General features: G+C 48.5%; 3 protein-coding genes and 2 pseudogenes across 3 annotated transcripts; 3 read left to right on the plus strand and 2 right to left on the minus strand.

Moving 5' to 3' along the window:
* Window positions 1-12,211: 12,211 nt before the first annotated feature.
* On the minus strand, window positions 12,212-18,880 carry RNF187 (ring finger protein 187). Its single transcript, XM_088798882.1, has 6 exons — window positions 18,773-18,880; window positions 15,564-15,765; window positions 14,822-15,468; window positions 13,592-13,684; window positions 13,185-13,406; window positions 12,212-12,520 (listed from the first exon to the last, which is right to left on the minus strand). Exons 1-6 carry the CDS (start codon window positions 18,878-18,880, stop codon window positions 12,518-12,520), a joined length of 1,275 nt encoding a protein of 424 aa, XP_088655008.1. The 3' UTR covers window positions 12,212-12,517.
* A 15,411-nt stretch (window positions 18,881-34,291) lies between these two features.
* Window positions 34,292-35,989, plus strand: LOC109446447 (histone H2B type 1-L-like; annotated as a pseudogene).
* A 66-nt stretch (window positions 35,990-36,055) lies between these two features.
* On the minus strand, window positions 36,056-37,898 carry LOC109446446 (histone H2B type 1-L-like; annotated as a pseudogene).
* On the plus strand, window positions 37,898-38,716 carry H2AC25 (H2A clustered histone 25). Its single transcript, XM_019729841.3, is given in 2 exon segments — window positions 37,898-38,300; window positions 38,303-38,716. Coding segments are annotated over 2 exon segments (549 nt in total). The 5' UTR covers window positions 37,898-38,035; the 3' UTR covers window positions 38,587-38,716.
* A 20,372-nt stretch (window positions 38,717-59,088) lies between these two features.
* Window positions 59,089-60,435, plus strand: LOC109446450 (histone H3.1). Its single transcript, XM_074312177.2, has one exon. The coding sequence runs from the start codon at window positions 59,293-59,295 to the stop codon at window positions 59,701-59,703; it is 411 nt and encodes a 136-aa protein (XP_074168278.1). The 5' UTR covers window positions 59,089-59,292; the 3' UTR covers window positions 59,704-60,435.
* The last annotated feature ends 4,486 nt before the right edge of the window (window positions 60,436-64,921 follow it).

Raw genomic sequence — 64,921 nt, forward strand, 5'->3', positions numbered from 1 at the left:
GACCTTAGCCAGCGCGGTGTTTCTGCCCCAGGTCAGGAGGCACCACCACGATCCAGGGATCCAGGGCGGGCAAAGCCCATGAAAAGCAAAACTGGAGTCCCAGAACAAAAGTTCTTCACATTTAAAGTTAGGAATCTTGTATTTAAAATGTCACTTAGAATGCATGCCTTAGATATGAGAGGCGAATTTGGGTGTTTTTTGTTTGTTTGTTTGTTTGTTTGTTTTTAAGGTAATGTTGAACTCCAGCCACCTGAAAGGCGCTAGTGAGGAATTTGTCACAATGTAAATGAATCCAATCCAGCATATACATAAGAGTGCAAGACTCCAGTATAGTCTGCATATAGTTTGACAAACTCACAGCAACTATTTTCTGTGAGAGAAACAAAAGCCAATTCATCAGCTCTCCAGGATGGACGTCATGCATGTTTTAAATTTCAATAACTTGGTGTCTTGGTTCGAATGGGAAATCAAGTCATTCGGACTGGAGAATCAGTGAAGAAAAGTCACAGCTACTCAGATCTACCTGCAGATCTTGACACCATTGTCCCCAATGAGACAACTGTCCTCCAGATCTGGACCTGAAAGAATTACAGACATGTTATGAAAAAGAGACAGAGCAGCCTGGGCTCTCCTTGACTCCACTCAGAACCATCATCTTTGTCTAGGTCAGATATGTTGGTTCTGCAGACCAGAATAGGTGAGACCCAGCAGCTCAGGCATGAGATTTGTTGGCCCATCAAAGCACATGGTGATTTCTCCTCCAGCTGCCAGCAAATATCCAAACTTCACCAGGCCTGAGAGAGACAAGGAAGTTCCGGTGACTTACCTCTGCTGAGACAACTGTGCCATCATCTCTCTGGCCTGAGAACCTGGCCGTTTTCTTGGTTGCAAAGCACCCATCCTAGAAAGGCTGGAGAGCAGCCAGCCCAGGTCAAGAGGTGGTGGAAGGGGATGGATGTGTGTGTTAAGCATTCCAAATATGCTTGAGGACACCATCATGATGAGAAACCAGGAAGCAATAGGAGCAGAGGGAAAACAACACTGAGGCACAGTCTCTGCACACAGCAAGTGAGTTGTGCAGACATTTCTTGGCCACCAGGAATGAGGATGATCGGAAGGTATGTGCCACCAGGGAGAAATTCACAGCTGAAGTAGGGCTTTCCTGGTGGCTGGAGGGTGGGGTTTGAGTGGGTTAATATTATGCATGAAGCAAACACTGAGAAATGTGTCTTGTGCTGTTCTTTATTCCTGGAACATGCTTCCCTTTATCAACCCACAGTTCTTTTTATTCTGAACTGAAAGCTTTCCTGGTATTTCTAGATATGAGCCAGCTGCTCTTTTCTGACACTGAAAATTTCACGCTCCTTTGGGGACCACACAGTGGAGGATTCATTGGTTTTAAACTACTACTGCTGAGTGACTATTCACCCACGCTCCCATTGCAGATTGAGTGACACTTCTGTGTTTCTGACCGAAGTGTTGAGTACCCTGCTGGGCATAAAGCACAACACTTTCCCCCCACCCTCCCACCCCCGCAGGCACCCACAGGATGGGCAGGGATGGCCAGCCCGAGAGCACTTGGACCTTTCCTGGGCCCATGTCATTTTGGGCCCTGTGTAGGAATCCAACAGCCAAGGGTCATTTCAGCAGTTATCTGCTTTTAAAGACTGAAAAGTCAATTTCCTGAGAAATGCAGGTTTTGCTCAGCCGTTTAGTTAGTGGTAGTCCTGATTCCTGTGATTATTCCATCCTCTAGGTAAAAAATCAAAACCTGCTTTCTCTTCTCCAGCTATTTAGAGCAAAACCCTGCAACAAATATCTTAATTGATAATATTTTATTGCTTCAAGCTTTCTACCATTTCTCGCTCTTAAACACATAGTAAAATATACCCCATTTTTTCTGCTTTACATGATTATCAGCAGAATCACAGTGCAAACTGTACACACATGGGACAAGAGTTGTAATGTTCAATAACTCCGTATTTCCTGTGAATGTGTGGGTACTGCTAATTTGCTAATGTTAAAAACAAAGTTTCTTAGACAAATCAACTTTTAGTCCATGTAAAAGTGCTAGCGAGGCAACCAGAAAGGTTACCATAGGTGTGCCAGTGCAGAGGGGATGAAATGGACAGGCGATACAGTTGAGAAACAGAATGCTTACAAAAGCAGCCAACTGACAAAAGAAAGGAGAAGCAGCAAATCAGATCAGGATGGCAGTTTTGTTGTCAAGACAATAAAACAGCTTGTTCTAATCAGTTATCAGGAGGAAGCCTTGGAGCAAGGTGTTCTGAGAAGCCAGAAATGTTGGCTCTTCCCCAGGAAAATAACTACATATATAAATATAAATGTGTGTGTGTGTGTGTGTGTGTGTGTGTGTGTGTGTGTGTTGCCTCTGAGACTCTCAACTGGTCCTCAGCTGTTTTTCAGCCCAGTGAGCCTGGAAGAATGCCACTGTCCTGAGGCAGGACGCTGAGCGGGCAGGAGCAAGTTTGGGTTCCAACCGAGCTGCTGACACTGAGTCTTCTCAATCTTCAAACCAAGTTATGAAAGGCAGTTTGCCCATTTCATAGTTTCGGAACAATTTTGTTTTCCTTGGCACTAAGTATTATCCATGAAACTTGTTGATAATGCACCAGAAAGTTAGCTCATCTATTCGAGTATGAATCCAGTATATTCGGGTAGCCTGTCCTTTGGTCATTAGCCAGGAGCAAACAAATTTCATGGTTTTCTCTTGTAGTACTTAAGCCTGTGGCTTCATGTCCAGTCCCTCCCATAAATGTAAGATGCGGGATTTCCAACCTCTAGTGTTCCAGCCCTTGGGTGTTAAATTCCCCGTGGAGCCTGGTCTAAAGCCACATCCTGCAAAGTCGTACTTTAGTCATTCCAAAGCAGCTTCACATACAACAACCCAGTAAAGTTGGTAACATTTATCCCCACTTTTACCAAGACCTAGATGTTTGGTGGAGAGGGGGTATAGGGGTCAGCCGTAGGCAGAGAGAACCCAGCCTCCAAGGCCTGTTTCCCAGGCCCTGTGCGTAGCAAAGGGATGAAGGTGGTCTTCCCAGGATGCTGGCTCTCCAGCTCATACACAGCAGTGCCTAGCTCATCGAGGCCACTAAGCATTGTTAATAACACAAGTCTGGAACTGACTTTGAATTTGTGACTTCAAGAAGGTCCCTCCATCTTTCTGGACCTTCACTTCCTCATCTATAAACTAAGTGGGTTTTGCCAATATCACTGTAAGGCTCTACGTTTCATTTTTTTCATGCATTAAGCATCTTTGATGTGGCAGATAGCAGCAAACAAAACATGCCAAAAGTTATTTTGTTTTGTTTTAATTTTTAAAGCCCTGCCCTTATTCTACAGGTGGGAATTTCAGTAACTGAATTAAATTTGTTCATAAATAAAGCAGTAGGTGGTGATAAGTGCTGTAAAAATGTACAGAGTCTAAGGGGGAGGAGAACAAGGAAGGTAGGACTTTCAGTGGAGAGGTCATGGAAGGCCTTGCTGATGGCACCTGGTCACACACCTTGGGGAGTTGACCCCAAAGTCAGCCAGAAGGGGTAGAGCAGAAGGGAAGTAACTCAGGAGGGCTTGGGCTTCCAAACGATCTGAGCTGGGCCAACAGAAGCTGCCCCAGGTGCCCGAGCCTATGACAAAGTTTACTTGTCCCCACTTGCAGCCTCACCTGACTTTATTCCCTCCTGGCAAATTGGGCAGGCTTTGAGGATAAAGGAACCAAATATCCCACTGTAAACCTAATCCTGGGACCAAAGGTCCCCTCGGCAGGGCTGTCCCCTCTGCGCCGGGAAGGGTCGGAGGAGGCTGCGCACCTGCCTCCTGCCACATCTTATGCTTTTATGTAGGTGCTCAGCACCCACGGCCCCCCTCCCAGACATCTGACTCCCCAGCTGGAGGGGTGCGAGGTCTGAGAGCAGAGAGGGCGACCATGCCAGGACGGGGCAAGCCGCACGCAGTCTCTTCTCAGAAGCCTGGCACCTGCAACAATGGTGAGGTGCATGCTGCAGTTGGTGCGAGCTGGGACTACACAAGGAGAGATAATGGGGTGGCCAAGGCTGGTGTCAGGGCACCGGCCACTCCTCGGGGGTCAAGTCCACAGTGACCGTGTACATAGGGGCCAGGATGCAGTGTCCTGGCCGGCAGGAAGCTGGGCTCAGATGGGTCTCCATGGAAACCACCCAGGGTCACCCAGAGGGAGGCTAAGTACGAAAAGATGGGGGCCAGGGGCCCAGATGAAAACTTAAGTGATATATATATATATATATATATATATATATATATATCAAATATCTTGATTTATGTATAGTATTTTTATATATGCTATATGTTTTACATATAAATTCTCTCAGTATATATATACGCGTATAAGCAAGAGTGTTCTGGAAGAAGAGACCTACAGGTCACGTGGAAGGCAGTGCCATTATACTAGGATGCGGGACAAATGCAGAATGCAAAACCAGGACCAGTGGCAGCTGGGTGAAAAAGCCATGCAGAAAAAAATTAAGCAACTGTTAAAAGGAAAGGGAAAAACAGATTAGCGCTACCCTACCTACATAAGGCCGTCTGGCTGCCTGTAGTTGAGACACACACAGGTTAGCACAAACCTTTCAGAAAGTTTCAGGTTCAGATATGACCTGTAGAATGCAGAAGGGGCATCTAGCCGGAGAGCAAGAGCAGCTGAAGCACTAGGGGCCCAGGAAACCAATAGGAGGCAGAGGAGCGAGGCCCTGGAACTACTCGTTTTAGTAAAAGCCTGTTTTTTCACAGACTGGCGAGCTGCCCTGTGTTCCTAGGTTTCTTAACTAACTCCCAGCATTGGATGACGGGCGCCTACAGATTCTCAGCCTCTGTCCAAGTTCAGGACCTCCCAACATGAGTCACAAGGGAGAGGAAGATTCTGGAAGAGCTCAGACCTTGAGTGATGGGGACACTGGAGGTCAGCAGTACAGAGTAAGGTCGTCTGGACAGCAGTTTCTGTGTCCTGCTAAAAACAGTTTTATCCCTTATGCATGAGACACCATCCTGGAAGCTCAGTTTCCGGCCTAAACTTTCTTTGCCCTCGCTTTGCCTCCCTCTACCCAGTGGGGCCTACTGACTCCAGGAAGGGGGTTACACCTCTGGGGTGACTGGTAGCAGACTTCCTTCAGGCCATGGTCAGGTCTACATCGTAGGGCTCTCAGCTTCGTGGTTCACAACACAGTGTGGGAAAAGAAGGTGCTTGAGTGTAGGTGAAGAAAAGGTTTTCCTTGACTCTCCTACTGTCCCTGTTTGGGTCTGAAAATTAAACTGACAGATTAACAGGACAAAGGCCTACTAAGTTATTTAAGTTTTATGGGACGTGGGGACCTTTGTAAGGAGATACAGACCCAAAGAAACAGGCCTGTGAGTTCAGAGAGTGGGCAGTGGTGGAGGGCTGTAACAGGTCAAGGAGTGTGAGGTAAGATAGTGAACAGGGAACTTAGAGAGGCCTGTTAGGACTCTTCTTGGTGTCCCTTTTGTGTTCACTTGAGGGTTCAGGGCCTGTTTCAGGGGAGAAGGGCCAGGTGGAGGGAGGTCAGTGACCTTCCTGCTTCTGGCATTTCCTCAAACTCCTTCAGCTTAAGATATTCAATATGCAGAAGTGCTGTGTTTGGAAGTGCCGTGTCCTAAAACCCTCCAGGAGCTAACAGAGAGCTTTATATTATAGATGTGGGCATTAAAAAGAAGCATTAATGAGAAAAGTGTACGTGAACCAGTAGGAGAGTGGAGCCCAGCGCAGAATCTGGCACTGAGCCAAACTTTCTCAGGAACGACTTCTGCCCTAAGTTCGTTTGTAGACAGACCCAGGCCATGGAGGGCACCCCTTGGGTGGAAAGTAAAGCACCCCGGGGAAGCCCATTCCATACCTCTGCTGTCTCATGCCCATCCATGTCCCCGACTCCACACAGCATTATTCACGGTGTCTGAGGCGCACAACTCGCCTCCCTAGTCCCGGCCCAGAGCACCTGCTGTGCGTCAAAGGTGATGCGTATACCAGTCCTACCTAAGGGCTAGGGCCATTGCCAGCTCGTGTGCCAGAAGCAAGGTAGGACGGGCGAGAAAAGACTGGACGAGACGCAGAAGCAGCTCTTCTCCTGCCCGTGTGGGTGGCTCTGAAAAGAGCCTTTGGTGTTGTCGCGGCACTATGGCCTGGATGTTGGGCAGGACGCCTCCTTGCGCGATGGTCACGCAGCCCAGAGCTTGAGTTCCTCCTCCTTGCAGACGGCCAGCTGCAGGTGGCGCAAGATGATGCGCGTCTTGTTGGCACGCGCCCCGCGGGTCTACTTTCGGAGGCCCGATTCAGAGGCCGGACCGAGGGGAGACGAGAGGGGCGTTTACATTTCGGGAGCGCGCCTCTGTCCTGAGCCTGCCAATGGGATGAAGGCGCCCTGCAGCCCGGGAGCCCCATTGGTTGCTCTGCGGCTCGAGGAGCCCTGCAACTTTTCCAATCAGGTAAGCCTTGGAAAGTCACCTCATTTGCGTAGGGCCCCAGAGCACCGCGCTCTCGGCGTGTGCAGGAACAGGTCCTGAGATGACCGAGGCCCGAGAGCCACATGAGGCCCTCTGCTGACTGGAAGGCCGAAGACTAGGCCCTTCTATTCACCCACACTACTCAGACCCCTCACGCTCTGGTTTTCTCCGGCGCCGATGGACGGCTGTGGGCAGGTGACGCGCACGGAGTCCCCCTGGGCTGCGGCCGGGAAGGGCTTTCAAGCAACACCGTGGAACCCCAGCCGGGCTGGCCTCGCCCATGAATGTCATCTTACTATTGGGCACCGGATCCCTGCTGGTGCTGCCTCAAGCTCTCGGCAGAGGCGCTGTCAGCCCTGCGCTCCGCGGGGCAGGGGAATTCCCCGTAGCCCGCCGGGTTTGGGGAGGAGAAGGTAGTGGTGTTCCGGAGCTCAGCCGTGAGACTCAAGTAAGGGAGTCTCTGGGCAAAGGCAACCAAGAGAGATGACCTGTGTAGAGGGACAGACACCATTTTTGGGTCACAACGAATTTGGTGGCTGATTCAAGGTGCGGGCCTGAACTTTTACAAGAGGACAGCCTTGTTCTGACAAACACGAAACGCAAGGAGTCGTTGTTATGTCTATGACCAACGTGTTCCTTTTTCTGTTAATTTTTATTTAAATCTGCTCACTCTAATTTGTGCAAAACTATCTTGTAAAAAACAAAAGTAGAGGGTGGCCAGATGGCTCAGTTGGTTAGAGCGCAAGCTCTCAACAAGGTTGACAGTTGGATTCCCACATGGACCAGTGAGAAACAATGGCTTGAACTTTGAAGCTGAGCTGCTAGTGCAACCGGTTGGCTCAGTGGTTGGAGAGCGATGTCCCTAACACCAAGATCGCAGGTTCGAGTCCCACATGGGCCAGTGAGCTGTGCCCTCCACAACTAGATTGAAAACAAGGACTTGACTTGGAGCTGAGCTGCACACCCCAACCCCCACAACTACCCTGTTTTCCCGAAAAATAAGACCTAGCCAGACAATCAGCTCCCATGTGTCTTTTAAAGCAAAAATTAATATAAGACCAGGTCTTATTATATTATAGTAAAATAAGACCCGGTATTATTTTATTATATTATTATGTTATACCCAGTTTTATATTATAGTAAAATAAGATTGGGTCTTATATTAATTTTTGCTCCAAAAGACACGTGAGAGCTGTTTGTCCAGTTAGGTCTTATTTTCAGGGAAACTGGGTAGATTGAAAAACAACTTGACATGGAGTTGATGGGTCCTGGAAAAAAACACTGTTCCCCAAATATAAAGTAGAGGTTAATACTGTGTCCTGTTAAAGTTTAGTTCTGATCGATTGAGTTAATCCTGTGGTGTTGATGACAATGTTTTAACTGACACGTCTTCACTGCCAAGTGGTTTCAAAAATACCTGCAAATCACTATCACATCCTTCTTCAAAAACGGAAGTTTAATAAAACCTAACAAGCCCAAAAGATTATCTTAAAAAGAAAAAGGAACCTCGGGGTTTTTGCCTCATTTAAATTACCTGTCTAAATTGAGTAGGATTCCTGCTAGGAAATGAGGCACCCCAGCTCTGAGCCACCTGACTTGAAGGTGAGGCGGGTGGGGCTCCAGTTCCGCGGATCCACTTTACCGCTCCTCTCCTCTCGCCGCGTGAACCTGCGGAAGCTCCCTGCCCAGTCACGTTCTGTTACCTCTTCAGTCTCAGCCCCTCCCCCTCCCAGGCCCAGTCCTCCCCTGAGAAACGCCGGTGGCGTCGGGCGGGTCTTCTGACCACCGGCGGGAACAGCGGCTTCAGCCCCTCGCACAGCTGAGCAGAAGCGGGGGACTCCCGAGGCGGATGGCCTCCAGATCGCTGTCGCTGGGGCTGCCACAGGGTCGGAGAAGTTCAAGTTAAGGTGGGGGTGGGGGTCTCAAAGTGGGGACCCAGAGAAAGTGCCCCTGCAATCACCCGCAATCCGAGTGACGTCGCGAGGACAGGGAGACCCGCCAAAACCCAACCAGTGTGCTTGCAAATTAGATTAAGGAAAGCCTTTGCTGATGGCAGGGACCCAACCGTTTCCAGGACGCACACCGCTTTAACGTTCCAGACCTTCTAAGGCCTTACTCACACTGGCGCGCATGTATTTGATAGGGAGATAGTTACGGGACTAGTTAGCCATTTTTACATAAAACCCTAAGGGACTTAAGTACCATGCAGCCCGGTTTTCTTCCCTGAGTCCTGAGGGAGGGCAGCCCCAGGACGACCCAGAGAGTCATCTCCAGGCCCCTTTCCCACTCGCGGTCCTTCCTGTATCCCCTCGGTTCTTTCCTATTTTGTTATCCCGTTCACCACCCTGCCCACCCCACTGACAATTACCGCCAACAGGCCCCGTTTGTCAGCTTTTTAGAGTGTTTTTACAACCATGAACTGTTCCGTGTGATTGCATTTCAAATTTAGGTTAGTGAGGTGTTTTATGCTTTACTTTCTCAGCACGGTGCCCTCAGTCCCACTGTGTTGCCATGTCGAGCTCCTGTGTCCCAGGAGTTGGGCATTCTCCATGGCCGGCATCCCCTATTTGATTTCCCACTTCCCCCAATGGGGGAACCCACACCCCTCTGCCATCTTCCACCACAATGCATATACTCGCATATGCAGGGGGCCAGGAGAGGAGTATGATGGGAATGCCTAGGAGTGGGGTCGCTGGGTCTGGGGGTCATTAAGCCCTAAATAGGATGACATCTGGCAGCCGGTGCTGCAAAACCCAGCAGCAGTGCAGGACCTGGCCAGGGACGGACAACTCTCCCATCTCCTGGGGTCCAGCAGTGAGTCATTACTTGTGGGCTTGTGATTTTCCACAAAAACCTAATGCTTTTGACCCTCCCCCTGGGCTTCTGGCTCCTCCTCTCACTGGTCTGTCCACACCCTGGACTGTGCTCCCTCACTCCTGCTGCTTTAGGCTGATTTGTAGTACTTCCTTCCCTTGTCTCAGTATGAACCACTACAAATAATTTCTACTATTCTGTCTTTACTCTTGCCCTGGTACGCTTGGTTGAGCAGAAGAGGCATTTTTTATAAGCCTAACCACCTTAACTGTGTAAACCATTCCAAGCACCAGGTGGCCCCAGGTGGGTCACTGGTGGCAATAAAGCAATAACAGCATTCTCATCAAACCACTGTGGGCAGTTCAAATGTTCCGTGATCCCACTCCCGAGGGCAGGGCAGAGCTAGGGGTACACCCTACCACCAACAGCCAGAAGTGGGCACCAGTTGACAGGTCTGCAGGGTGGCCTGCTTCACCTCCCCTGCAGGTCCTACTCCTGCCTGAAAGACAGGACTGCAGCTTAGCCTCTCCCAGGTGTTCTCTGATCCACTGGGGCATGCATGTCTGGTCCGGGCAGTCGGTGCACCCATCTTTCAGCAGAACCAGTTCCACTGCACAGCTTCCGGTACTGGCAGCCCTGAGTCTGCCTTTCCACTCCCTCAGTACTGGGGACCGGTTCACCTCCAACATCTTGACATCACAAACTATTCAGTAATCGTCCTGTGCTTGCTACCCAGTGCTGGGATTGTCACACTGCAGGTAACAGGGCACACTGTGTAATCAAGTGCCCTGCCTGGTAGAAGTATGCCTGGGGCATAGGCCAGACTATGCAACTGGGATGGGCGCTTTGAGTTCTGCACCTGAGAGGCCACCGGCTGACTCCACATGGGGAGTCAGCGTGCGGCTGCAATGACCCAGTGAGAGCTCTGGACACCAAGGCTTGGGGAGCTCCCCCTCAGGCAGGCCGTGCTCCATACAGGTGGTCACTTGCTGACACTGGCAAAGCACACTGTCTTGACGCCAGAGAGGACAGTGGAAGCTCCTGGTTTCCCACATTTCCTGCTCGGCACGCCTCTCCCTTTGGCCCATGTTAACTTGTCCCTCTCCCTGTGATAAACGTCACCATGAGCAAAAGGCCTTCAGTGAGCTCTGGGAGCATTTGTAGTGCATTATTGAGCTCCAGGGTGCTCGGGGAAACCCTGGAACTTGCACATGGTGTCAAGAGCAAGGCCAGCCTTGGGGACTGGTCCCAAGCTCCTGCTGGCCTCTCAGTTTGACTCTCCTGAAGGGCAGCACCAGCCCACGCCACTCAAGGTGTCCTCACTTGTATCATGTATCAAGGGTGTGAGCATCCCCTCAGAACCTGGTGAAATAACACCCCCACCAGGAGTATGGATTTGTCTCTGCTCCCCTTGGACTAAGGATATGAAATTGAAAATGGGCTGCAGGTCCCACTTACCCGCGACTTTCCCACTGAGCTCTGATAACAAGGAACTGCACCTCGGCACTGAATACGTGAACCAGTAAATAAAAAGGCCATCAGAAAGAACTCTCACCGCCAACATTCATTCAGAGGAGCTGTGACCTCTCTGGAGCCCAACGCCATTCATGCTGGAGGCGTCCCAACCTACTGGACACAAGGCAGGCGGCTCCATCCTGGGTCTCACGTCAGGTGACAGGGACAGGGCCAGAGGTGCCAGTACTGCTGACCCCTGATCTGAGGGGTCAGGATTACTTATTAGGGTTATTTGGCCAAGGGGATGACTCTCTCTTTTGATATACAACCAGGCCGCTTTCGCTCTCTGCCCGTCATCCTTACACAGACAGCATGTGAGAGTGGAAAGACACCCGACACACCGTCAAAAAGCAAGCAAGTCCATGACAGCATCAGGACCTCCCATCTCTTCCCAGTACCTAGTACCACTGGACACTTTCTGGGCTGCCCCTGGTCTCCAACTGAGAGTGGAAGAATGGACAGGCCTCCCGGCAGGTGTCTATACACAAAAAGCAGGAGGCAGACAGCTGAGGCTCAGGCCCAGGGGGCCTGGGGAAGCTCTCTGAAGTCACATGGTGGAAGTGGGAGGTGGGGTCCCATTAGAGAGAAATCTCACCTGCAAAAGCCCCATTGGAGATGGAGGGATGTGAATAAACCCTCAGTCCTGGGCTCAAGCACCAGCCCTCAACTCACAGCAATGCGAGGTCAGCACCACCCAAGTCTGAGAGGCTCTGTCCAGAAATGGCCTGCTGACCACAAAGCCATCGTTTAGGGTGAACACAGCCCCAGCCATCCTAAACAACCATGTGTGCCAATGTGCTGGGACCCTCATCCTGTCACTGTGCAATGCTCTGCCACTTGGACTCATCTACACATTGACACTGCCACTAAATCACAGGGCTTGCTAAATTCACCTATCGGAGGAATTACAAAGGAAGGGGAGCTAGGGGCATGGAGAGACTGACAGTGCAGAGAAATGCTCAGGTCAGCAAGAGACGACAGACAATTGAGAAGTGAGCATGGCAGGCGGACACACTGAGAGGCGCAGGGGAACAGAGCCTCGAAGTGAGGTGCCGGAGGCTGACCACCCAGACCTACAAGGTCCCAGGAGCTGTTCCTGCACACAGACCGCGAGTTGTGGGTGGTCTGTGGGGGACACACGCTGTCAGCGCCTCGAGCAAGAGTGACAAGTTGACCTGTCCCCCCACCTGCCCTACCTGAGAGTCCTGGGCCTCTTTCCCTTGAGGTTCACCCCAAATTTAACATTAACTCGTGTGCCCAATGTTCAGGAGGGGGTCTGTGGGCCTGGATCGGACAGGCCGAAACGGAGCATGTGCTAGGTCTGAACAACCTGGCTGTCCCGGGGCAGAGACGACAAGACTCCAGGCAGATCTGACGAGACTCTGGTAACGACAACAGCTTTATGAAGAGATGGAACAGGGGACACACTTGAGTTACCAACCCACCCCACTCCCCCCCTTTCAGAACTCCAGAGAGGCATTTACAGCCTGGAAACAGGAATACCCAAGGAAAGAGAACACAGACACTGCTGAGGGTACAACCCAAAGTGGCACCTACGGTAAGCAACCCATCCACACCTAGATGTAGGCCCTCCAGGGTCCTGAAGGAGGTGGTCCTGAAGGAAGGAGCTGCTGGGGGGGTGCTGGGCCAGGGTGGGGCCAGCTTCCTCTGCCTGGCATCACTGCAGGGAGACAGAGAGGGAGAGAAGGAAGAGAAGGGATGGAGAGGAGGGAAGGAAAGGAGGGGAGGGAGGAGGAGAAGGAGGGGAGGAGAGGGAAAAAAGGGAGAGAAGGGGGAGTGAGGGAGACGGGAGCTGCTGTCCTCAAACCAAGGCAACAACACCCCACTTCCACCAGCCACAGATGTCTCCGAAGGCTGAAGCCTCACTCCCCACAATCATCATCCCAAACCCCCACCCACCAGGAGCTGATTACCCAGCATTCCTGGAGCAAAATGACACCTCTCCACCCAGAGGGAAGGCTGGGGGCTGCTGGCTAAGGATCAGAGAGGGCGCAAAGAAACCAGAGCCTTGAGGTTTAGGCAAGGCCTCAGACAGAGGCTGTGAGGACATGAGGGCCAGATGGCCGCCGCCCTCCTGGGGATCCCTATGCTCCTGGACTCCACAGCCAGCTACTGCCTGCAGTGCCAAGGCAGGACAGGGGCCCGGTCCTTCAAGATTGGGGTGCCACCCCCCTCATGAAACGTCCCCTCCGACATGGAGGCCGGGAATCTCCTGGATCCCTTATTCCTGAATTTTAGCCCCAAAAGGAGGCTGGGCCTAGCCTTAAGCCCTGTCTTGCTAGCTGCCCCCTGCATCTGGCCCGCGGAAGGGGGTGGGGGCTCACCTGGAGCAGCATGCTGAGGCCCAGGTTGCGGTGCCTGCACTCCAGGTCTGACAAGGCCTGCAGCAGGGACCTGAACCTCTCGGCAGGGTCCACATCCTCATCCTCGGGTGACCCCTCCTCTTTCTCTGCCTCATGCAGGAAGCGCTCCTCCTCCTCCACAAAGAAGGTCCGCAGCTTCTTGTAGTCGGTCAGGGCCTTCTTCCTACGGTCCATCACATGTCCCTGCAGGACACGCAGCAGGGAAGGACACCTGTGTCCTTGGACCACACCCAGGACCCCAGCCCCATGTGACCACCTTGAGGTGTGCTGCAGAAGGCTCAGCTGTGTCCCAAGACCATGCCAGATAGAGGCAGGGTGCACACCTCTGTCCCCTCATTCACGCAGACCCCAGGCCCACCTCCACTTGCCTTCCAGACAGCAGCAGCGGACTCGGCCTGGCCATGCAGGTCCCGAGCATCATTCAGATCTTTCCTCATTATCTCCACGGACCCCTTGTTCTCCTGGTGAGAGATGCTGGTTACCAGGTGGGTGGCCACACCTGAAGGTCTGGGACATCTTCCCCGTTAGCCCAGTCTGGGGGACACTGCACCCCCGAGTCCACTAACAGTCTGACCAGAAGGCCCCACCAAGTGGTCCTGGCCTACCAGACTCATGAAAACAGGCTGCAGATACCAGAGGGGTCCTAGCAACTTCACTAAACTTGCTCCAGGAGGAAGGCTCATAGAAAAAAACCCCATTAAGAATCTAACCAGATAATGACATGAGATTCCCCTGGGGTCCCCAGTGTTACTGTCACCAGCACAAGGATGGAGAGTGGTATCTGCCAAAAGCACAGCCACCTCATCTTTTCAGGAGGAACGGCACTGGCAGTCACTCTGGAAATCCCACATGAACCAGCACGAGGCCTCTATGGGATGGGCACTGCCATGCCCAGGGCCTGCCCAGCACTGGCTGTGCACTGGTCCCACCAAGCAGGAAGAGCCACCAACAGGAGGAGCGCCCAGCTCCAGTGGGCTGGGTATTCTCTCATTAATAATGCTGAGCCCCCTCAATCCACAAGGGCAGGTCCCTGAATCCCGGGTTGGTGAGTTTCCACCCAGGGTCAGGTGCCACATGCAATGCAGTTCAAGTACCAGTATAGAGTAGGTGGAAGGACCCTAGGAGGGCTGAGAAAGCGTGAGAAGGTAGACGGGGTGGGGGTCACACCTGACTACAAGCCTCTCTGTTAACACATTTTGTCGGGATGGAGGGATTTACCCACGGGGTGGGGTAAGGGTGCCTCAGGGTGACATCACGCCCATAGGCGGGGCAGTGAGGCGCAGGGGAGCGAAACCGGCTGCAGGATGCCTTCTGCGGATGGGGGGAGGGTAAGGACAGTCCTGAGAATGGGCGTGAGGAGTGGGAGGGACCACAGACACCTTTGGGGAAACAGGGCACTTGTCCGAGGGTGGGGGTTGTGGGGACCAGGATGTCTTCCGGAGAATGGGGAAGGGGTTACACTGCGCCGTCCGGAGAAGGATGGGGGGAAGACAAGACGCCGTCCGCAGGGGGATAGGGAGGCTCAGGGCACCGCCCGGGGGGGCGGGGACTCAGGTCGGGAAGGGGATGGCAACGCACAGGGCGCTGCCCGCGCGCACCTTGCCGCGCAGCGCCTTCCTCCAGCGGGGCTCCCACTCCGGCGGCTCCGGCCCTGCGGCCATGCGGCAGGCGGCGCACAGCGGGCCCGCGTCGGCGCGGCACAGTAGCTGCAGCGCCGCCTCCGAGGCCGGGCCGTCGCGCGCGGGCGCCGCGGCCGCCTCCTCGAGCGCCAGCAGGCGGCGGCTGAGCGGCGGGCGGCCAGGCTCCACGGCGCGTTGCCAGCAGTCGTCGGCACACTCCGGGCACGGGAAGGGCCCGTCCTCCTCCGCCCAGAAGCGCACCACGCACGCCCGGCAAAAGCGGTGGCCGCAATCGGCAAGCACCGGCTCGCGGGGCGCGCGCTGGCACAGGGCGCAGGCGGCCTCGGCGGGGGCCGCGGGGAGCGCCAGGGCGGCGACCGGGGCCCTCGGGAAGGGCGAGGGCGGCGGGCGGAGAGGCCGGAAGACACGAGCCGGGATGGAGACTGGGAAGGAGAGCGCCGAAGCAGCGCAGGACGGGGACAAGGATGGCGACGGGGATGCGCGGGGCGAGGACGGCGGGGCGCTGCACGCACGGTCCTGGCAGCGGTGTACGCTACCCGCGGGTCCTGGCAACTGCGCTTCACTCTCTGTACCCGTGGGCCTCCCACCCAGTCGCACTCCGATCTCTTGCAGAGATTCTCACCCCATAAGTGACTCGTGGGCGAGAAGGGGAACAAGTATTATTTGGAGTTCAGTTTAAGTCTCTTTAAGCTGCTAGGACCTGAGCTGCAAGCACGGCCTCGCCACCGCCCCGGCGCAATGCCCACGGGGGTGGGGGCAGGGCTCAAAAACGCGTGCGTGCCCCTTCGTCGAGCGATGCTTTGCACGCTCCTCCCGGATGCGGGAGGGAAGGCCTGTACCCGCTGTTTGCGGAGCGGAGGAATCCATTGATACAGAGTGAAGGTGTCCCGGGACACCCAGAGCTACAGGCCCAAGGGCACTTGTTAGCATTTCTTCAGTAAAAAAAAGGTTTTCAGGAGCAATTTTTTTATTTTGAGCACAACCAAACATGCAGGTTTTTGTTTTTTTAAGTCACTATTTAACACTACGTAATTTAAAAAATTTTTAAAAACGAATTCGCTATTCCATTCAAGTGCAAAATCTTTCAAGATACTGCTTTTCGATTTTGCGGGTTTTTAAAAATCTGGTATAGACTTGAAAATGCAGGAAGCCGGAGTCTGAAGTGCTACTGGTAAACCCAGGTTAGTTCTCTGGAATAATGGTCAGAAGGAGGAAAGCGCTTTAAGCCCAATTAGCCGATTTGTTGTGTAAACTAGAAAGTAGTAGAGAAAATAATAAAAGAAAAAAATCAATTGAGGAAAGTCCGTGATAATCCTGTGAGTAGGAAATAAGCAAAATAATTATAGACAAATAGCCAAACTACGAAATTCCAGCCACAAATACAGAAGAGTTCATTAATTTGGTACAGAAAAGTACAAAGCAAAGATCATCCCCGTGAGATTTCTTAATTCACCAAGAAAACATAAATGCTGAATAGACACACAAAAAACCAAACACATACTTTGACCAGTTACTAAGAAATAGGAACATATAATGAAACTCCTTTTTTTCACTATTGTTAGCAGACACGCCCGCCCCTTCCCCCCCCCCCGTAAAAAAAAACCAATTTTGCAGATGCTGCTTCTATATTAAAGACCTTCAGATTTTCATTATCTTTGGCATTCCTTTTCTCAAGATACACTATAAATATAACCTAACATGGAAATAAAGCCTTTTGTGGTTTGGTTTGGAGAAATGTTTGTGATATCACTACATGGAAGTGTCGTGCAGGGCGACCTGCGGGGCCTCTGGTCCCGCTCCCCACATAAGAACGCAGGATATGGCTAGGCTTAAAAGGAACACCCACGGAGACATAGGTAGGGGAGTCATACCACTATAGTCTCACTAGAGGCTGGATTCACACAGTGTGCGACCTGCTGTCTGCTTCTCTGCCTGCCAACCAACCGGCTCGACTCACCAACCAGCGCAGCCACGTCAGTTATATCAGTGGCCAATTGGCTAACCGGCCACAGCTGACGGCCAACTAGCCACAGCCCACGGCCATCTACTAACCGAGCCAGCACCTTTCCACGTGTGATCGAGAGCCTGGAAACTGCTCTCTGGGGCTCTGTCCCCACACTCCACCCCTCCAGGGGCTCGCCTTACAATCTATGCAACAAGCATAGAAAAAAGCATTGGCCAAGTCCACTACATAGTGATATGTTCCCAGGCAGACAGACGATCCATCAAATCATGTATTGAAGGTACTACCACATGCAAAAGTGGCGTCACCTTATTTAACTCCCTATAGTCCACAGTCATTTGCCAGGTTCCATCTGGCTTCTTGACAGGCCATACTGAGGAGTTAAAGGGACTGTGGGTTGGCCTCACAATATGTGCCTTCTCCAATTCCAATATTGTACGACCAATCTCCTCCTGCCCTCCTGGCAGGCGGTACTGTCGCACTGTAACCACTCACCAGGGCTGTGGCAACACTTGAGGAGGGTGGTGAGCATGCCCGCGTGTCACTGCTTTCACCACCCAGATCCGGAGACGGAACTCTCCGACCGACGTCTGCAAGCTGAGGCCATGTAGCACGTCCACCCATAGAATATACTCCGGAACGGGGGAGACATAAACCTTGTAGGTACGAGGAGGGAGCCTTCCTATACCCAGTGGTAAGGAAACGGCTTTCACAGTCACAGTTTTTCCCCCGTAGCCATCAATGCAGATTGCTGGTCTGGGGAACAGGTCTGGGCTCCCATAAACGAGACTGCAGTCTGCGCCAGTATCAACTAGGGCCAAAACCCTCTGCATATTAGAAGGGAACCAATGTATGGACACTTCCACGTAGGACCTCCAGTCCCTGCTGTCCCCTCTGACTGGGTACCTTGGCCCCACCCCTAATCAAGCTGAAAGGAGTCTGCCTCAAGCGGGCCGCATGAAGTCCTGAAGGGACACGGGTCGCGCTTTCCTAGACTTCTTCTTTAGGCTTCTCCGGAATTGCTGTTTGGGATGCAACTGTTTCCAAAGTTCCAACAAGAGTGCATTGGTTTGTCGGTCTATTTTCTCCCGATGGACCCCTGCTGCCACGAGATCACACCACATCTGTGCACGTGTTACTCTCTGAGGCCCGAGACCTCGCCCCTTTAATTTTGATTTGGGCTTCCAGGTCTCAACTGTGCGGACCTCCTGTCTTAACTTCCTTCGCCTCCAGATTTCAACATCCCCTAGGGTGGCCATGGCAATTGTAACTTCATGGATCCGCCACCCCACATAGGGCGTAAGAATGGCAACCAAGCATCCAAAAGCACTCCAGGTGCTGTATCGAAAATCAGATCTCTCATGCTGGCTGTAAAGAGCTCGTCATCCGGCCCCTGCATATTAGAGTTGAAAATATCACGTCTCATACCCATTTCACGGATGATTTGAGTAAGTTCCGTATATGACTGCCATTGACTCACAGTGTCTGGCAGCTCGCAAGCCTGTTCCCAATCTGTGCGTACCACAGCAGTGAGCCATTCCATTAGAGAGTGTTGCCCTGGTCTTGGGCCAACCTATGGCAGTTCTGTAACCTTTGTCCCAGGGACAGATGCACTGTCATGAAGGCTAGCTTTTCCATCTCGCCTGGGGAGCAGAGAATGTTGTCTGCTCCCTCCTCCCATAAACATAGTAGCCAAGCTGAGACTGGCTCTCCAGGGCACTGTCCGTACCACCGCCCCAGCTCCTGCAACTCAGTGGGAGTGTAAGGGGTGTAGGTTGTGAACTTAGTCACAGCTGGGTTGCCCCAGGGCCCAAAGGTTGCTCGTGCTTTAACTTTTGTTTCAAGACTGGCCCAGCTTGGGGGTTAGGAGCTACATTGTCTCCACTCACTTCCTCTGCCTCTCCCTCAGAGTCTCCACCATGGAGCCCCTCTTCTAACAGGCGGACCTGAGCTTCCAGCACCTCCAAGTGGGACACCAGGTCCGGCACCCGGGCTATTTCATTAGGCGCGTTTTCCGTGTTGAGACTCAAGGCCATGAGGAACATCCAGCCCATGCGGGCAGCTGTAGCTTTCTCCTCCTCCAGCAACTGCTCAGCCAGAGCCTGCAGGGCCCTCTCCACCCTGGCTGGAGAGCCATCCATGTCCTCCCATCCCTCCTTGGGGGTCCAGCTCCTGAGAACAGTGGCCATCGGGCACCACACACTGTGTGGGGGTCACACATCCTTCTGCCCAGAGTCAGATTCCATTCCTACCTGGCCAGAATTTTGCTCGCCATGCCAGGCATCTGATTGGGTGGAGGCCTCAGTGCAAGATGTCCGCAACCCTTGGTGCCTACAGCAGCAGCACGTTACTAAAAGGAAGGTGACGTCTTCTATGGCCAGGAGGGGAGGTGTACCATCTGGAGGCTCGAGTCTCCCAGGCAGACCGCGCCTCCCATTCCTGGTGCAACTCCTCTTGGGCCTTCTGAAACTGCACTTTTACACACACAAACTGCTCCACCATGCTTTGGTAGGTGTTGGCTGGCACCATACCCTGCTCGCTGCGCCATTTGTTGTGCGAGGTGGCCTGCGGTGTCTATGGTCCCGCTCCCCACATAAGAACGCAGGATATGTGTGGGGACAGAGCCCCAGAAAGTAGTTTACAGGCTCTCGGACTCACATGGAAGGGTGCTGGCTCGGGTGGTGGATGGCCGTCGGCTGTGGCTGATTGGCCGTCAGCTGTGGCCGGTTAGCCGCTAGTATAACTGCTGCGGCTACGGAGGAGAGCCGAGGACTGCCGAGGATTGCCGAGGAGCCGAGCAGAGGCGAGGAGAGCGGAAGAGGAGAGCCGAGGAGAGCAGAAGAGAGGAGAGGAACAGAGTCGAGAGAGTGGAGGAGAGTCGTCGGTCGGTTGGTTGGCGGAAAGGCGGATGGCAGGTCGCACGTCCAGTGGGCCCAGCCTCCAGTGAGACCATAGTGGTATGACTCCCCTACCTATGGCTCCGTGGGTGTTCCTTTTTGACCTCACCATATCCTGCGTTCTTGTGTGGGGAGTGGGAGCACAGGCCACACCGCCTGAAAAATGGCGCAGCGAGCAGGCCTCCGCGCACGACAAATGGCACAGCGAGCAGGGTCTCCCGCACGACAAATGGCGCAGCGAGCAGGGTACGGTGCCGGCCAAAACCTACCGAAGCATGGTGGAGCGGTTTGTGCGTGTGAGAGCTCAGCTTCGGGAGGCCCATGAGGAGTGACACCGGGAACGGGAGGCGCGGTCTGCCTGGGAGACTAAAGCCTCCAGCTGGCACACCACCTTCTAGGCCATGGACGGCGTTGTCCTCCTTTTGTTGATCTGCTGCGGCCTTAAGCTCCGAGGGTGGTGGACATCTTACAAGGAGGCCTCCATCCACTCAGACACCTGGCACAGTGAGCAAGATTCCGACCAGGTAGCAATGGCGTCTGACTCTGGGCAGGAGGACGTGTGGCCCCCACACAGTGTATGGTGTCCAGTGGCCACTGTTCCCAGGAGTTGGACCCCCAAGGAGAGGTGGGAGGATATGGACGGCTCTCCGGCCAGTGTGGAGAGGGCCCTGCAGGCTCTGGCTGAGCGGTTGCCGGAGGAAGAGAAGGCTACAGCCGGCCGCGTGGGCTGGATGTTCCTCATGGCCTTGAGTCTCAACACGGAAAATGGGCTGAATGAAATGGCCCAGGTGCCGAACCAGGTGTCTCGGTTGGAAGCGCTGGAAGCCCGGGTCCGCCTGTTAGAACAGGGGCCCCAAGGTGGAGACTCTGAGGCAGAGGCGGAGGAAGCAAGTGGAGACAATGTAGTTCCCAACCCCCAAGCCCTGCCAATCTTGAAGCAAAGGGTAAAACGTGAGCAACCTTTGGGCCCTGGGGGCGTTGCTGCTGGCAACCCAGCTGTGACTGAGTTCACGACCTATACCCCATACACTCCCACTGAGTTGCAGGAGCTGGGGAGGCAGTACAGACAGCGCCCTGGAGAGCCAGTCTCGGCTTGGCTATTACGTTTATGGGATGAGGGAGCAGACAGCATTCTCTGCTCCCCAGGCGAGATGGAAAAGCTAGCCTTCGTGACAGTGCATCCGTCCCTGCAACAAAGGTTACAAAACTGCCATAGGTTGGCCAACAACTAGGGCAACCATTCTCTAATGGCGTGGCTCACTGCTGCGGTACGCACCGTATGGGGACAGGCTGGTGAGCTGCCAGACACTGTGAGTCAATGGCAGTCATATACAGAACTTATGCAAATAATCCGTGAAATGGGTATGAGACATGCTATTTTTAACCTCAACATGCAGGGCCCAGATGACGAGCTTTTTACTGCCAGCATGAGAGATCTGGTTTTGGATACTGCACCTGCGAGTGCTTTTGGATGCTTGGTTGCTATTCTTACATAGTATGTAGGGCGACGGATCCATGAAGTTACAACTGCCATGGCCACTCTAGGGGATGTTGAAAGCCGGAGGCGAAGGAAATTAAGACAGGAGGTCCGCACAGTTGAGACCTGGAAGCCCAAACCAAAGGTAAAGGGGTAAGGTCGCAGGCCTCAGAGAGTAACACGTGCACAGATGTGGCGTGATCTCGTGGCAGCAGGGGTCGATAGGAAGAAAATAGACCAGCAACCCAATGCACTCCTGCTGGAACTTTGGAAACAGTTGTGTCCGGAACAACAATTCCCGAGAAGTCTGGGAAAGCGCGACCTGTGTCCCTCCAGGACTTCATGCAGCCACTTGAGGCCGACCCCTCGTAGCTTGATTACGGGTGGGGCCAAGGAACCCGGTCAGAGGGGAGGAGCAGGGACCTGAGGCCCCACATGGAACTGTCCATACATTGGTCCCCTTCGAATGTACAGAGGGTTTTGGCTCTAGTTGACACTGGCGCCGACTGCAGTCTCGTTTATGGGAATCCAGAACTGTTCCCTGGACCAGCAGTCTGCATTGATGGCTACGGGGGGGAAAACTGTGACTGTGAAAGCCGTTTCCTTACCACTGGGTATAGGAAGGCTCCCTCCTCGTACCTACAAGGTTTATGTCTCCCCCGTTCCAGAGTATATTCTATGGGTGGACGTGCTACATGGCCTCAGCTTGCAGACGTCGGTCGGAGAGTTCCGTCTCCGGATCTGGGTGGTGAAAGCAGTGACACGCGGGCATGCTCACCACCCTCCTCAAGTGTTGCCACAGCCCTGGTGAGTGGTTACAGTGCGACAGTACCGCCTGCCAGGAGGGCAGGAGGAGATTGGTCGTACAATATTGGAATTGGAGAAGGCACATATTGTGAGGCCAACCCACAGTCCCTTTAGCTCCCCAGTATGGCCTGTCAAGAAGCCAGATGGGACCTGGCGAATGACTGTGGACTATAGGGAGTTAAATAAGGTGACGCCACCCTTGCATGCTGCAGTGCCTTCAATTCATGATTTAATGGATCGTCTGACTGTCCGCCTGGGGACATATCACTATGTAGTGGACTTGGCAAATGCTTTTTTCTCCATTGACATTGCACCCGAGTGTCAAGAGCAGTTTGCTTTTACGTGGGATGGGCGGCAGTGGACTTTTTAAGTCCTTCCACAAGGATACTGCACAGCCCCACTATCTGCCACGGGCTCGTGGCCCAGGATTTGGCACAGTGGGATCACCCATCCTCTGTGGCCTTGTTTCATTATGTTGATGACATTCTGTTAACCTCAGATTCTCTTTCTGATTTAGAGCAAGCAGCTCCCTCTCTTCTCCACCACCTGAAGTCACGCGGCTGGGCGGTGAATGAGGAAAAGGTCCAAGGCCCTGGCTTATCCGTCAAGTTTTTGGGTGTTGTGTGGTCGGGTAAGACAAAGGTTATACCTGAGGCAATCATTGATAAGATACAAGCCTTTCCCGGGCCGACCAAGGTCTCTCAACTGCAGACATATTTGGGTCTGCTAGGATATTGGCGGGCATTTGTACCCCATTTAGCACAAATGGCAAGGCCCTTGTACAATATGATAAAAAAAGGGGTCTTCATGGGATTGGACTGAGGCTATAGAGCAAGCCTTCATTGCCACGAAACGGGCAGTGCAGCAGGCACAGGCTCTGCAAGTAGTGGACCCCGGCCGCCCATTTGAACTTAATGTTCACGTACCCCAAGAAGGGTACGGATGGGGCCTCTGGCAACGGCAGGAGCGTCTCCAGTTGCCAGTGGGATTTTGGTCCCAATTATGGAAAGGAGCGGGGGTCCACTACTCTCTAATAGAGAAACAGCTGGCTGCTGTGTATGCAGCCCTAGTGGCCACAGAAGCCATCACAGGAACGGCACGCGTGTTGGTTAGAACAACGTATCCTGTCCAGGGGTGGGTCCGTACGTGGACCCAGGGACCCAAAACGGGGGTGGCACAGACCACCACCCTCGCCAAGTGGGGTGCCTACTTGGAGCAACGTAGCACCCTTAGTTCAAGCCCTTTGAGCACAGAGCTACAACAGGTCCTGGGGCCTGTGGAGCTTGTAGCCCAGGCTGAGCCAAGTGCTCTGCCTAGAGGGGAGGACTTGGAGCCCTCGCCCTACAAAGAAGGACAGTCCCCAGTACCTGAGGATGCCTGGTTTACTGATGGCTCTAGCCGAGGGGCTGCAGCTGTTTGGATGGCTATTGGTGTGCAGCCCAAAACAGACACCATTTGGTTTGATACTGGGACAGGCCAGAGTAGCCAGTGGGCTGAATTACGGGCTGTGTGGATGGTAACCAGCCATGAGCCTGGGCCCCTAGTTATTTGCACTGACAGCTGGGCGGTGTTCCGGGGCCTAACGTTGTGGCTCCCTACATGGAAACACCAAAACTGGTTGGTGGGACACTGTCCACTGTGGGGTCAAGCCATGTGGCAGGACCTCTGGGACCTAGGGCAGAGAAAGGAGGTGACCTTAATGCATGTCACAGGTCACTCCCCCTTAGTGTCCCCAGGTAATGATGAAGCAGATGCCCTAGCACGGATACGATGGTTAGAGCGGGCTCCTGCCACTGATGTGGCCCACTGGCTGCATAGGAAATTGCAGCACGCTGGAAGCCGAACCATGTGACAGGTGAGAAGACGCTGGGGCCTGCCTTTGAAATGGTGGGAGATAGCAGATGCCTGCTATGACTGTGCCGTCTGTGCCCAGGACAGCCCCCAAAGGCGGAGGCTCCCCTGGGAGACACAGCAGATTACGTGAGAGAGGGTGCCCCTCACTCGGTGGCAAGTGGATTACATTGGACCCCTGCCTAAGGCCCGCAATGCGATATATGCATTTACAGCAGTGGACACTGCTACGGGGTTGATGTTTGCTTGGCCCTGTCCGGCTGCGGATCAGCGGCATACAGTGGTCGCCCTTACACGGCTGTGCGCCCTCTATGGGCGCCCCCAAGTCATTGAAAGTGACAGGGGTACCCATTTTACGGGGCAAGAAGTGCAGCGCTGGGCTGTCAGGATGGACGAGCAATGGTTGTTTCACACCTCATACAATCCACAAGCAGCTGGCATGATTGAACACCACAACGGCCTTTTGAAGCAAGGTCTCCGGGTGTCAAAACACCCTCCCACGATGCGTGACTGGGCCTCGCATCTATGGGACGTCCTGAGAGTCCTGAATGAGAGACCACGGAAGGGAGGGCCTGCACCAGTAGAAGCTCTGCTACATCGAACGGCTGCTCCCATTCAATTACAAGTTACCACGAGTGAGACTCTGTTAAAGCCAGGCTACGGCAGAAATGGGAACATTTTGCTGCCAGCACCCACATGCTTGAAAGCAGGGGAACGGCAGCAATGGACTTGGCCCTGGCAGGTCAAAAGCCCCCACTGTCGGTGGTTGGGCCTGATAGCCCCATGGGAGGCCGGTTTGACTCATGATTTGCAAGTGACGCCAGAGGTGGTGGCTGAGTGGCCACCGCAAGTGACTGTAGTATACAAAGGTCCCGATACCGGGATGATTTTGCGGGGAACCTATGTGCTCTCACTGCGGCCTATTATAGGGTCCCCTGTTCTGTTACATGTTGAAACTATGCAAGGGACCCCAAGCACTGCCATAAAGGTCTGGTACCACAAACCGGGAAAGGTGCCAGTGGCAGCAACCTTCCTTTCTCAGGACAAAAAGCTAGCGTGTATCCTCTCAGATGGAAGGGATTTGCCATTGTTGGTTCCTAAGACTACCATTTCTTTTCGTCCATAGGTGCCTGTAGGCTAACATGGCACAGGGACCCTCGCGGAAGACGCTTGTCCCGTAGATTGTGAGGCGAGACCCTGTAGGGGTGGAGTGTGAGGACAGAGTCCCAGAGAGCAGTTTCCAGACTCTCGGCCTCACGTGGAAGGGTGCTGGCTCAGGTAGTAGATGGCCGTCAGCTGTGGCTAGTTGGACGTCAGCTGTAGCCGGTTAGCCAATTGGCCACTGATATAACTGCCGCAGCTGTGGTGGAGACTCAAGTCGTTGGTCAGTTGGCAGAAAAGCGGACAGCAGGTCACACATCGTGTGAATACAACCTCCCATGAGACTATAGTGGTATGACTCCCCTACCTATGGCTCCGTGGGTGTTCCTTTTTGGCCTCACCATATCTTGTGTTCTTGTGCGGGGAGCGGGAGCTGAGACCACGCAGGCTGCCCTGCGTGACAACTGCATAAGTTCCTTCTCACAATTCAGTCTGTTATAATGATATTAATGAACTTCTGGGCACATGCATGATATTATAATGATGGTATAATGAGGCCCAAGTGAAATGAAGGTCATTGTGGGCTTTACTGTGCAGGTGTGAGTGGCCGGTTTAATCTAGTTGGGTATTTTGCACCCATTTGTTTCCTCATAGAGGTAGATAAATACAATGAGAAGGGGTAGTTTTGGGCTGAGAGGGGTCTTTTGGGCAGTCGCATTCTGTGGGTTGTGCAGGAATGCAGAGACCCGATGCCTGTCTCTAACTGCCTGCCTTGTGTTCCCCTTGAGAGACATGATCCTCATAAAATCTCTATGGGAAATCGAGGGACAGGAATTCTTTTCTTCTGTATCTGCTTCCTGCTGGGCAAGGGCATTGAGCTGTCCCTACCTATTGGAGGAGTCACAGAACTCTCTCCCTATCTGATCTTAGATAAGAGGAAGGGGTCTCAAGATCCACCTGGAAGACCGTACTGGCTTCTTTGGTTGGAACTGGTAATTTTGCTGGGGTATCTTCTGTATCCCCAAGGTCTCTAGATGAGGAGAGATCAATTTTGGTTAGACAGAGTTCAAAGTGTTGGCCCATGATGCAGGACCCAAAGCCATCGACGCAAGGAGGCTGTGTGATAGAAATTCTGTTTAGCTTCATGGAGCCAGTGGTCTTTTCCTCTGTTTAATCGGGTCATTCAGGTGGTGGTTTTCACCCAGGAGCTGGGCCTGGGATGGCCTCCAGCAGGGGCCAGGGGACTTCCTATGATTCAGGCTAGGAACAATATTCTGTTTAAGATTAAAAAGCTGATTTAAAAGGTGATTAAGATCAGGAACTATGGAGCTAAGAAACTGGGGGAAAGGAAATGTAAGAAAAGGGAAACTTAAAACCCTATAGGAAAAAAGCTTAAAATTTATTCAGTGGGGGGGGTAGAGGGGGGCTATTCCCTTGGCCCCTATCACAACGATGAAAACACATCCACAGTAGCCCTGGCTGCGTCCTGTCTGAGTCTGCAGGACGCTGTCTCCAGGCAGACCCTCCCTCCCTCCCTCTCTCCCAGCAGGCTCCTTGTATACCAAGTGTTACTTTAGCTATTCCAATACTGAAAGAATCAGCACTCCTTTGGGTAGGTGGTAAATAAAAACCAATGTGTCATTTGCTTGCCATTGCAATGATTCATTTATAGGAAATGTTTGTTTGTGATGTAAATGAAAAAGCATCCAGCTTAAGAGAAAGCTTATAAGAGTTTATTTGAGCCAAACTGAGGACAATTGCCAGGAAGCAAAGTCTCAACGGATTGAGAAAATGCTCTGGAAAATGGCCGTTTTTCAATTTATTTTATACATTAGAATCAAAGGAGGAGGGTTACATGAAATCCATTGGTTGTAGATTAAGGGGGTAGGAGAAAGCAAACCAGGGAAATCTCTGGGATTGGATAAAAAGCAAAATGGAGACACACACATTTCTTTTACATTGGTGGGTACAGGATAGTTAATAGCATTTTACAGCACAGAGAGATGGTATTTGGGGAATAAGATAACAATGAGGGATTTTGTAGTTTCCTGCTCTGGTGTGGTGGGTTGTGCCCCCGGGGGGTCCAGAAAAGGAATTACCCTGACATTCCAAGGGTATGTTATCTTAGATGCAAAAAGACAACAGATGGACTCACTTAAGGTAAAGACTGACCTTTGTCAAGGAAGCTACAGGCCAAGGATGTGACTTCCCGCTATGGCCCACCTTAGTTAGGAATTTTTGTGTTCACGCCATCCTATGTGGTTATTTTCAGTCTCCTGAGCTTGTTTGGTTTCACATGTGGCCCCTTTTCCGTTCACAGTGAGAATTTACAGGGACCTGGCAGAGTGAGGAGGGAACTAAGTGCACATCGCCCCAACCTAGTAGGAAAGGATGCTGCCAGACATCCAGGCTGGTGAAATGTGCTCTTCATGCTGGTTCAGCATCTCTACCAGCACCAGGCACTAGAACTGATAAAGGGGGCAGAATGTGGGGTGTTTGTGGTTTTTGTTTTTCATGTTTTTATCATCCAAACTCCTAGTTAAGTTAATTACTCTTCTAGGTCATTACTCCCAAGCACAGCTGTCTGTCCCTGGTGGCTAAGCCACAGGCCACAGTTTCCTTGCTTTCCTTTCTTTTCCTGCTCTTTCTTAGCCTTTTCTCTCCATCCCACCCCACCCCCTTTCTTTCTTTCCTTTACTTACCCTTTCTTTCCCTCTCTCGGAATCTCTGGAAAACCTGAAGCTTGCCTTATGCTGTTCCTTCTGTCAAAACCTCACCTCTTAATTCACCTGGGCTGCTGTAACAAAGCGCCACACACTGGGCATTTAAACATTTACTTCTCACAGCTCTGGAGGCTGGGAATTTGAGATCAGGGTGGGTTCTGGTGAGGGCTCTCTTCCAGATTGCAGACAGCTGCCTCTTACTGTGTCCTCACATGGGGGAAAGACTAGGAGGACGAGAAACAGCAGCAAGCTCTTTCCTGCCTTATTGGCAAGCCACCAACCCCACCATGGGGGCTTACTCTCATGACCTTGTTCACAAAAGAAATGTCCAAACCTGTAGAGAATTTTTATGTCAACAATTTCAGGAAAGCAAAATCTCAACGGATTAAGAAAATGCTCCAGAGAATGGCAGTTTTGCAGCTTATTTTATACATTAGAATCAAAAGAGGAGATCTAAGGAGGTTTTATGTGAAATCCACTGGTGGTAGATGAATGGGGTGGGAGAAAGCAAAGCAGGAAAATCTCTGGGACTGGATAAAAAGTAAACCAGAGAGACACATACTTTTATGCAGGTGGATACAGGATAGATAATTAACATTTTCAGCACAAAGAGATGGTATTCGGGGAACAAGGTAATAATGAGGAGTCCTGTGGTCTCATACTCTGGTGGGCAGTTGTGCTCTGAGAGGTCCAGAAAAAAGGATTACTCTGACATTTCAAGGGTATGTTATCTTAGATGCAAAAAGACAATAGACAGGTTCACTTAAAGTTTTACCTTTGTCAAGGAAGCTACAGGCCTAAAATGACTAACAGCCATGACCGCTTTTGGGAATTTTTATGTTCAGACCATACTATGTGGTTACTTTCCGTCTCTGAGTTTGTACAGCCCATGTGGAGACAGAGCCAGGAGTGTAGTATCCAGGCCCTCAGTCTCACGTGGAAAGGTGCTGGCTCGGGTAGTAAATAGCCATCAATTGTGATCGGACGGCCATCAACTGTGGCTAGTTGGCCATCAGCTGTAACCAGTGAGCCATTGGCCACTAATATAACTGCCATGGCTATGCTAGTAGATGATAGTGGCTGGCAAGTGTGGATTGCAGTTGGCAAGTGAGGTTGGTTGGCAGAGAAGTGGACGGCAGGTTGCAGATCATGTGGCTCCTGCTTCCTGTGTCTCCAACCCAGCCGCCAGTGAGAAGCTAGTGGTATGACTTCCCTATCTATGGCTCCGAGGGTGTTCCTTTTTGGCCTCATCATATCCTGCATTCTTGTGTGGGGAGCAGGAGATGTGACCCTGCATGACAGCTGTTGTGCAGGGCGGCCTGCAGTGTCTCTGGTCCCGCTCCCCACATAAGAACGCAGGATATGGTGAGGCCAAAAAGGAACACCCACAGAGCCATAGGTAGGGGAGTCCTATCACTATGGTCTCACTGGAGGCTGGTTCCACCGGACGCGCGACCTGCCATCCGCCTTTCCTCCAACCGACCGACGACTCTCCTCCACTCTCCTCAACTCTGTTCCTCTACTCTCTTCCGCTCTCCTTGGCTCCTTGGCAATCCTCGGCTCTCCTCGGCAATCCTTGGCTCTCCTTGGTAGCCACAGCAGTTATACTAGCGGCCAATCGGCTAACCGGCCACAGCCGACGGCCAATCAGCCACAGCTGACGGCCATCCACTAACCGAGACAGCACCTTTCCACGTGAGGCTGAGAGCCTGTAAACTACTTTCTGGGGCTCTGTCCCCACACAGCCAACTTGAGTTGGCTTCCCCTGAGCTTGTCAGGTTTAGTATGTGGTCCCATTTTCATTCACAACCTGATCACTCTCTAAGTTCCCACTTCCTGTACCATCGTCTTGGGGGTTAGAGTTTCAGCATATGAATTTGAGGGGTACACAAGCATTCAGTCTATGAGATTCTAGTCCTGATTTCCTGGCACTAAATGGCTTCCATGTGGGGCAGACCAATTCCTAAATCTTAGCTCCTACATAGTGTATAGAGCATTAATTATGAACACAAAATGGACTGTAATAATTCTGACAGTTATGTCAGTCACAAAGTAACAGTCATGTCAGAGCATCACATGAAAGGTGAATGCCCTAACCAGATAACTCCAGGTGCGGGATGGAGTGTGACCATCTGGACAGCTTTGTCAGACTGCAGATGGATGCACTGGAACCAGTCTAAAGCGTAAGATCAGAGCTCTGACGGCTTCTAGCTCAGCCCTCAATGGCCGAGCTGGCAGCCACACCTGCATTCATCCCAGACAGAGCGCTTGAAACCTTGCCTCCTGACCATCTTACCAGCCTTGCCTGAATCTCGACACTATACAGCCTGTGTGGGGACAGAGTCCAGAGAGCAGTTTCCAGGCTCTCGGCCTCACGTGGAAACATGCTCACTGGGGTAGTAGATGGCCATCAGCTGTGACTAGTTGGCCATCAGCTGTTACTGGTTAGCCATTAGCCACTGATATAACTGCCGTGGCTATGTTGGTTGGTTGGTTGGCAGAGAAGCGGATGGCGGATTGTGCATCGTGTAGATCCTGCTTCCTGTGTCTTCAACCCAGCTGCTAGCAAGAATATAGCGGTATGAATTCCCTATCTATGCTTCCGTTGGTGTTCCTTTTTGGCCTCACCATATCCTGTGTTCTTGTGCGGGGAGCAGGAGCTGAGTACCTGCACGACACACTGGCACCATAAGGACTCTCGCCGGACACAAGACTCTCTCATCCTTCTTTTGTAAGACTGTTCACCTTGCCTAACCCTTTTGCTTACAAAATGTGTGACCCTCTTGTGTAAAACTGCTCTACCTTGACTATTGGAGACTACTCTCTGGCCAGAGCCTTGGTTGATGCCCATGGGAATCCGAGTCCGTAGGACTAGATCCATGGCTTTATTCTAATCAAGTTTGACATTGTGGGAAGACACAAACGTGTGTGAGACTGCTACTTTGATAGCCACGTCCTGCTCACAATATATAGAAAGATAACTTCTTACCCAAACCGTTCTAGAAATGCTCGCCTCCTATCCCGCTTCAAGGAAGCCAAAAAACCTCACAGGAACCAGTGGGAGCACACCGCTTCTCCAAGGGCAGTAGAACCTGGGCAGGCATGGGACCATGGGTGCATAACAGCTGGGACCACCTCGTCCTGCACCAAGCCCAGACCAAGGGGCATCCAGGCCCAGCTCATGGGCCTGCACCAGGGTGGCCTCAGAAGCACCTTATGCTTGCTTCAGTGCTCTGTGTGGCCCTCTTGCAGTTCTTAACAGTCTTTGGGAAAAGTGCCCACATTCTTATTTTGCTCCAGGCCCTGCAAATCATATCGCTGTCATGTAACATTCCCCAACTACCTCCTCCCCAAACCTCAAGCCCAGATGTCTGGGATGAACACCTTTGCTATGAAGGAGTTCAGAACATGCCACTCCAAAATTTGCTGCATTGTAATATTGATTATTTTGAGCTGAAGGCACTTGAAAAACCACAAACGTTGGGAAAAACTTTCTCTGAAACCCCTTTATCCACCTAAGACAGATCCTCCAACATGAAATCAACTGCCAGCAATCCCCTCCTGGAGTTTCATCAACTTGACTCTCATCCTGACAGGAGACTAAAGTTGATGTCACACCCTAATAGACTTTGTCACAAACTGTCATACCGCCTGTCTAGTTTCCTAAAGGCCCAGTCATCTTTCCTAACATCATTTGCTCTCTCCTAAGAAGCCTAAATCCCCCTTCCCCTTTCCCTATAAAGACTTACGCAAGCTCTCAAATCTCATTGTTTTGGGGGGTATTCACATTTCCCATGATACCGTAGGCACATTATATTTAAATTAAATAAATATGTATACCTTTTGTCCTATTAATCTGCCTTTTGTCAGTTGATTTCATGGACCCCACCATCAAACCCAGGAGGGTGGAGGGAAAGTCTTTCCTCCCCAACATTGCAAACTTATTAACCATTTCAATGTCTACCAACAAGCCTCTATTGAGACAGAAAGACCTACTCAAGACAGTGAGTTTAAGAATAGGAGGCAGCTTGAGGCCAGAGCCTGTGCCAATTAGATCTACAGGTGAAAGGAAAGAGGTTTTTGCTTTAAGTGAACCTCCTGTGTGAGACCAAGCTTCGAAGGTGTTGGGGATGTGTGTGACATTAACCGTTTTACACACTGATTATTAAGTCTCTGGTATAAAAATAAATGACGGTCACAAAAATGGTTTGAATAAACAATCCAGAAGCAAACTTTGTCTACTTTTTTTTTCTTTTTCTTTTTTTTTTTTTTATTGGAGAATGGTGTTTTTTTCCAGGACCCATTGGCTCCACGTCAAGTCGTCATTTTTTTCAATCTAGTTGTGGGGGGTGCAGCTCAGCTCCAAGTCAAGTCATTGTTTTCAATCTAATTGTGGAGGGCGCAGCTCACTGGCCCGTGTGGGAATCGAACTGGCAAGGCAAGCTTGTTGTTAAGAATTCATGCTCTAACCAACTGAGCCATCTGGCCGCCCTCTACTTTTTTACACTGCCTTGTAGTCTAAGAATGTTTTTTGTTTTGTTTTGTTTTGTTTTTTAATACTGACTCTATGGCTGTGGAATTGAGTGCAATTTCATCTGTAGTACTTTCATGTTTCTACTTTGGTAGAAATTTTAAGATTTCTGACTGTTTTTCCCCCCAGAAACTTAGACACAGAGCAATCCATTTTAATTTTGTTAATTTTTTTTCTACACATCACATCATAAGTATTATTCCCCTTCAAAACAAAATCCAATATCCAAAAAGTGAAAAAATCTAGGCAGTGGTTAGCGCAGAGCTTGGCACCAGCCGGCCTGACTTTCCAGGGCCAGCATCAGCTGTCTCGGTTGGGTCATGTTTTCTTCAGCCCTTTGCTACCCATGTGTAAGATGGAGTTAATAATAGTGCATACTTGGAAGGGCTGCTATGAGCACTAAATTGAAGTATTTATTAAATGGTTACCTAGCTCATAATAAGCTGCAAGAAATGTTTATTAAATTAATTCCACATTTTTAAAGTAAAATGGTTAATGCTGAGGATGTCCAATGCAGCTTAGGGGACCTACAATCTCTCGTTGCCTGATGGACCTCAGAGGACAGTCTTGCATGTAGATGCCTTTACTGTGTTGGTACCTTGAAAGCAAAGTGCTAACAGCTGTTGTCTGTTGGGGGTCACCCTTAAGTCCCCTGGCCCATTTGGTAATGCCATGATAGTTAAAGTAGGCAGGTAAATGACTTCTCAAATTGTATGTGCATATGAATCTGTATAAATGCACATTCTGACCCAATACATTTGGAGTGGGGCCCAAGATTCTGCATTTCTAACAAGCTCTCCAGGTGACGATAAAATAAGTGAAAAATGTGAATTCATTACACCTTATTTTTCCAACCTTGGAGTTAACATAATAAGGAGACTTAACCTTGTGTATTTAGGAATTAATTTAATAAGAGAGGCAACTGGGGACTGGTGACTTCTGTTAACAAGACAACAGGCCCCAAATGGAGCCACTTCTGCTAAGTCTCACATCACCAAACTGAGACAACTTGATTTCAGTTTCAGCTCTCTCAGGAATGGAATCTTAGACCAGCCCATCAGGAATCTCCTGTCCAGCACTAGTGAGGTATCTGCATGAGAAACTCCTTCTATCCCCTGAAGGAAAGCAACCTTGCAATACCCACCCTCTTTGCCTAGTGTGACTTTGACTTCCTGTTTCTGCTCCCTCTGCCTAGAAAAGGCTTTCATTTTGTACAGCTCCTCAGAGCTCCTTTCTATCTGCTGGACTGGAGGCTGCCCAATTCAAATTGATTTTTGTCCAAATAAAATCTTAAAGATTGTAATATGCCTCAATTTATCTTTTACCAGTTCCATAAGCTTGTGTTCTGAGGGAGAGAACATTAATACTATTTAACCTGTGGATGTACTAGGAAGCTGGATGAGATCTCACATATCAAGCACTTAGCACATGGCTGTCACTTCAAAGGGGTTTGGTTAGTGGACATTAACAACAGGGACTAGTGTTTCCTTGGAAACCCATTCCAGTCCTCCCTCCAGTTAAAAGTCAACCCTGTTGCTACAATTCCAATGTAAGCACCTTAATATATCTTCAGCACTATCTTCTGTTTCCTAAAACACAGTGTGCATTTATTCTCGAATTATGAAAGGAATTCATCTCTTTGGACTTTGCGTGGTTGTGGAGAATGATGGAAAAGAAATGGTTAAGGCAGTTGGGAGCAGCCATTCTCATTCCCTCTGCTGAATAAGCATGAACTTCCCCCTCCTGGCCTCAGAAAGAAATACCCCCGCCACCGTATTTGCCTCCTATACAAGGAAGATGTAGACGCAGGTTAAAACGGGTTACTTTTTCTTTTCTTTTTTTGCTACGGCCAGACACGGTGAATAAACAAATACTCCCTTGGGTTACAACAAAAGGTTTGAACGTGATTCTATACGTTCGGCATACGTACCTTTGGATTGGTTGCACTATCGTCCAATAGAAAAGTAGGGACGGCATCTGCTATTTACATAAATTCCTCGAAGCTCAGGCTGTGCTCAGCCGGCTGCCCGATCCGAGTTTAAAATTTTGGAGCTTTCGTTTGAACATGGGGATAATAAATAGCGCTGCCCTTGGCTATTATCCCTGGTCACACCGACCCGCAATTTGTGATTCTGCCTGTTTTTCGCTTGGCACCCAAGAAGGGCTGCAAGAAGACCATCGCTAAGCCACAGAAGGAAGACTGCAACAAGCCGAAGCGCAGCCGCAAGGAGAGCTATTCCATCTAAGTGTACAAGGTGCTGAAGTAGGTGCACCCGACACAGGCATCTCATCGAAGGCCATGGGCATCATAAACTCATTATTCAACAACATCGTTGAGTGCGTCGCCAGCGAGGCTCCCCGCCTGACGCGTTACAACAAGCGCTCAACCATCACATCCCGCGAGGTGCAGGTGGCCGTGTGCCTGCTGCTGCCGGGGAAACTGGCCAAGCACACCGCGTTGGAAGGCACCAAGGCTGTCACCAAGTACACCAGCTTCAAATGAGACGCTGTAACATCCTCGAACACAGGCTCTTTTCAGAACCACCTCTGTGCTCAAAAAGGAGCGTGCCCCCCTCTAGTCTTGTGCTGTTTGGTCAGGGTTGTGGGGGAGCTGCAGTGTGCCATGGGGGCGCAAATTCTGAAATAAACCAAATCAAATATCCCACAGTATTAGCGATTCCTAAACCATGAAAAACACCCGCCCCCACCCGCAGGAACCCATTCTCCAAGGGGGAAAAGCCTCCTGCGGTTTGAATTCGCGACTTCGTCGGATGAAGTCTGACTCCTTGGAGGCTTAAATCTCTGGTGTCCGCCACACATTCGTCAACATTTAACCTCGTACAGTAAATTTGTCTTGCGTTTAGTTTCTTAAAGGAAAGTTTTTCCTCCCTCTAAAATCTTTGGTTTACTCCGTGATGATTAGCAAATTTGACTGGAAACTTCTAGCTGGGATGGGAGAGGGGTGTCTCTTAAATGCATCTCAGATTGCATTTGTGAAATCCCTCAGTACCTTCCAGATCTTTAGTAAGCATTTACCGCTTATTTAAGACCCAGAAAATGTTGCCCGTTGTGTTGAGTCCTAATTCACTTAGCCTCTATACATTCTCAAATATTTGGTAAACCACTTCATTTAACCTTCAACACTTGTGGTTGTAACAACATTATAAACATGTGTTCTGCATACAATTTCTCTCCACTTATTTGATTATAAAATTTCAATAGCGGGGACTCTGTCACCTGCCTCTTCCTTGAGATTACCGTCAGAAAAAAGGGCCAAATCGGACCCCTTCTGTTTGCCGGCTGCCTTTTCGGCCTCCACTGCACCTGTTCCTCAAGTAGAGGCGGCCTTTTTTTACTTCAAGCTAATTCCGTGTCAGGGTAGTCAAAAGGACTGAGAAATTTATTTTACATTATCCACAGCAAAATGTATTTCTATAGAACTCTATTTGGAAGTTAATACCATGTTAATTTTGCTTCCTGGTCTTATTTTTGGTACTAAGCAGTATTAAATATTATTACCTATTGTTAGGACAATCTAACACACTCTGTTGGAGACAAAGCATCATTTTATTAAACCTAGGTTTTAAGCTCATTAGGGTAGAGAATCACGTGGATCTGAGACCAATTTCATGTGACTATACTGACTCCCAATTTATTTTGTTGGAGGCGCCTTAGGGCTGGACCCCGTGTGCAGTCGATTTCATGGTGGAAAACTGGACCTTGTAGTTTTGAATAGGAATCAGATATCTCAAAGAATTAAAGGTGTTAACCCTTGGTGACCTATCACTGTTTAATTTTCGGATTATAACCAGGAAAGCAAAGAATTGAGTAAAAGGCTGACAAAATTTCCATTCTTCTGTATTTTTGTAAATACTGTTTCAGAGCATATACCTACAAACTAAGACAAAGGAAGAGAAATGCTGCTGTCTACTGCTATCATTGTAATCATAACAAGACTATATGTGCCCAGGGGTGCATCAACTGAAACAGGGAAAGAGGGAGGGACCACCATCCATCTCATTAAGAGGCAGATTTTGCTAAAATTTTGTTTCATTAGTTACCAAAACCTGTTTTAAACAATTGTGTGTACTGTCCAGATGATTTTTTAAACACTGAGTTTTGGTCAATTACAAGCATTTTTAAATTTCAATTTACATAATTTTTGTAAGGAAAGGTGGTAGATAAGACACTGGTAAACAAAAAATACGTCTTACATTAGGATGAAATTCTGACGTAGAAGTGGAACGCAAATGAGTTCAGGAAGGAAAAAAAAAGCTACATTACCTCACTGCTAACGAATAAATTGATGGTGTTATTTTATAAATTATGTCACTAAATTGATATTCCAACAGATACTTTTTAAAGGCTGATGTGTTTAAAACGTCGTATGGTGGGATTCCTACCCTTGCAAGTATTTCAGCTAACCATAAAAATATTTTAGATGCCTAAGATTTAAAAAATTCTTTTGGAGTGGTCCCACAGGAAAAGGCTTCGAATTGAGGGGCAGAGGCTTCCAGTCGCAGTATAGCGGAGGACGCTCGGTGACTCTTCCTCCCCAGCCCCGCCTGCCACCCGCTTTTGTAGAGCGTTCAAAGGGGATATTCAGCATCACTACGCTTCACAGAAAATGTGGCTGAAAGGGAGAAGAGCTAATTTGCTCATAAAAAGGGAATTCTTTCCTTTAAAACCTATCAGCTCCATTCCGCCCCCACTCTGAAGAGTTAAAGCTACCTGTATCAGGGGTCAGGTTACTATACCCTTTCGGTTTCAAACATCCGGCAATTTCAAGATCCAGCCACGCAAACAACCTCCTGGAAATGTTCATAAAGATGTCTGGTCCACGCAGGGGGTACAGCGCCAGATGCCACCGCCAGAGCTCCGCTACAACACACCGGGGTCTCACTAAGGGCGTCTTGTAGAGCACCTCCGCCCCTCACCCACACAGGCCGAGCCCAAAATTGCACTCTTCAGCCACCAAAGTACGTTCCGGCTGGAGGTTCCTCCTCTGCCTGGCGATGAATAGGCCTGGGCGGCGGTCAGCATGGACATGGGGCCTTACACCACTTCGCCAAGGTTTACATCGCAGGCCTCTGCATTCATTTTCACTTTCTGCACCCCTGCGCAAGCGCGTGCACACGACTGAAGCGGGACCTCTACCAGTAATCATAACCGCTGGAGCTCAGAGACAGAAACGGTTTGCTGTGACATTTCACCGTGTTCAAAACCCTCCCTTGACCATGTGGATGGCTCTGAAAAGAGCCTTTTATGTTCCTGGGCATAGCGGCGCCTCATTTGGAGCTGGTGTATTTGGTGACAGCCTTGGTGCCCTTCCGACACAGCGTGCTTGGCCAACTACACTGGCAGCAGCCGGCGCAGGGCCGTCTACACCTCGCGGGACGTGATGGTCCAGCGCTTGTTGTAATGCGCCAGGCGGGAAGCCTAGCTGGCGATGTGCTCAAAGATGTCGTTGACGAACGAGTTCATGACGCCCATGGCCTTCGATGAGATGCCTGTGTCCGAATGCACCTGCTTCAGCACCTTGTACACATAGGTGGAATAACTCTCCTTCCGGCTGCGCTTCCGCTTCTTGCCGTCCTTTTTCTGGGCCTTGGTGACGGCCTTTTTGGAGCCTTTCTTCGGCACCCGGCGCAGATATACAAGGATCAGGGATGACAGCAGGTCTCTTCAAACAGAACGCTTGGAGATGAAGAACTACTCTATTTATACGTCCTATATTCAAATAAGGATAGGAGGACCTAGTTTCTGATAGGGACAAATGCCACACAACGTCATCACTTCGAAAGGCGCATGCAAATTAGGGTATGGCGACTCCTTTTTCTGATTGGCTACCGTCGCCATCCAATCGGAGCACGCCATCTCACCTACCACCTGAGCATATAAAAGAGATCGCTGTGAGTAGGAGTTTGGTTGTTTCGGATTTGCTTTTTTTATTTTTGGTCTTGCTAGTTTTGTGTTCAGAGATATCTGGCCGCGGCAAGCAGGGTGGTAAAGCGCGCGCCAAGGCGAAGTCTCGTTCTTCGCGGGCCGGGCTTCAGTTTCCTGTGGGCCGCGTTCACCGCTTGCTCCGCTAGGTAATTACTCCGAGCGCGTGGGTGCCGGCGCACGGGTATATTTGGCAGCGGTATTGGAGTATCTGACAGCCGAGATCCTGGAGCTGGCAGGCAACGCAGCCCGCGACAATAAAAAGACGCGCATCATCCCGCGCCACTTGCAGCTGGCTATCCGCAATGATGAAGAGCTCAACAAGCTACTAGGCCGCGTGACCATCGCTCAGGGCGGCGTTCTTCCTAACATCCAGGCGGTGCTGCTGCCGAAGAAGACCGAGAGCCACCACAAGGCCAAGGGCAAGTGAGGCCACAGAGGCGGGCCGAGAATGGCCGTGCGCCCCGGGGTTTCGTGACACCAAAGGCTCTTTTCAGAGCCACCCAGTTTCCAGAAAAGGGCTGTACCGTGCGCTCTTGTTTGTAGCGGGGGCTGGCGGGGGGCGCCAGAGGAGCCAGGCCCGAACGTGGTCGGGGAGTGGGCTAGGCCATGGCGGGTTCTGTGCTCTGAGCTGCAGGAAGTGGTTGACCTTTGGTCTGGAATCTTGTCCCCAAAACCTGGAGTTTCAATTCCGTTCGTTCTGAAGGTACCCATACTACTATTTTTGGCTCCACAAAGTGTCAGTCGGTCATAGACACCAAGTACATTGTTTTTACCTCGGTAGATTCATCTAAACTGGTTCCCAGTCAAAATATATGCAAGCTTGTGAGCTGAGGTGCTAGCTTTTAGAGAACATAAAGTACATCAGAATAGTCTCAAAGGATTGTTTTACTACAGGCGTTTTCAGTACTTAGAAATAAATTTCTGAAGGAGGTGTAAACTTTTTAAGGGAACTGAATCATAAGTGAAATAAATGAATTTAAATTGCTCAAATTGGGTAGGTCAAGCAAAGATCTTAAATTAGCTAAAATTAGGATAATTGGTATATTGAGTGTAAAGGATAACTAGGTTTTGTGAATTTAGTAAATGTAAAGTATGTTAGGACCATACTGTGTAATATCTGGCTATTTCAGAAGATGAGTGTTCATGAGCTTTTCTGTAATAAAGCAGGGTTAGAGTCCCAGAGATGGTCCTGCAGTGAGCTCAGAAATGGGAATGTTAACAGCACCTACCTCATGGGGGTGGAGGGATTAAATGAGTTAATCCATAATAATCCCTTCAATGCCTGGCACAAAATAAGTTTGGTAAATTATTCCTGTCACCATTACCCTTACTGTTGTCAATTTTTTATTATAACGATAATAGGCAGTAAGACAATTCAGAAATATTACAACATTAATCTTCCTAAAATGAGGTCTACTCAAACGGGCTCCCTAGGTAGCCATATATCTGCTGGTCTTTAGGAAATACCCCAGGGCTACAAAGCTATTCACCCACTAAAGATTGAGAGCAAGGGCTCTTCATGTGGATGGAAACAACCGGCTCCCCTCAGTGGCCCCATTTCAGGAAACAAACTACCAGGACTGTCCAACAGACTCTAGTGCCTTCTGGAGGTGCTGCCAGCTTTCCAGTGACAGCCTACAGTTCCAGCATAAATTTGTGTTCATGCATTGATACTCACATAGGTCATTTTATGTCTTTAAACCCTTCGGTGGTATTGAAAGGCTTTTCAGGGGCTTGGATTTAGGTATTCTAAGTGTCACCACAGATATTCCTTCAGTTTTTGTTTAATTCCTCAAGTGTGGTGTCTGGGGGGAGGCTGTGAGGTGGGAGGTGCTCTTGGATAGCACTTCATTTGTCACCTCTAAGGCTGAGCTGTCCCATATGCAGCCACAAGCCACAGGGGCTATTTAGTTTTTCAGTCACCCTAGCCATACGTAGCCACAGGCGACCATAATGGACAGCACTATCTTCACAGAAAGTTCCTACTGGACAGGTCTGGTCTAAAATCTGACCATATGTCAGGTTATCAGGTTAAGAAACATGAAATGTCCAGAGCTGCCTGCCTCTGCAAGAGAAGCGCCCCAAGGGCTCCAAAAGAGCATATATTATTCATAACATCCCAAAGGTAGAAACAGCCCAAATATCCCTAACAGATGGGTGTATAAATAAAATGTGGTCCATCCCAGCTCTGGAATATTATCCAGCCATAAAAAGGAGTGAAGGTGATTCATGCTACAACATGAAGCTCGAAAACTGTTCAGTGAAAGACACCAGCTGCAAAGGGCCACGCAGTGTATGATCCCATTTATACTAAGTATAAGTAAATATATTCATACCAGAATAAGTAAATCCACAGATGGAAGTAGATTAGTGGTTGCCAGGAGCTGGAGGTGGAGGGAGGTAATGAAAAATTTCAGAATTAGAGGTGATGGTTCCACAGCACTGTGAATGCCACTGAATTGTTCACTGTAGATGGTTACTTATAGGTTATGTGAATTTCACCTTAATTTAAAAAGAAATCTGCACCTAATAGATAGTTATGCACCAAAAAGAGGAGGAGACTGGGTGTCTCCATCACTATCCAGTAGGTGAAAGGTGGGGGGACAGGCTGGCCTGCCTGCCTGCCCAGCACCCCTTGGAGACCACGTGGGAAGAAGGGCATGGAGTCCCTCTGGGTGGCCTTTTCCAGGCCCACTGGGCACATCACAGGCTCCAATCATTGGGTTATCTCAGTCACTTCCCACATCCGTATGGGGTGATCACTTTATTGAAAGACGAGAGAGAGGTGGAAGGTGCCAGAGGAAGAATGCAGTCCAGCCAGCCTCAGAAAATTTCACACCCACCACAGGTAGTTACACCCGTTTCTAGAAGTCTTGGTTCAACCTGGCCACATCCCATAGCCCATCTCGCCGCTCTCTGGAGTAAGGGTCTGTCTCCAGTCTGCCCCATGTCTAGTCTCTCCTTGATGCATCAGTCACCCTGCTGCATGACCCCAACCCTGGTCATCAGAACTTACCTGTGCACTGCTCACCAAGACTCACGAAGGCTTTTTTCTGATGCCCACCCATCAAAAGTTCTAAAACTGCGCACACACACACACCCACCTCTGCCCACTTCCCTCCCTCCCTCCCGGTCCTTCAGTCCCAATATCTCCTATGCAGTTCTCTGGGGACACAAGGTCCTGCTGCTGCTTCTCCTCCTTCACCCGCAGCCCTCCTGCCAGCACTGCCCTTGGGCCCCCAGGTCGCCTCCATTGTCTGCACCCATCACTTCATCCCAACCCCGTGCATACCTCCTTGGGTCATGTTATTACAGTTCTATCCTGTGGATGACACATCAGCCTGCTGGTGGGTCAGCAGTTGGAGTGAGGTCCCAGGAAAGCTGGTGGTCAGTGAGCATACTGAAGGCTGGCTCCTAGGCATTTGGGGCCAGTGGGAGTGGGAAGGTCAGTGGAGGGTCAGCTGGAGGTCAGTGGAGGGTCAGCTGGAGGTCAGTGGTGGGTCCGCTGGAGGTCAGTGGAGGGTCAGCTGGAGGTCAGTGGTGGGTCCGCTGGAGGTCAGTTGGGTGTCAGTGGCAGGGCAGCAGTTGATCAGTCACAGGTCAGTGGAGGTCCCTGGGAAGGTGCTGGTTCAGTGACCTCCCTCCCACGGGCCTTGGTTCTTCTCAGCTTCTCTCCATGGCTAAGTTGGGCTTCCTTACACAATTCTCAGAGGACAAAGAGTGCCCTGGATGCCTCAGGCCTAGCCTACATGCTGTCACTCATGACCTGTGCCGGAGGTCATAGCAAGTCGCAGGACCTGGCCTGTGGACAAACAGCCACCTCTGCATGCCAGGAGTCCAAGGGCCATGCTGCTATCCCTACAGGTCCTGTGGCTCAAGTGGAGGCATCCTCTTTCCCCTCACCCATCTGAGCCAGGGCCACAGTGAGGCCCATACACCATCCACACAGCCGTCTTCATGGGGAGCCGGGCTCCGGATCCTGCTTGGACATACCCACTGGTGGGGTAGCAGCATCAGAGGCACAGCCATCTTCACCACATCCCATCATCCCCAATTGAGTAACTGGTCCTGTGACCCACCTGTGACTCAAGTAAGTAAATAGACAAATAAAAGTTGCCTTGATCCGTCCCTCTCCATCCTTGCCCACAGGGAGACCAACAGCCAGTCAGGGATTGTTGGATGCAGGCCCTTCTCTCTATGTCAACTGTTACCACCCCAGTAATGGATTCCACCTACCATGGGAAGGAGGGTGCACCCCAAAAAAGATATGCCCATCTCCTAATGCTTGGAACATGTGATATTGACCTTATTTGGGAACAGGTCTTTGCAGGTATAATTCAGTTAAGGACCTTGAAATGAAATCATCCTGGATTGAGGTGGCCCCTGAATGCAATGACAGGTGTCCTTATAAGAGACAGAAGAGAAGACAGAAAGACACAGGAGAAGCCATGTGAAAGGAGACAGAGATAGGGGTGATGTGGCCACAAGCCCAGTATGCCTGGGGCACCAGGCCCTGGAAAAGGCAGGAAGGACCCTATGCTGGAGCCTGCGAGGGAGCGAGGGAGCATGGCCTGCCCACATCCTGATCTCCTGGCTCCGGACCTGAAGAGCACCACACTCCTGTGGCTGCAGGTCCTGCAGCTTGTGGGAACTTGTTCCAGCAGCCAGGAAACTCACACACCATCATCTCTTACCTGGGCTATTAATCTCCACTACATACATCGCAACATAAATATGATGCTCAAAAACTCAGTTCCCCTGCTTGAGAAGAAAATCTACAGAAAATCAATCAATGGAATCAGCCATATCAACAGACAGGAGGAAAAAAGAAAAAGTATATCTTACTTGATGCAGAAAAAACATTTGACAAAATTCAATAGCCATTCATGATTAAAAGCAACAACAACGACTCTCAGCAAACTAGGAATAAAGAACTCCCTCAGCCTGATAACAAGCATCTACAAAATCTTCCAGTAACCACACAATGAATGGTGAAAGACAGAATACTTTCTCTCTGAGAATGAGAACAAGGCAAAAATGTCCACCTTACCTCTCATTCCATATAGTGCTGCAAGTTCTAGCTGGTATAATAATAATAATAATAATAATAATAACAAATGAGAGAAAGTGAGTGGGGAGGAAGATGAGGCATACAGATAGGACTATAAAAAGTAAAACTGTCTCTACTTGCAGATGACATGATTGTCTACATAGAAAATCTGGAGCAATCTACAAAATAACTCCTAGGATTAAGAAATGAATTCAGAAGGCTTCATGATACAAGATCAATGCAAAAATCAAGTGCATTTCTATACATAAACAATGAACATGTGAAAACCAAAATTAAAAACAATACCATGTAAAATCACCCTAAAGAAAACGAAACACTCACATAAATATCTAACAAAACACATATAGAGCCTGTCAGCTGAAAATTACAAAATGATGAAAGAAATCAAAGATGACCTAAATAAATGGAGAAACATATCATGTTCATGGATTGGAAGGCTCAATTCTCCCCACGTTGGTTTGCAGGTCTAACACAATTCCTATGACAATCCCAGCAAGGCTTCTTGTAGGCAGAGACAAGCTTATTCTAAAATTCATATGGAAAGTCGCAGGCCCTGGAATAGCTACACAGTCTTATTAAACAAGAAGAAAGTGGAAGAATCACTCTATTCGACATTAACGCTGCTCTATACCTACAGAAATCAAGACAGCGTGGTATCCAGACCTCACACACAGAGTGATGAACAGAAGAAAACAGAACCCACAAACACAACCACACAGATACGTGCAACTGATCTTTGACAGACGTGCAAAAGCAATTGAGTGGAGGAAGGAGCCTTTTTAACAAATGGAACTGAAACAACTGAATGTCCACAGGGGAAGAAACCTCGACCTAAACCTCACACCTCAAGCAGAAGTTAACTCAGAAAGGATCAGCAATTTAACTGGAAAATGTAAAATTATGAAACTTGTAGAAAAAAATGCATAGAAGAAAATCTACAGAATCTAGGGCTAGGCAAAGGCTTGGACTTGACAACAAAAACATGATCCATAAAAGGAAACCAAAGTTGGGCCTCATCAAAATTAAAACTTTTGCGTTGGGAGGAGAATGAGCAAACAAGCCAGAGTGGAAGAAAACATTTGCAAACCATCGATCTGAAAAAGCACTAGAATCTCCAACATTTAAAGACCTTTCAAAACGCCACAGTGAAAAGCACATTTGGTTCTTGTTCGAATTCCTAAATAGGCCGAGCCTCTCATTGCCTCTCCCATACCCGCTCTGCGACCACTCTCCAGATCTCTGCCTGACTGCCACCTCCTGGAACAGGCACTTATTCTATTGTTTTAGAATATTCAATTCGGCTAGAGAAGACAAGAAAAAAAGGTGTGTGTAGCTGGGAAGGAATGGATGACTTTCCTAGCAGGTGTTAATATAAAGTATACAATGGGCACTAAGCCTTCAGGACCCTGAGACATCCAGGTTAAAGACCCAACAATATTTTTGTGCACAGCACGAGCGCCCTTCCCTTACCTCCGACCACGCCCACTTCCACGGAGTGGCTTCTTCTACCCTCTGCTGGCCTCTGTGCTCCAAACCCTGGCGTTCCACCATCGCCAGAGCACACACAGCAGGCTCTCCACCCCCCACCCCGAGGACCTCGGAGTGTCCGCTCGAATGTCAGTCCCCATCGTCCCCGGAAAGACGTCCCAACCTCTCTTTCTAGTCAGTGTGTAAACCTCCACTCTTTCACCTTTACAGACCGTCGCCTCCCTCACTAGATGCAAGCTCCAGGAAGGCATTTTTCTTCCGTGTCCACCCCCCCCCCCCCCCCCCGCCCAGGTGCTCAGAGCTGTCCAGGCACACAGGATGCTCAGTGAATATTGGTGAAATTTAATCACGCACGGCGGTGTGGAGGTGGGGCAAATCCTCTGCCTTTAGCCAATGGAGACAGAGAAGGCAGGAAACAGCTGCAAAGGCCACAAGGCCAAAGAGCGCTGAGGGCGTGCTCCACCCCACTGCTGAGCGCCTCCAGGCCCCCCCACCCCCCACCCCACCCCGTCACTAAGTAACTGCCCTACCGGATCCTTTTCCACAATGGTTAGCGAGCCCGACTCTGGCTTTGGATGGGAAGAAGTTACCAAGAAAAGCAAATTAGGGACCCAAGGATGAGGGCCACCCTCCCTCGGGCTCCGGGATGGGATGCGATAGCAGTTGCAAAGGGACTGAAGGCCTGGCCTCTTCAGAGGCTATCCCGGCTGGGAGGGCCTGGGTGCTTTTACTAAAACGTAAAAAGAGACGTGAGTTTGATGTGATTTGGAGCCCTGGTCGCCATTCCGGCTCACTCCCTGTGGGGACAGAGCCCCAGAAAGGAGTTTACAGGCTCTCGGCCTCACGTGGAAGGGTGCTGGCTCGGGTGGTGAATGGCCGTAGGCTGTGGCTGATTGGCCGTCGGCTGTGGCCGGTTAGCCGATTGGCCGCTGGTATAACTGCTGCAGCTACGAAGGATTGCCGAGGATTGCCGAGCAGAGCCGAGCAGAGCCGAGCAGAGCCGAAGAGAGCGGAAGAGGAGGGCCGAGGAGAGCCGAGAGAGAGGAACAGAGGAGAGAGTGGAGAAGAGTCGTCGGTTGGTTGGCAGAAAAGCGGACGGCAGGTCGGCGTCCGGTGGGCCCAGCCTCCAGTGAGACCATAGTGGTATGACTCCCCTACCTATGGCTCCGTGGGTGTTCCTTTTCGGCCTCACCATATCCTGCGTTTTTGTGTGGGGAGCGGGAGCAGAGACTCCACAGGCCGCCCCGCCTGAAAGATGGCGCGGCGAGAAGGCCTCCGCGCACGACAAATGGCGCAGCGAGCAGGGTCTCCCGCACGACAAATGGCGCAGCGAGCAGGGTCTCCCGCACGACACTCCCTGTGGATGTGGCACATATGTTGGGGATCCATGGGTGTGACGGGAACGCGTTGGGCGGGGTGGCGCACAGGCAGGTGACCACAGAGTCCCTTCAGGTAGACCTGGTGCCTTTTGTGGCGCCATCACGGTGGAGCACAGTTTTGGGGTTCTGAGCCGTAGGACGCCCCGGGTGCTGGGAGAGCAGTGCGTAAGCCGGGGGATCCGCTGATTCCTAGCGGCAGCGGGGCTCGGGAGCGCCACGGTGGGGGATGCCAGGCAGCAGGGTTGAGGGGATACAGGGGTGCAGGAGTGCAGAGTGCAGGGAAGGAAAGATAAAGAATGCGGAAATAATAGGATACAGGGATAACGGGTTCAGAAGTGCAGCAGGCGCGTATACCACGGTGCGGCTGTGCGGGGACGCAGGAGGCGGTCTACGCGTTAATGGCGCGCCTGCCACAAGGTGAATGAGTGGAATCTTGGGCTGGGTGGTTGCCGCGTGCTGGTCGCTGGGCTCGCTGCAGAAGACACTAAAGCCCTTGCCGCGGTATTTACACTCGGGCGCGTTTCCATGTTGGTCAGTTCAAAAGCTCTAGGCCTGACCGCATTGGTTTCGCATCCTCTTGGCCTGCGGCGCTAACCGCCACCCTGCGCCCCACGGACCCGCCTTCTCTCCTTCCTGGGCTCTCCAGGTTTTGCACACTGAAGTCTCTGATTTCTCGAGGGCCGCGCGTTCCCTACATGTTAGGTCTATGACCAATTCTTCCTGAAAGGGGAGCCTTTTCTCCCTTGTCTGGGGATGTATTACCTGATGTTTTTGTTCGTGTGAGCGCAGGACTGGAACTCCCCAATCCTTCCAGAGTTTGCAGGGCTGCAAACTCTGCTTGCTCTCCCCTCACCCTTCCCAGGCGCGTTTTCTCCTCCTCCCTCTGCGTGGCATGCATCAGGTTCTAGATGCTGGGCTGTCTCATCTTTTTGTTGGTGTTTCCTGCATGTAGGGTTACACACACGTCCACATCTAAACCTTACAGGTATGTGCTTAAGAAATGCCATATACCAGATCTGACAATTAAGTTTGCGAACTCATCCTAGAAAAAGTGCTATATACCTCATTGCTGAATATACAATGGGTCACCTTCGAAGTACTCCCCTTGGGAAGCTGTGCACCTAGTCCACCCTTCAAAGCAATTTTTGAACTCTTTCTGGAATGGCCATCAGGGCTGTTGTCACAATACCCTTTATGTTCTGAATGTCATCAAAATGTCTTCCTTTGAATATTTCCTTTATCTTCAGGTAAAGAAAGAAGTCATTGGGGGCCAGATCAGGTGAGTAGGAAGGGTGTTCCAATACAGTTGTTGGTTTACTGGCTAAAACCCCCCTCACAGACAGTGCCGCGTGAGCTGGTGCACTGTTGTGATGCAAGATACATGAATTGTTGGAGAAAAGTTCAGGTCGTGTAACTTTTTCATGCAGTCTTTTTAGCACTTCCAAATAATTCATTGGTGAGTTCCTTTGGGACCATTTTTGTACACACCTTTCTCATGCCAAGATTTTAAGTTAAGATTTTCCTAACTGTTTCTCTATTGATGTTTACTTGGTCTGCTATGCTTCTCACAGTCAACTGATGATTTTGATGTACAATTCAACAAATTTTTGCAATGTTTTCATCAGTTCTGCTCTTTTCTGGCCGTCCTGACCTCTCTTCCTCAGTGGCACATTCTCTCCCTTCAGAAAAATGTTTAATCCATTTGTACACTGCTGTTTTATTCATGGTGTCACATGGGGTGTCAAGCTGTGGCTCTGTTCCCGCTCCCCACATAAGAACGCAGGATATGGTGAGGCCAAAAAGAAACACCCACAGAGCCATAGATAGGGGAGTCATACCACTATATTCCCGCCGGCGGCTGGGTTGGAGACACAGGGAGCAAACATCCGCTAGTACCCCAATAAGGGGTCTTCCTGCACCCCAGTCTCTCTGGTGGTTGGGCGAGACTCACACACAGGAAGTAGGATCCACATGATCCACAATCCACTGTCCCCTTTTCTGCCTGCCAACCAACCAACAAACCAACGCAGTCACAGCAGTTATATCAATGGCTAATTGGCTAACAGGTTACAGCTGATGGCCAACCAGTCACAGCTGATGGCCATCTACTACCTGACCCAGCACTTTTCCACGTGAGGCTGAGAGCCTGGACACTGCTCTCTGGGACTCTGTCCCCACACATGGCATTGTCCCCATAAACTTGGACTAACATGTCCCTAATTTCACTTCTACTCTTGTCAAGTTTAACAAGAAATTTAACGTTTGTTCGTTGCTCTAATTCAAACTCAGACATTCTCTCAATGGCACACAAAAACACACAGCAACAATAATGAATGCCACTTAGCAAGATACCACCGACACGAACACAGCTGTGAGACACTGATGTACCAAGGTTATGAAACCTTACCAAGGAACCTGTCGAAGACTTCCGGAAAAATGGCGGCGTGAGGTGAGCCTCTGTAAAGCTCCCCTGGAAATTACAACGAATCGAACAACAAAAACTCCACAAAGGACTCCCTGCACAGCACACAGGCAACACGAAGAGGCCCACTACCGACTGAAATCACCTACAGGTGGGAGATTCGCGCGAGTGGAGGGAGGAGGAAAGGGAGAAGTGCGCGGAGACGGAGACGCGCGGGCGGGGGACGCAGACCTGGCTCAGTGCGCCGAGCTCGCTGCTTCCCGGAACTACCGCAGCTGCGGGAGAGGGAAGAACTCGAATTGCTAGGGCTCCACCAGGGCTCCACAGGGCTGAGGGGACAGCATATGACACGGCTGAACCCAACGCTCACGGCAGAGACCTCGGAGAAAAGACTGAGGGAAAAAGGCTGAAAATGGTGGTTTGGGCCCGCACTGCCAAGCAGAGAACGGAACCTTAGGCACTGAGACTAGCCGCCCCCTCCCTCCCCTCCCAGAGCTTGCCCTGCCCCCACCTGCCCGGTGCTAGAAGCGAAACAGTAGCAGTGTCAGATCAAAACAACAGAAAGTTTGCTGTTTTGAGAACTGTGGACTGCAAACACAATTTCACAGCCCAGCTGGTTCCAGCAAAGGGGAGAGAGCTGTGGAAGCAGGACCGGCTGTGGTGGTGGTTGCCGCCATTGCTCTGGGCCACCTCTCACAACTCACCCCGCCTCTGACCCCACCTATCTGGGCGGATCCCTGCAGGAGTAAACAAAACTGCTGAAACCTACGGGCTCTGAATCAGGAGCTGGAAGAGCTTTGGAACATCAAAAGCTCTCCGCATACCCACCGGGACACTGCGCCCTGTGACCTAGACGAACTATTAACAGAGGAGAAGCCCGTCTCCCAGGGAATCCCCCCATTGTGTGAGAAGTTGGAATAGTGCAGAGAAAACATAGCACTACTATGTGGGAGAAGGAAAATAAGTTGCAGTTGGAGAAATAATAAAACATTCTACCAACAAGTACTGGCAAACAAAAGAAAGACCGCTTTCTATCAACCTGTTGCAGAAGCCACTCCTGTAGATGTCTAGGAAGAGAAATAGTAAACCAGTAATCGCCATGAATAACCAAGGCAACAAGATAACTCAGAAAGAAAGTGAAAAATCTCCAGAGAAGGCACTTAAAGATTCAGAAATATGTGACTTAAATGACAGAGAATTCAAGATTGCACTTCTGAAAAAACTCAACGAGATACAAGAAAACACAGATAGGCAGTTAAAGGAACTCAGAAACTCAATCAAAGAACAGCATGAGCATTTTATGAAAGAGATTGAAATCTTAAAAAAGAACCAAATAGAATTTCTGGAGATTAAGAACTCAATAGAAGAAATTAAGAATGAAATAACCAGCTTAGGTAGTAGAGTTGACCAGATGGAGGAAAGAGTCAGTGACATCGAAGATAGAAACCTGGAAATGACACAGAGAGAAGAAGAAAGAGACTTGAGACTTAAAAGAAATGAAAGAACTCTACAAGAACTTTCTGACTCCATCAGAAAGAGCAATATAAGAATAATGGGCATACCAGAAGGACAGGAAAGAGAGAAGGGAACAGAGAATATATTCAAACAAATTGTCGATGAGAACTTCCCAAACTTGTGGACAGAACTGGACCCTCGAATCCAAGAAGCAAATAGAACACCTAGTTACCTCAATCCCAACAGGCCTTCTCCAAGGCACATTGTATTGAAGCTGTCTAAAGTCAACGACAAAGAAAGAATCCTCAAGGCAGCCAGGGAAAAGAAGACGGTAACTTACAAAGGAAAGCCCATTAGATTATCATCAGATTTTTCAGCAGAAACTCTACAAGCCAGGAGGGAGTTGAACCAAATATTCAAACTATTGAAAGAGAGAAATCATGAGCCAAGAATAATATATCCAGCAAAGATATCCTTTAGATATGAAGGAGGAATAAAGACCTTTCCAGACATACAGAAGCTGAGGGAATTTTCTAATACACGACCTGCACTACAAGAAATACTAAAGGAGGCTATTCGACCACCATCAACAGGGACAATTTGTGGCAACCAAAACTCAAAAAGGGGGAGAGTAAAGGCCTGAACCGGAATATGGGAATGGAGAGACTAAGCGTGCTGAAGATAATGGAATACTCTAAATATCAAACTTTCTTTTACATAAACTTAAGGGTAACCACTCAAAAAAAATCCAGCACTGAAATATATACTGAAATAAGAGAAGAAACAGAGGGAAACATCATAGAATACCACCACACAGAAATAATAGACAACAACAAAAAGGCAAAGAAACAATGGAGACACAGCCTTACCAGAAAACTAAAGATAGAATGACAGCAAATCCTCACATATCAATAATCACCCTAAATGTAAATGGACTGAACTCACCAATAAAAAGGCACAGAGTAGCAGATTGGATCAAAAAACTAAACCCAACCATATGCTGTCTCCAAGAGACACATCTCAGCTACAAGGACAAGCATAGACTCAAAGTGAAAGGGTGGAAATTGACACTCCAAGCAAATGGTACCCAGAGAAAATCAGGTGTAGCCATAATGATATCAGATGAAACAGACTTCAAGGTGAAAAAGATAACAAGAGATAAAGATGGACATTTCATAATGGTGAAGGGGACTGTACAACAAGAAGACATAACAGTCATCAATATTTATGCCCCCAATCAGGGAGCACCGAAATACACCAAGCAACTACTAACAGAACTAAAGGGAGAAATTGACCAAAATACAATTATACTAGGGGACTTAAATACATCATTGACAGCTATGGATAGATCATCCAAACAGAGAATAAATAATGAAATAGTAGCCCTAAATGACACATTAGATGAAATGGACATAATTGACATTTATAGAGCACTTCATCCTAAAACATCAGACTATACATTCTTTTCTGGTGTACACGGAACATTCTCAAGGATAGACCATATATTGGGACATAAAATCAGTCTCAACAAATTTAAGAAGATTGAAATCATACCATGCATATTCTCTGATCACAAGGCTTTGAAATTGGATATCAACTGTAAAAAGAAAGCGGGAAAAAACACAAATACATGGAGATTAAACAACATACTTTTAAAGAAGGACTGGGTCAAAGAAGAAATTAGAGGAGAGATCAAAAGATACATAGAAACAAATGACAATGAAAATACATCCTACCAAAATTTCTGGGATGCAGCGAAAGCAGTTTTAAGAGGGAAATTTATCTCATTACAGGCCTATCTCAAGAAACAAGAAAACTCCCAAATAAATAACCTCATGTTACACCTTAAAGAACTAGAAAAAGAAGAACAAGTAAAACCCAAGGTCAGCAGAAGAAAGGAAATAACAAAAATTAGAGCAGAACTAAATGAAATAGAGAACAAAAAGACAATAGAAAAAATTAATGTGACGAAGAGCTGGTTCTTTGAAAAAATTAACAAAATTGACAAACCCTTGGCTAGACTTACTAAGATAAAAAGAAAGAAGACGCTGATTAACAAAATCAGAAACGTAAAAGGGGAAGTTATCACGGACACCACAGAAATACAAAGGATCATCCAAGAATACTATGAAGGACTATATGCCACCAAATTCAACAACCTAGAAGAAATGGACAAGTTCTTAGAAACATATAGCCTTCCAAGGCTGAACCATGAAGAACTGGAAAATCTAAACAGACCGATCACCAGTAACGAAATTGAATCAGTCATCCAAAACCTTCCCAAAAGCAAAAGTCCGGGACCAGATGGCTTCACTAGTGAATTCTACCAAACCTTCAAAGAGGATCTAATACCAATTCTGCACAAACTCTTCCAAAAAATTGAAGAAGAGACAGTACTCCCTAACTCATTTTATGAGGCCAACATTACCCTGATACCAAAACCTGGTAAGGACAGCACAAAAAAAGAAAACTACAGACCAATATCTCTAATGAATACCGATGCAAAAATCCTAAACAAAATTCTAGCAAATCGAATACAACAATGCATTAAAAAGATTATTCATCACGACCAAGTGGGGTTCATCCCCGGGGCACAAGGATGGTTCAACATCCGCAAATCCATCAATGTGATACATCACATAAACAAAATAAAGGACAAAAATCATATGATTATATCAATTGATGCAGAAAAAGCATTTGACAAGATACAACATCCATTTATGATTAAAACACTTAATAAAATGGGTATAGAAGGAAAATACCTTAACATAATAAAGGCCATATATGACAAGCCCTCTGCTAATCTCATAATTAATGGAGAAAAGCTGAAGCCCTTTGCTCTACGTTCAGGAACACGACAGGGCTGTCCCCTATCACCTCTGTTTTTCAACGTAGTGTTGGAAGTCCTTGCCAGAGCAATCAGGCAAGAGAAAGAAATAAAAGGCATCCAAATTGGGAATGAAGAAGTTAAATTATCACTCTTTGCAGATGACATGATGCTATATATAGAAAACCCTAAAGACTCCACCAAAAAGCTACTAGAAACAATCAACGAATACAGTAAAGTTGCCGGCTACAAAATCAACGTACAAAAGTCCATTGCCTTCCTATATACTAACAATGAAATCTCAGAAAAAGAAATACAAAAAACAATTCCTTTTGCAATTGCAGCAAAAAGAATAAAATACTTAGGAATAAACTTAACCAAGGATGTGAAAGACCTATATGCTGAAAACTATAAGACATTTTTGAAAGAAATTGAAGAAGACACAAAGAAATGGAAAGACATTCCATGCTCATGGATTGGAAGAATCAACATAGTTAAAATGGCCATATTACCCAAAGCAATATACAGATTCAATGCAATCCCCATCAAAATCCCAATGGCATATTTTAAAGAAATAGAACAAAAAATCATCAGATTTGTTTGGAACCACAAAAGACCCCGAATAGCCAAAGCAATCTTAAGAAAAAAGAACTATAATGGAGGTATCACACTTCCTGACTTTGGCCTGTACTACAGGGCCACAATAATCAAAACAGCATGGTATTGGCAGAAAAACAGACACATAGACCAATGGAATAGAATTGAGAACCCAAAAATAAAACCACATAAATATGGACAGATAATTTTTGACAAAGAAGCTAAAAACATACAATGGAGCAAAGACAGCCTCTTCAATAAATGGTGCTGGGAGAATTGGATAGCCACGTGCAAAAGAATGAAACTGGACTGCTATTTGTCACCATGTACCAAAGTTAATTCAAAATGGATCAAAGACTTAAGCATAAGACCTGACACAATAAACTGCATAGAAGAAAACATAGGTACTAAACTTATGGACCTTGGGTTCAAAGAGCATTTTATGAACTTGACTCCAAAGGCAATGGAAGTAAAAGCTAAAATAAACGAATGGGACTATATGAAACTTAAAAGCTTCTGCACAGCAAAAGAAACCATTGACAAAATAAAGAGGCAACCAGCTGAATGGGAGAAGATTTTTGCAAATAGTGCCTCCGATAAGGGGCTAATATCCAGAATATACAAGGAACTCATGGAACTCAACAACAAAAAAACAAACAACCCAATTGAAAAATGGGCAGAGGACTTGAAGAGACATTTCTCCAAAGAGGACATACAAATGGCAAATAAACATATGAAAAAATGCTCAACATCACTAATCATCAGAGAAATGCAAATCAAAACCACAATGAGATATCACCTCACCCCAGTCAGAATGGCTATCATCAACAAGACAAATAGTAACAAATGTTGGAGAGGTTGTGGAGAAAAAGGAACCCTCATACACTGTTGGTGGGAATGCAGACTGGTGCAGCCGTTATGGAAGGCAGTGTGGAGGTTCCTCAAAGAATTACGAATAGAATTGCCGTATGACCCAGCAATCCCTCTCCTGGGTATCTACCCAAAAAATCTGAAAACATTTAGAGATAAAGACACGTGTGCTCCAATGTTCATTGCAGCTTTGTTTACGGTGGCCAAGACATGGAAACAACCAAAATGTCCTTCGATAGATGAATGGATAAAGAAGTTGTGGTACATATACACAATGGAATAGTATTCGGCAGTGAGAAAAGATGATATAGGAACATTTGTGACAACATGGATGGATCTTGAGAGAGTAATGCTGAGCGAAACAAGTCAGACAGAAAAAGCAGAGAACCATGTGATTTCACTGATATGTGGTATATAAACCAAAAACAACAAAAGAACAAGACAAACAAATGAGAAACAGAAACTCATAGACACGGACAATAGTTTAGTGGTTGCCAGAGGGTAAGGGGGGTGGGGGGGGAGGTGAGGGTAAGGGGGATCGAATATATGGTGATGGAAGAACGGACTCTGGGTGATGAACATACAATGGGATTTATAGATGATGTAATACAGAATTGTACACCTGAAATCTATGTAATTTTACTAACAATTGTCACCCCAATAAATTTAATTAAAAAAAAAAAAAAAAAAGAAACCTTACCAAGCTGTTTGTACAGTGTTGCCAATATATGCACATAGTGCATGGTGGCAAGTTCGTGAACTTAATTGTCAGACCTCATAGTCTGTTTTAAAGGTGGCTGTGATTCCGTGTTTCCCCGAAAATAAGACCAGGTCTTATATTAATTTTTGCTCCAAAAGACACATTAGGACTTATGTTCAGGGAGTGTCATCCTGAAAAATCATGCTAGGGCTTATTTTCTGGGAAACACAGTAGTTTGGGCTAATAGAAAGGCTCTTGGAATTTAACTTAAAAATAAGCAGCCCCCTTGCAGCTAGTGAACTTGGAAGAGATCTGGGCACTTTTGACACAAAGTCACCAGGCCTTGCTCCATCCTTGTAAACATCAGCTACACCTCACGCAAAACCTTCCTGGGGGCAAAATTGCACTTCCAGTGGAGACAGCAAGTCCTTGAAAAGGCAGATGGTGCAGCCAGTCTTATTTATATGGCTTACATTTAAATGAGGCCTTGGTTGATTGCATCATGTGATTGGATTAAATAGAACATTTAAATGAGCAGCAGCGGGCCGGCCCAGTGGCTCAAGCGGTTAGAGCTCCATGCTCCTAACTCCAAAGGTTGCTGGTTTGATTCCCACATGGGCCAGTGGGCTCTCAACCACAAGGTTGCCAGTTCAATTTCTCCAGTCCCACAAGGGATGGTGGGCTCCGCCCCCTGCAACTAAGGTTGAACACGGCACCTTGAGCTGAGCTGCCTCCCAGATGGCTCAGTTGGTTGGAGCACGGGCTCAACAACAAGGTTGGCGGTTCGACTCCCGCAAGGGATGGTGGGCTGTGCCCCCTGCAACTAGCAATGGCAACTGGACCTGGAGCTGAGCTGCGCCCTCCACAGCTAAGACTGAAAGGACAACAACTTGAAGATGAACAGCATCCTCCACAACTAAGTTTGAAAGGACAACAACTTGACTTGGAAAAAAAAGGCCTGGAAGTACACACTGTTCCCCAATAAAGTCCTATTCCCCTTCCCCAATAAAAAAAAAAAATCTTAAAAAAAAAAAAAAATGAGCAGCAGTATTCATCTCTCTAATTGGATAAAACAGCTGGGTATATCAGCCAATCAGAACACAGATATCTCCAGAAGCCCTCAACTAGCTTCCACCAGAAACTCCAGCCACCAAATGAAGGTGGGTTACTCCCAGGTATGTGGTGACTTTTTAACATGGGGAAATATATAAATATAACTGATATTACTGGAATTTTTAAATATATATTGGATAGTTATCTTTCTTTAATATAGTAAGCTTTTAGTAAAATATAATAAATTCATGATTCTTTAAACTGATAAAAACAGATAGCTTTCACACAACCCCCAGAATGATGTATGATGGTGACACACATCATTCGCTCAGTGACAAGGAAGTCCATTAATACTTTTATTCTGGAACATTAGAGAATGTAATAACAGAGGTTTTTTTGTTTGTTCACTTGTTTTAAGGTAAATGTTATACATTTCAAATTATTTAAGAGTATTTAATACCTGGTGTAGACCCTAACAAAGAAGATACCTACTAAGGGCTCCTGGTGGCTAACTGGGCTCAAATTTTTAAAAAGCAGCAGCCATTTCTACACAGAGGCCTCTCCAGCAAACCAATCTTCAGGGAGAAGCCTACACTGAATTGCCTGCGGCACTCTGTTCCTGTCATGTGCGCCACCCTTTATAAAAGAGTTCCTGGAATAGTATTTCAACCAATAGGACTTAGGCTTTCCCCATCCAATCAGAGCTGTGCATCTTATCAACCAATCAGAGTGGCTCCATTCTAACCAATCAGGACAGTGCTTTTTGTGCCAATCAAACTGTAAGGATTTGAATTCCTTATTTTCATGAGGACAGACCAATCAGGGACCAGGGGCAGGGACTTCTGTCTGTATAAATCAGTTTTCCTCTGCTTCTAATACCTTTTCTCCTTATAAGAAAGACCACTTTTCTGTAGTTGCATCTGAAGTATTGAAGATGAAATGTCCAGATTGTCTCACCAGCAGACCAGAGCTGAGCTGAACAGAATTGAGCAGAGCTGTCTAGCCTGAGAGGAGCCTCACCCCCAGAACCTCCTCACAACCATGCTAATCATAACTGAGCTATAACACTATTGAGTTGTTTGCACTGATAAAAGTCTCTGCTATGCCCCAAATTGGGGATTTCTGTCTGAGCTGAATTGGCACCAAGGCCACCACTTGACATTGGAAATGCTAGAGCAGTGTTACCACAGTTGTTCTGGGCCAGTACCTTCAAGGTCACTTGGAAACTTGTGAGGAATGCAAAATCTTGGGTTCACCCCACAGACCCACTGAATCATGGACTGGATGAGGCCTAGCCATGTGCTTTTCAATGATCTCCAGGTGTTCCAATGGACATTGATGTTTAGAGTCAGTGCCTTACAGAAATGACCAAAACAAATGAAAAAGTGCACTCAAATTCAGCCAAACACATCTTTCCTGTCTATAAATGAATCCGTAGAAAATTTAATGGGAAATGCCACGGTAGTAAATAACAATCAAGAATAATACCCCCAAAAAGGAAAAATTATTTTGATGAAAACTGTAGTAGTTTATTGACAGGTTGATGGAGAACATTTAAATGGACCAACTTTTAAAATATTTGGGGGGGAAATGCATTTTCCCCTAAATTGATCTGTAAGTTCAACATAGTGCCATTAGGATGTTGTTTGTTGGAAAAACAGAAAGTGTGAAGATCCTCTAGAAGGAAATAGAGAAGTGGTAGGAAAAATTTTTTTTAAGTCTAATCATTTTCAATATACAAGATCATGTCATCTACAAATAGTTTTATTTCTTACTTTCCAGTCTGGATGTTCTTTTATATTTGAGGTCCTAGGGACTGTCACCAAACTGTTTATAATCTAGGTTAATGATGGCTTTCTCATTTTTTCTTATAAGTATCTCTCCTAAAAGAAAAATTTTAAATTGCCCTGTGATATAGCTTATCTCTTACAGAAAAACTAATAAAACGTTCACATGTGCTCATAACTAATTACTGTTAAGTATTTTAAATGAGTTAAAGATTTTTGAAGGCCTGAAGAATTGAAAATATGCCTGGCACCCAGGCAAATTACTGTGAAACTATTAAGAAATATAAAATTCTACTAGTAAACAAATTTCCCCAAAATAATGAAAGAAAGCCTATTTTTTTCTTATGAAGAAAATGTAATGCTGCTATTAAAACAAATGAATATGATCCACCAAAAAAAAGTACAGACCAGCATCACATATAAATAGGGAAATAGAAATCCCACTTTAAATGTTAGAAAAATGATTCAAGTACATTAGAAGAATGATGATGACAAATTGGGTTTCTTGAAAGGCTAATAGTTCGGTATTGGGGAAAATATGAGCCACCTTATTTAGGTCTAATGAGAAAAGTCATTTTTTAATCTTTTATCATTTTTGAAAATTAATAATTTTTATAAATTAGGATCAGTTAGAGCCTAGCACCATGTTGCTGGTAAATGACTTTAGTGTGATTACACTAGAGGTGGAACAGATTGGAAAAGCCCACTATCACCATCCTTATTCACCATTACCCTGGAATATTCGTTGTCACCCACTATTTTGTCAAGAGCAAAACTTCCAAGGTTCCCAAAGTGCAGTGTGCAGTTGCCCAAAGAGAAAACGGTGCCAATTCACTATTCAACTGCAAGAAACAGAAAATGTGATGAGGAAATCCCATTCAGTGTGGCAAACAAAACACCAAGAATCTTGATGGAAATGTGTGCACGATGGAATGAGGAAATGTATAAAAATCTGTAAGTGGTTAAAAATGGTTTGAAGGAGCAGGTCCTGCCTCCCCAGCCAGATTCGAGGGTGTAAAAAACGTGCCCTGAGAGTCATTTGTCAATTTAAGCCAATAGACTTATCTTTAAATTTTGTGATTGAAAGGATCACCAAAGAGAGTGGGGGAAGGGAGCGCTGGGGGGAAACAAGGGAGCTGTGCAAAATGAAATGACACCCCCGACTATGCCCAGGCGACGGGACCCCAGCCCGAAACCCATATCGGAACTACGACACCGCTATCAAAGGGGATTTTAGCAGGCCCGCGAAGCCTCAGACTTCCGCAGGACTGAGCAACGACACCCCAGCGACACGAAAATAAGGAACAGGCAGCTGAGCAGAGCGCCCTATGGACCAATCAGAGCACATCCTGCCATCGCGCCACCTGGAGGCCGGCCAATGGGGAGATGGCAGCCTCTATAAAAGCAGGCGTGCCCTGCGCCTGGCACAGTCGAGGAGCAGCATTGGAGGTGATAGCTGAAGCACTGTTGGTGAAACTGAGGACATGGCTCGTACCAAGCAGACCGCGCGCAAGTCTACTGGTGGCAAGGCCCCACGCAAACAACTGGCCACTAAGGTGGCTCGGAAGAGCGCCCCGGCCACTGGCGGAGTCAAGAAGCCGCACCGCTACCGGCCCGGAACTGTGGCTCTGCGCGAGATCCGTCGCTACCAGAAGTCCACCGAACTGTTGATCCGCAAGCTTCCCTTCCAGCGTCTGGTACGTGAGATTGCGCAGGACTTCAAGACCGACCTACGTTTCCAGAGTTCGGCTGTGATGGCGCTGCAGGAAGCGTGTGAGTCCTATTTGGTGGGGCTCTTCGAAGATACCAATCTATGCGCCATCCACGCCAAGCGCGTCACCATCATGCCTAAGGACATGCAGCTGGCACGCCGCATCCGCGGAGAGCGCGCCTGAACCCATTGCACGAGCAATGTCCCGGCCAGAATCGCCGCTCTTAACCCAAAGGCTCTTTTCAGAGCCACTACCTGCTCAGAAAAGGTGCTGTGGCAATTCGGGTCCTCCCAACTAGCTGTGTCTTCTCCACCTCCACGTAGCCCACAAGTTTATGTGGTTGTGTGGCTTCCTTGAAGACTATTAAAAAACCTCAACCCTAACTACAAAGAGGGTGCTTTTCCATGGATGTTAGCTGAGCAGTGCTTGGCCCATGTGCCCGCACGTGCAAACAAGATTCCCAAACCCCCAAATTAAGGATGTGGGTGGCCCGCGGATAAGAGGCATGAGACTAAACCTGAGGAAACCTTGCAGCTAGGTGGTTAGCCATAAACCCAGGCATGAGGCAGAGTTAGGGGAACCTGAGTGGCTGAGGATAAAGGAGGCATTTTTTTTTTTCCCTTGTGCTGGTTGAAGTGTTTATTAGGGTGTGGGGACAGCCAAGAGTGCAGTTTCCAGGCTCTCGGCCTCACATAGAAAGGTGCTGGCTCAGGTAGTAAATGGCCATCAGTTGTGGCTACTTGGCCGTCAGCTGTAACCAATGAGCCATTGACCACTAATATAACTGCTGTGGCTACGCTAGCAAAAAATGGGGGCTAGCAAGAAGATGGTGGCTGAGCCTGCAAGCGGCGCAGTGAGGGTTGAGAATTGTGCGGCTCCTGCTTCCTGTGTCTCCAACCCAGCCGCCAGCGAGAATATAGTGGCATGACTCCCATATCTATGGCTCCATGGGTGTTCCTTTTTGGCCTCACCATATCCTGTGTTCTTATGTGGGGAGCGGGAGCAGAGACCCCGCCGGACACCGCGCACGAAATAGGGCTTTATTAATGCGATGGAAGCTGAGTACTGCTGGGTGTGCTGATAGCAGGGATAAAGTCCATCCCTCTGGGTCTACACTTTCAAGGTGTTTACAACTGTTTGAATGAGCCGGGTATGTAGGAACAGTTACAGTGAAACCTGACAGGCTACTCAGGGTTATCAGCTTGCAGTGCTGTATTTTTTCTTGAGCCCAATTTGGTATCTAGTAGATTCAAAGGCTTCATCAATGAAAGTAATTCATACAGAACTGTTTTGAAGGTTAAGAATAGTATCAAATTTTATGATGTATGTAAGTCAATGGGTGACAAATCTTTGAAGGGCCACTCAAAAAGCCTAGATTGTTTAGGGACAGCCATGTTCTGATGCAAAAGTCAACTAACCATCAATGCTAGGCTCCTTTTTAATACATTTGAGTGTGGACATTGTCCCTGTGCAGTTTCATGAAGCCCTTATCTTAGCAAAGTTTTGCCCAATGTCAGCTAAACCTACCTGACCTGTGTATCTTGCTGAATGGCCTGGGGTAGGAAGGAAATTGGGCAACTAGCTGTTTTAAGGGAACTGGATGCAAATTATATGTTCTTGGCAGCATAGCCCTGGCTGGACAATCACGATAAAACGTGGTTCATAGGAGACCACACCACAGGTGGAACTATGTCATTCTATTTGTATCCACAGCAGGGGCTGACACTGTATGTTCCACCCAACTTTGCTAACTTTTCCTGTTTAGTGGGTGGGCCAGTGCACGAATAGAGAGGGAGATAAAGATAGGAAACTGGATGATGGGGCAATTGGTGTCTGAGAACTGGTTGGTGCGCTTGTTAAAGACTTGAGGTGAGGAGCAAAGGAAAGAGAAGTGGGGACACAGGAAGAAAGTACCTGAAGTCCCTCAAGATCACATAAATGGATAGTCCAGGAAGCCTCTGACATGTTTGAACATACACAGCTGTGTCCATGTTGGTCCTCACATGAATCCAATAAGCAAAGCCACTGAGACCCAAAGCTGGAGCAGGAGACCTAGGTAGAACAGATGGCTGCTGAAGGCGTGTCAGTTAGCATCCTTGGGGGAGAGGGGGCACAGTCTCACTCTCCAGAGAACATTCCAACCCCTTCCCAACATGGCAGCGCACAAAAGAAGATGACTTGGGAAAGGAGAGAGCACCATCACTGGAAATGCTGGGAGTTGTCTCGTGTGGTCTGACTGGGATTGCTCAGTAAAGATCTAAACACAGCAAGTGAATGCTGTCATCTGAAATACAACATAATTGCGTAAATGTTTCTTTAAGAGCTTCTAGGTGTCTGTAACAAGAACCAATTTTATGTCACCCAAAAGATTTGAATGTATTAACAAAACTATTACAATTAAGACATGAGCCTCTGTCTCTGTGTCTGCCAGTCCTAATCCCATGGGAAAATGAAATGGAAACATCTACATATATTGGCCTTGTAACCACATCAGTGAGCCACATGTCCACCACAGAGAGAGTTTATGAGGAGAATGAACCAGCCCGTTAGCAAATCAAGAGCCAAAGTTCTCAAAATAAATGACAGAAAGGAGACCAGGGCATGACCACTGGAGTTACTCAAACAAACCAAACTACACATTTGATGGGAAAACACAAATATGTGGTAGAATTGGAAAGCAAAGCTAGGGGATGAAAAGTCAAAATAGTAGTTAATGGCGGGGAGTGGAGGAGGCTCTGACTATGTGCCCTAATTCATTGGAGGGATGAGGGACAGGAGGGATACTCACTGCCTGAAACATTGTCAATATAACTCCAGCCCCCCTTACCCCCCAAAAAATGCTTCACTGAAAGAGAGGATGGGACCTGGAGAATCTAGTGATTTGTGCAGGGAATAACATGGTTCCTGTATTGGGAGCCCCACTGACAGGTCATCATGAGGGAGAGGTCGCAGCACATGGGTATGTGGAGGGTATGGGACTTAAGTAGCTGAGACTGCACACAGACAGGGCAAAGCAGGAAACAGGTGTGCCTCCACTTCTAAAACTCCAGTGGACAGGTAGGAGGAGTCACAGGACCCTCCTCTGGGGGCCTCTCTCACCTTTTCTAATGGGATGATTCTTGATTATCTGCCAGACACACCATATGCAATCCCCAGCCACATGCTTCCCACTGGGCATTTGTAGGAGATGCTCACCTCTTACCTCAGTCTGGCTCAGGTACACACCTGCCATGAGTTGGCATAAGAACATCTGTACCTAGCTCAGAGTGTTATCACAGAAAATCACATGAGACAGTCTAACTAAGGGGATGCTCAGTATGTCCACTATCTGTCATGAGCAAATAATGTCTCCCAAAAATTCACATTTTGAAGTCCTAATACCCAGGGTCTCGGAATGTGACTGTATTTGGAGACTGGGCCTTTAAAGAGGTGAGTAAGGTAAAATGAGGTAATTAGAGTGGGCCCTAATCCCACAGGATGTCTTTGTAAGAAGAGATTGGGGGGGGGGGAGAGAGAGAGAGAGAGAGAGAGAGAGAACCATTTGAGGACACAGGGAGAAGACAGATGTGTTATTGTGTTTTATAATAAGAAATAATGTATTTACTCTTTGTCTTCTTTCCTGGCACAGAGTTCCTAAAACCCTTGGAATTTCCTGTGATGAGGATAAAGGTGTCTTGATATTCATAACATGAACCCCTATCAACCACCCCTGAGTTTATGTGAATGAGGTGATTTTGGAAAATCCCTAAGGATGGGGCCTTGTTGCCAAGGAAACCAATCATGTGATCAGAGGGTTGGAACTTTCAGTCCTTCCCAGGAAGGGAGAGGGGCTGGAGGTTGAATCAATCACTAATGGCCAGTTACTGAATCATGCCTGTGTAATGAAGCCTCCACAGCACCCAAAAGGATGTGGGTTCGGAGAGCTTCAGGTTGGTGAACACATGAAGATGCAGGGAAAGTGGTGGGCTCAGAGAGGGCATAGAAACCCCTCGTGCCTTCCCTATACTTTGCCCTGTGCATCTCTTCTATCTGGCTGTTCCTGGGTTATAGTCTTCATAACGAACCGGCAATCTAGTAAATAACAAGTTTCTCTGAGTTCTGTGAGCTGCTCCAGCAAATTAATAGAACCAGAGGAGGGAGTTGTGGGAACCTCTTATTTATAGCCAGTCAGAAGCACAGGTGACACCTGGATTTGCCATAATCATCCAAAAGGGGCGGGGGGCTGTCTTGTAGGACTGAGCCCTTAACCTGTGGAACCAGAGGCCATCTCCAGGTAGGTAGTGTCAGAACTGAGTTAAATTGTAGGACACCCAGCAGGTGTCAGAGAGTTGCTCACTGTGGGGAAAACTCCCAACCACCACCACCCCCACACACATTTGATGATCAGAAATGTCAGAAAAATTAAAGAATTGAGAGTAAAGGACACACACAGTGTGTCTTTCTATAGCAATTACCATCTGCAGGCCAAGAAGAGAAGCCGCAGGAGAATCAGCCCTTGGACTTCCAGCCTCCAGGACTGGGGGCAATACATGTCTGTTGCTTGGGCTACATGGGCTGTGGCATTTGTCACACAGCCCAAGGTGACTAATACACTATCATTATAATTAAAATTGCCATTAGTATTATTTATTTCTGTCTCTCCCACCCAAGGATAGGTTATTGGATTCAGGGACAAGAGAGAATTGCTTGACTCTTGCTCTGGTGGATAAAGTTAAAAAGCATGAGACTCTGGAGCTGTTGGTCACAGCATTTACTGTCACATGGAAAAAGCCAGAAACAAACAGTGGGCACTGAAAGTGCAGAGGTGGGAGATGAAGAGTTTAGGAGCCTGGCACTGGTGAAAGTGATATTGTTCCCAAAGCCCTGCTTGGTGAGATCCCCAATATCTTGTAATAAATGTGCCATATATTTGAAACCAGTCAAATTGGGGTTTCTGTCACTTGCAACCAAGAATCTTAGGAGCTATAATACAGTCTTTAATGTGACAGATAGTGGCTGGGTTGTTTTATTCTAATGGTTCATAGCTGCAGAAGGTAAAGGACTTAAATAAACACATGGTAACTTCAGCACAGCGAGCCCTGGGGCCAGTACCTGCAGTATTCCCACCAGAGGAAGGTTAGTATCAGTGACAGGCATCCACTCTGACCACACGCATGGCTGCAACTGTTGAGAAATTGTAATTTTAAAAAATTTAAAGTGAGAAGAAAAATAGTTCTCTATTATTCACTAAGCATGAGACCAGAATGGGGTACACAGCACAGGCCACCCACTAAGAGATTGCAAAGACAGGCAGAGATCTCACCCCTTCACAGAACTGAGTGGATGCACCTACTCAGCACTTTAGGTATCTTTTGCAGGTAGTAGCTGAAGTTAGGCCCATCTCCTCCCAGGAAATTGGGAG

This window comes from Rhinolophus sinicus, chromosome 5 (assembly GCF_057876585.1).
Source record: "Rhinolophus sinicus isolate RSI-liver-muscle chromosome 5, RSI-T2T, whole genome shotgun sequence".
NCBI classification, from domain to species: domain Eukaryota; kingdom Metazoa; phylum Chordata; class Mammalia; order Chiroptera; family Rhinolophidae; genus Rhinolophus; species Rhinolophus sinicus.

Bases quoted from the DNA above. Each gene is read 5' to 3' on its own strand.
- LOC109446450 (XM_074312177.2), top strand. From the start codon at position 59,293: ATGGCTCGTACCAAGCAGACCGCGCGCAAGTCTACTGGTGGCAAGGCC.
- RNF187 (XM_088798882.1), bottom strand. From the start codon at position 18,880: ATGGGCTGGATGTTCCTCATGGCCTTGAGTCTCAACACGGAAAACGCG. The intron at 15,766-18,772 runs GTCCGCCTGTTA...TTGGGCCTGTAG, and splicing joins TGGAGGTGCTGGAAGCTCAG to CTCTGGGTGTCCCGGGACAC. The intron at 15,469-15,563 runs GTCCTAGCAGCT...AATCTCTGCAAG, and splicing joins AGGCCGTGCTTGCAGCTCAG to AGATCGGAGTGCGACTGGGT.